Raw genomic sequence first — 71,270 nt, forward strand, 5'->3', positions numbered from 1 at the left:
TGAGGTAAACTACTCACACTTCATCGGAGAGGCTATGGTGTTGATGTAGAAGCCCTCCGTGATCGATGCCCCCTCCGGCGGAGCTCTGGAACAGGCCCCAAGATGGGATCTCGTGGGTACAGAAGGTTGCGGCGGTGGAATTAGGTTTTTGGCTCCGTATCTGATCGTTTGGGGGTACGTACGTATATATAGGAGGAAGGAGTACGTCGGTGGAGCAACATGGGGCCCACTAGGGTGGAGGGCGCGCCTGGGGGGTAGGCGCGCCCCCCTACCTCGTGGCTTCCTGGAAGCTTCCTTGACGTAGGGTCCAAGTCTCCTGGATCATGTTCGTTCTGAAAATCACGTTCCCGAAGGTTTCATTCCGTTTGGACTCCGTTTGATATTCTTTTTCTGCGAAACTCTGAAATAGGCAAAAAACAGCAATTCTAGGCTGGGCCTCCGGTTAATAGGTTAGTCCCAAAAATAATATAAAAGTGAATAATAAAGCCCAATAATGTCCAAAATAGAAGATAATATAGCATGGAGCAATCAAAAATTATAGATACGTTGGAGACGTATCATGGTGTCGTGATGACAATCTGTTCAAGCGCAACTTTCAGTTTGCCAAAAACTCGGCCAAAGAGAACAAGAAGTCGCGGGGATTAGACTTCAACCCAGGTCCCTCTGCTCCTCGTGCCGATGGCACACACGAAGCTGATCCCAATCTTGTTGGGCCCTTCTACAACCTAGAAGGTCTCATCACTCACATTTTGGTTCAAGGGACAGCTGTGGATCAACCTGCAGATGACGCTGATTCTGACGAAGCGCCTGCTCCACCGAAGCCTAAGAAGCTGAAGAAACCCAAGGCTTCGAAGCCTTCCCCTGCACCAAAAGCTTCGCGAGCGAAGCCTCTGGCCACTGTTCCTCCTGCACCAAGTGTGCAGTCAGAAGATCTCTCACCCATCTCCAAGTCTGAGAAAAAGAAAAAGAAGCCCATGCACACCACTGGTCCAGCTCTGACCCCTGCTGCCATTCTGAGGAATGAGAACGACGCCATTGATCTGTCGAGTGACGACGATCTTGCTGATGATGCTCTTGAGCTGCTGATAAAGAGCAAGCAAGAGGCGGAAATCTTCAATGATCTTCCCCTTTTCGATGTGGACATTCTGAACAAGTTCATTGACGAGTGGTTTGAAAGCCCAAATCTCAGCTTTGATGATCTTCAACTTCCGATTGGCCTCAGCGTCTCCTTCCATGGAGCCATTGCTCTTGAGCTGGCTCTTGCTCAGAAAATTGTTGAGCTGAAGCACAAGATTGATTATGAAAAGGCTCAGTTCAAGAAGCATGTGGCCAAGCTCAGCGTAACAGACGTCCAGAACTTCAAGGTCATGTTGCATGAGCTCAAGGAAGCGTTTCACAAGAAATGTGAAGAAGCCAAAGGTTCTCGAGAGTGAATGAAGCTTCTGGCTGCAAAGTGTGTTCAAGCTTACAATGAAGCTGAGAAGCGCAAGGCACTTGGGCGTCCTAGCATCGACCCTAAGATGGCTGCCAAGCAGAAGAAGAAGCCTACTGTGGACCAAGCTGAACCATCCAGGCGGGAAGAACCTCGCATTGTCTTCCCCGCCAGTATGACAGGCGCGAAGCCTAAGGTCCCCACAGTGGCTTCAGAGCTTCAGAAGACAAGAGCAGCTGAAGCCAAAGCCAGAAAGCGCAAGACCAAGAACACCAGTGACGATGCTCCACCCACCAAGAAGCGCAAGACCAAGAAGAAAGATCGGGCTGCTCCCACAGAGCCCCTTGTTTTCGAGCCAATTTCTGTTGCTCGTCCTGCATCTGCACAACAAGAGTGTTGTTTGATAGTTCATGAGCCTGCTTCCCCAGAGGTTCCTGAAGCTGAAGACATTCCAGCTGTTGACCCCACCGCAGCTGAAGACATTGGTCATCAAGATAATGTTGAAGATGATGAAGTCCTTCCTCAGATCAAGCATAATGTGGTATCATCGCCTGTTCTCACGAACAACGAACTCATCAGCATTGGTCGTCCTTTGACGCCAATCGCTCAGGATGACTCATGGGCTGATCACCCTCAAGAATCCCCCCGTGAAGAAGAAACACCAGTTACACCCCCAACTCAAGTCACCACTCCGGTGCTTGAAGATGAAGACTTTGTGGCTCAACCTACTCCATCTCCACAAGCGTCGCCAGTGTCCCGCAGGCTTCGCAAAGGACCAAGGCCACAAGTCACTCTGTCAAGTGTTCCAGAAGGAGAAGAGCGCCAATCAGTATCTCGCCAAGTATTTCCTGAAGCCTCTCCAACTGTGAACAACCCCGAGTCTGAAGCCAACGTGGCTGAAGATATTCCGGCTGCATCAACCGATGACCAAGAAGAACCACGAGTTGAAGAAGAACGTGTTGCTACACCCCCAACCAATCCTGAAGTTGTTCTCGAGGAGAACGTGTCCGACCCTCCAGCTACTCGAGTGGAGGTTGATAACACTGAGGCGACCACCAACATCAACACTGAAGCCAATGACGTTGTCATGGCTGACGCTAATGTGGCGCCTGAAGTCAATGTGGTGCCCGAAGTGATAGCACCTGAAGCCAATGCTGCACCTGATGCAAATCTGCAGCCTGAAGTCATTGCTGCTGCCACTGCCACTGCTCCGGTACCGCCTCCTAGGCCACATACTATCGAGCAAGCATACAATTATGGTCAACTGGTCACTGTCAGATGGCCTATTCTGGTGAAGGAAATATGCCCTAGAGGCAATAATAAAGTATTATACATTTCCTTATATCATGATAAATGTTTATTATTCATGCTAGAATTGTATTAACCGGAAACATAATACATGTGTGAATACATAGACAAACAAAGTGTCACTAGTATGCCTCTACTTGACTAGTTCGTTAATCAAAGATGGTTATGTTTCCTAGCCATAGACATGAGTTGTCATTTGATTAACGAGATCACCTCATTAGGAGAATGACGTGATTGACATGACCCATTACATTAGCTTAGCACCCGATCGTTTAGTATGTTGCTATTGCTTTCTTCATGACTTATACATGTTCCTATGACTATGAGATTATGCAACTCCCGTTTACCGGAGGAACACTTTGTGTGCTACCAAACGTCACAACGTAACTGGGTGATTATAAAGGTGCTCTACAGGTGTCTCCAAAGGTACTTGTTGGGTTGGCGTATTTCGAGATTAGGATTTGTCACTCCGATTGTCGGAGAGGTATCTCAGGGCCCACTCGGTAATGCACATCACTATAAGCCTTGCAAGCATTGTGACTAATGAGTTAGTTGCGGGATGATGTATTACGGAACGAGTAAAGAGACTTGCCGGTAACGAGATTGAACTAGGTATCGAGATACCGACGATCGAATCTCGGGCAAGTAACATACCGATGACAAAGGGAACAACGTATGTTGTTATGCGGTCTGACCGATAAAGATCTTCGTAGAATATGTAGGAACCAATATGGGCATCCAGGTCCCGCTATTGGTTATTGACCGGAGAGGTGTCTCGGTCATGTCTACATAGTTCTCGAACCCAAAGGGTCCGCACGCTTAAAGTTACGATGACAGTTTTATTATGAGTTTATATGATTTGATGTACCGAAGGTTGTTCGGAGTCCCGGATGTGATCACGGACATGACGAGGAGTCTCTAAATGGTCGAGACGTAAAGATTGATATATTGGACGACTATATTCGGACACCGGAAGTGTTCCGGAGAAGTTTCGGATTAAACCGGAGTGCCGGAGGGTTACCGGAACCCCCCGGGGAAGTATTGGGCCTTAGTGGGCCTTGAGGGGAGAGAGAGGGCAGCAGCCAGGAGGTGGTGCGCCCCCTCCCAGAGGAGTCCTAGTTGGACTAGGAGAGGGGTCGCAGCCCCCTTTCCCTCTCCCTCTCCCTCTCTTTCCTTCCCCCCTTCTTTTCCTAGTAGGACTAGGAAAGGGGAGTCCTACTCCTACTAGGAGGAGGACTCCCCCCCTCTCCTTGGCGCGCCCCATAGGCAGCCGGCCTCCCCCTTGCTCCTTTATATACGGGGGCAGGGGGGCACCTAAGAACACACTTGATATACGATATTTTAGCCGTGTGCGGTGCCCCCCTCCACCAGATTACACCTCGATAATACCGTCGCGGAGCTTAGGCGAAGCCCTGCGTCGGTGGAACATCATCATCGTCACCACGCCGTCGTGCTGACGAAACTCTCCCTCAACACTCGGCTAGATCGGAGTTCGAGGGACGTCATCGAGCTGAACGTGTGTAGAACTTCGGAGGTGCCGTGCGTTCGGTACTTGATCGGTCGGATCGTGAAGACGTTCGACTACATCAACTGCGTTGTGATAACACTTCCGCTGTCGGTCTACGAGGGTACGTGGACAACACTCTCCCCTCTCGTTGCTATGCATCACCATGATCTTGCGTGTGCGTAGGAAATTTTTTGAAATTACTACGTTACCCAACAGTGGCATCCGAGCCTGGTTTTATGCGTTGATGCTATGCATGAGTAGAACACAAGTGAGCTGTGGGCGATATAAGTCATACTGCTTACCAGCATGTCATACTTTGGTTTAGCGGTATTGTGAGATGAAGCGGCCCGGACCGACATTACACGTACGCTTACGCGAGACTGGTTTCACCGTTCGGAGCACTCGTTGCTTAAAGGTGACTGGCGGGTGTCTGTCTCTCTCACTTTAGTTGAACCGAGTGTGGCTACGCCCGGTCCTTGCGAAGGTTAAAACAGCACCAACTTGACAAACTATCGTTGTGGTTTTGATGCGTAGGTAAGAACGGTTCTTGCTAAGCCCGTAGCAGCCACGTAAAACTTGCAACAACAAAGTAGAGGACGTCTAACTTGTTTTTGCAGGGCATGCTGTGATGTGATATGGTCAAGACATGATGTGATATAATGTGTTGTATGAGATGATCATGTTTTGTAACCGAGTTATCGGCAACTGGCAGGAGCCATATGGTTGTCGCTTTATTGTATGAGATGCAATCGCCATGTAATAGTTTTACTTTATCACTAAGAGGTAGCGATAGTCGTAAAAGCAATAAGTTGGCGAGACGACAACGATGCTACGATGGAGATCAAGGTGTCGCGCCGGTGACGATGGTGATCATGACGGTGCTTCGGAGATGGAGATCACAAGCACGGTGCTTCGGAGATGGAGATCACAAGCACAAGATGATGATGGCCATATCATATCACTTATATTGATTGCATGTGATGTTAATCCTTTATGCATCTTATCTTGCTTTGTTTGACGGTAGCATTATAAGATGATCTCTCACTAAAATTTCAAGATAAAAGTGTTCTCCCTGAGTATGCACCGTTGCAAAAGTTCTTCGTGCTGAGACACCACGTGTTAATCGGGTGTGATAGGCTCTACGTTCAAATACAATGGGTGCAAAACAGTTGCACACGCGGAGTACTCAGGTTAAACTTGGCGAGCCTAGCATATGTACAGATATGGCCTCGGAACACAGAGACCAAAAGGTCGAGCGTGAATCATATAGTAGATATGATCAACATAGTGATGTTCACCATTGAAACTACTCCATCTCACGTGTTAATCGGTCATGGTTTAGTTGCTTTGGATCACGTAATCACTTAGATGATTAGAGAGATGTCTATCTAAGTGGGAGTTCTTAAGTAATATGATTAATTGAACTTAAATTTATCATGAACTTAGTACCTGATAGTATCTTGCTTGTCTATGTTAATTGTAGATATATGGCCCGTGTTGTTGTTCCGTTGAATTTTAATGCGTTCCTTGAGAAAGCTAAGTTGAAAGATGATGGTAGCAATTACACGGACTGGGTCCGTAACTTGAGGATTATCCTCATTGCTGCACAGAAGAATTACGTCCTGGAAGCACCGCTAGATGCCAGGCCTCCTGCAAGAGCTACACCAGAAGTTATGAACGTCTGGCAAAGCAAAGCTGATGACTACTCAATAGTTCAGTGTGCCATGCTTTACGGCTTAGAACCGGGACTTCAACGACGTTTTGAACGTCATGGAGCATATGAGATGTTCCAGGAGTTGAAGTTAATATTTCAAGCAAATGCCCGGATTGAGAGATATGAAGTCTCCAATAAGTTCTATAGCTGCAAGATGGAAGAGAATAGTTCTGTCAGTGAGCATATACTCAGAATGTCTGGGTATAATAATCACTTGATTCAACTGGGAGTTCAACTTCCGGATGATTGCGTCATTGACAGAATTCTTCAATCACTGCCACCAAGCTACAAGAGCTTCGTGATGAACTATAACATGCAAGGGATGGATAAGACGATTCCCGAGCTCTTCGCAATGCTAAAGGCAGCGGAGGTAGAAATCAAAAAGGAGCATCAAGTGTTGATGGTCAGTAAAACCACTAGTTTCAAGAAAAAGGGCAAAGGGAAGAAGAAAGGGAACTTCAAGAAGAATAGCAAGCAAGTTGCTGTTCAGGAGAAGAAATCCAAGTCTGGACCTAAGCCTGAAACTGAGTGCTTCTACTGTAAGCAGACTGGCCACTGGAAGCGGAACTGCCCCAAGTATTTGGCGGATAAGAAGGATGGCAAGGTTAACAAAGGTATATGTGATATACATGTTATTGATGTGTACCTTACTAATACTCGCAGTAGCACCTGGGTATTTGATACTGGTTCTGTTGCTAATATTTGCAACTCAAAACAGGGGCTACGGATTAAGCGAAGTTTAGCTAAGGACGAGGTGACGATGCGCGTGGGAAATGGTTCCAAAGTCGATGTGATCGCCGTCGGCACGCTACCTCTACATCTACCTTCGGGATTAGTTTTAGACCTAAATAATTGTTATTTGGTGCCAGCGTTGAGCATGAACATTATATCTGGATCTTGTTTAATGCGAGACGGTTATTCATTTAAATCAGAGAATAATGGTTGTTCTATTTATATGAATAATATCTTTTATGGTCATGCACCCTTGAAGAGTGGTCTATTTTTAGTGAATCTCGATAGTAGTGATACACATATTCATAATATTGAAGCCAAAAGATGCAGAGTTAATAATGACAGTGCAACTTATTTGTGGCACTGCCGTTTGGGTCATATCGGTGTAAAGCGCATGAAGAAACTCCATACTGATGGAATTTTGGAATCACTTGATTTTGAATCACTTGGTACTTGCGAACCGTGCCTTATGGGCAAGATGACCAAAACACCGTTCTCCGGAACTATGGAGAGAGCAACAGATTTGTTGGAAATCATACATACAGATGTATGTGGTCCGATGAATATTGAAGCTCGTGGCGGATATCGTTATTTTCTCACCTTCACAGATGATTTGAGCAGATATGGGTATATCTACTTAATGAAACATAAGTCTGAAACATTTGAAAAGTTCAAAGAATTTCAGAGTGAAGTTGAAAATCATCGTAACAAGAAAATAAAATTCCTACGATCTGATCGTGGAGGAGAATATTTGAGTTACGAGTTTGGTCTACATTTGAAACAATGCAGAATAGTTTCGCAACTCACGCCACCCGGAACACCACAGCGTAATGGTGTGTCTGAACGTCGTAATCGCACTTTACTAGATATGGTGCGATCTATGATGTCTCTTACTGATTTACCGCTATCGTTTTGGGGTTATGCTTTAGAGACGGCTGCATTCACTCTAAATAGGACACCATCGAAATCCGTTGAGACGACGCCTTTTGAACTATGGTTTGGCAAGAAACCAAAGTTGTCGTATCTTAAAGTTTGGGGTTGCGATGCTTATGTGAAGAAACTTCAACCTGATAAGCTCGAGCCTAAATCGGAGAAACGTGTCTTCATAGGATACCCAAAGGAGACCGTTGGGTACACCTTCTATCACAGATCCGAAGGCAAGATATTTGTTGCTAGAAATGGATCCTTTCTGGAGAAGGAGTTTCTCTCGAAAGATGTGAGTGGGAGGAAAGTAGAACTTGATGAGGTAACTGTACCTGCTCCCTTATTGGAAAGTAGATCATCGCAGAGATCAGTTTCTGCGATACCTACACCAAGTAGTGAGGAAGTTAATGATAATGATCATGAAACTTCAGATCAAGTTATTACTGAACTTCGTAGGTCAACTAGATCAAGATCCACACCAGAGTGGTACGGTAATCCTGTTCTGGAGGTCATGTTACTAGACCATGGCGAACCTACGAACTATGAAGAAGCGATGGTGAGCCCAGATTCCGAAAAATGGCTTGAAGCCATGAAATCCGAGATGGGATCCATGTATGAGAACAAAGTATGGACTTTGGTTGACTTGCCCGATGGTCGGCAAGCCATTGAAAATAAATGGATCTTCAAGAAGAAGACTGACGCTGATGGTAATGTTACTATCTATAAAGCTCGACTTGTTGCGAAAGGTTTTCGACAAGTTCAAGGAATTGACTACGATGAGACCTTCTCACCCGTAGCGATGCTTAAGTCTGTCCGAATCATGTTAGCAATTGCCGCATTTTATGATTATGAAATTTGGCAAATGGATGTCAAAACTGCGTTCCTGAATGGATTTCTGGAAGAAGAGTTGTATATGATACAACCGGAAGGTTTTGTCGATCCAAAGGGAGCTAACAAAGTGTGCAAGCTCCAGCGATCCATTTATGGACTGGTGCAAGCCTCTCGGAGTTGGAATAAACGCTTTGATAGTGTGATCAAAGCATTTGGTTTTATACAGACTTTTGGAGAAGCCTGTATTTACAAGAAAGTGAGTGGGAGCTCGATAGCATTTCTGATATTATATGTGGATGACATATTACTGATTGGAAATGATATTGAATTTCCGGATAGCATAAAGGGATACTTGAATAAGAGTTTTTCAATGAAAGACCTCGGTGAAGCTGCATATATATTAGGCATTAAGATCTATAGAGATAGATCAAGGCGCTTAATTGGACTTTCACAAAGCACATACCTTGACAAAGTTTTGAAGAAGTTCAAAATGGATCAAGCAAAGAAAGGGTTCTTTCCTGTACTACAAGGTGTGAGATTGAGTAAGACTCAATGCCCGACCACTGCAGAAGATAGAGAGAAGATGAAAGATGTTCCCTATGCTTCAGCCATAGGCTCTATCATGTATGCAATGCTGTGTACCAGACCTGATGTGTCCCTGGCTATAAGTTTAGCAGGGAGGTAGCAAAGTAATCCAGGAGTGGATCACTGGACAGCGGTCAAGAACATCCTGAAATACCTGAAAAGGACTAAGGATATGTTTCTCATATATGGAGGTGACAAAGAGCTCATCGTAAATGGTTACGTTGATGCAAGCTTTGACACTGATCCGGACGATTCGAAGTCGCAAACCGGATACGTATTTACATTGAACGGTGGAGCTGTCAGTTGGTGCAGTTCCAAGCAAAGTGTCGTGGCGGGATCTACGTGTGAAGCGGAATACATAGCTGCTTCGGAAGCAGCGAATGAAGGAGTCTGGATGAAGGAGTTCATAACCGATCTAGGTGTCGTACCTAGTACATCGGGACCAATGAAAATCTTTTGTGATAATACTGGTGCAATTGCCTTAGCAAAGGAATCCAGATTTCACAAGAGAACCAAGCACATCAGAAGACGCTTCAATTCCATCCGGGATTTAGTCCAGGTGGGAGACATAGAAATTTGCAAGATACATACGGATCTGAATGTAGCAGATCCGTTGACTAAGCCTCTTCCACGAGCAAAACATGATCAGCACCAAGACTCCATGGGTGTAAGAATCATTACTATGTAATCTAGATTATTGACTCTAGTGCAAGTGGGAGACTGAAGGAAATATGCCCTAGAGGCAATAATAAAGTATTATATATTTCCTTATATCATGATAAATGTTTATTATTCATGCTAGAATTGTATTAACCGGAAACATAATACATGTGTGAATACATAGACAAACAAAGTGTCACTAGTATGCCTCTACTTGACTAGTTCGTTAATCAAAGATGGTTATGTTTCCTAGCCATAGACATGAGTTGTCATTTGATTAACGAGATCACCTCATTAGGAGAATGACGTGATTGACATGACCCATTACATTAGCTTAGCACCCGATCGTTTAGTATGTTGCTATTGCTTTCATGAGTTATACATGTTCCTATGACTATGAGATTATGCAACTCCCGTTTACCGGAGGAACACTTTGTGTGCTACCAAACGTCACAACGTAACTGGGTGATTATAAAGGTGCTCTACAGGTGTCTCCAAAGGTACTTGTTGGGTTGGCGTATTTCGAGATTAGGATTTGTCACTCCGATTGTCGGAGAGGTATCTCAGGGCCCACTCGGTAATGCACATCACTATAAGCCTTGCAAGCATTGTGACTAATGAGTTAGTTGCGGGATGATGTATTACGGAACGAGTAAAGAGACTTGCCGGTAACGAGATTGAACTAGGTATCGAGATACCGACGATCGAATCTCGGGCAAGTAACATACCGATGACAAAGGGAACAACGTATGTTGTTATGCGGTCTGACCGATAAAGATCTTCGTAGAATATGTAGGAACCAATATGGGCATCCAGGTCCCGCTATTGGTTATTGACCGGAGAGGTGTCTCGGTCATGTCTACATAGTTCTCGAACCCAAAGGGTCCGCACGCTTAAAGTTACGATGACAGTTTTATTATGAGTTTATATGATTTGATGTACCGAAGGTTGTTCGGAGTCCCGGATGTGATCACGGACATGACGAGGAGTCTCTAAATGGTCGAGACGTAAAGATTGATATATTGGACGACTATATTCGGACACCGGAAGTGTTCCGGAGAAGTTTCGGATTAAACCGGAGTGCCGGAGGGTTACCGGAACCCCCCGGGGAAGTATTGGGCCTTAGTGGGCCTTGAGGGGAGAGAGAGGGCAGCAGCCAGGAGGTGGTGCGCCCCCTCCCAGAGGAGTCCTAGTTGGACTAGGAGAGGGGAGCGCAGCCCCCTTTCCCTCTCCCTCTCCCTCTCTTTCCTTCCCCCCTTCTTTTCCTAGTAGGACTAGGAAAGGGGAGTCCTACTCCTACTAGGAGGAGGACTCCCCCCCTCTCCTTGGCGCGCCCCATAGGCAGCCGGCCTCCCCCTTGCTCCTTTATATACGGGGGCAGGGGGCACCTAAGAACACACTTGATATACGATATTTTAGCCGTGTGCGGTGCCCCCTCCACCAGATTACACCTCGATAATACCGTCGCGGAGCTTAGGCGAAGCCCTGCGTCGGTGGAACATCATCATCGTCACCACGCCGTCGTGCTGACGAAACTCTCCCTCAACACTCGGCTAGATCGGAGTTCAAGGGACGTCATCGAGCTGAACGTGTGTAGAACTTCGGAGGTGCCGTGCGTTCGGTACTTGATCGGTCGGATCGTGAAGACGTTCGACTACATCAACTGCGTTGTGATAACGCTTCCGTTGTCGGTCTACGAGGGTACGTGGACAACACTCTCCCCTCTCGTTGCTATGCATCACCATGATCTTGCGTGTGCGTAGGAAATTTTTTGAAATTACTACGTTACCCAACATCTGGTTCCTCCACCTGCTGCTGGTCCGCAATTTGATTATCATGTCGAGCACAGGCCTCAGGTCCAGAAGCCTAAGCCAAGACTGCCCAGGTTTCCAGGTATTGCCACCTCACCAGGGTCCTTCAATGCAAATGGCTTCATTGCTTACAACACTTTCTTTGATAGTGCCAAGAACCCCTATTCCAAGCCAAGGATTTTATCAGATCGGTTCTGGAGCTATCAGCAGCGCACTTATTATTCTTGTGTTCTGTATGACCAAGGGCGCATCTTTCCCCATATGCGTCTAGACTGTGAAGCCATTGCTGGATTGCCATGCCTTGAAGAAGCCCTTGGTTGCTTCCGTGATGCCGGACTGCTGAACTTTGTGACTGATAAGGAGCATTGGAATGAAGAGCTACTGCTACAATTTTATGCTACCCTCCACATTCGCGGCTACAACAGGGATCCGAAGACTTGGGTCCTTGAGTGGATGACAGGCAATATCCATCATGAAGCCAAAGCTCTTGACATCATTGAGCTAACTGGCCTGCCCACTCCAGGAGAACTATATGAGCCTGGTTGTCAACTTCACCGCAATGCATTGGAGAGTATCTTCCATAAGCCAGAGCCCAACATGAGCCAAATGCTCAGCATGATGAAGTCTCTGCCACGCGACGCTGAATACCCAAGAGAGTTCTTTGTTGAAGACCTAGAGTATCTGCCCCGCACTATTTATCATATCATCATGCGAACTCTATGGCCTGTCAAAGGACATTCTTCAGCAGCGAAACTTGAAGGAGCAATGAAGGCATTGGTCTTTTACATCTTCAATGGCATCAGCTTCAATGCTCAAGACTTCTTTATCAGGCAATTGGCTACATCAGGCTCTGATCTCTTTGGTCTGAAATTCTACGCTCCATGGGTTATGAGCCTTATCAAGCTTCACTCAGCTGTCAACTATCAACCTTCTGCTCGCAACCATCCGATCTTTTTGCCTGAGGTTGATATGTCAGTTGAAGCCATATACCCAGAGCCTGCCAAGGAGCCTGTTTGTCTTCACAATGCTGATCACCAAAGCTTCACACAGCCCATTGAAGGAGTCCAGGCAGTCACTCGTGTTTATCCTTTGGCTGGCAATACACGCTTACCTCACCGTGCTCAAACTGAAGCCACTGAAAGCACTATTGCTCAAAGGCCTCAGAAGCGATCTCGTGTTCTCAATGACCGAGAGCTTCTCGTTGCCCTGCATCAGAAACAGGATAAGCATCACTACTGGCTGAAGCGACAGATGCAAAGTCTCCTGGCGGACGTCAATCGCATTCGCAATCTTGCCACCAAGAATGCCTTTGTCACTCATGAAACCTGTCGGAGGTCATGGAAGAGTTTGACGTTGCTTAGTGCTGAAGCAGATCTTCAAGATGATGGCTTCACTGAAAGATTCAAGTTTGACTCCACTCCTCCAAGGAATGTTGTCTTGCGTCGAACTCCGTCTCTTGAGGACTCTGACTATTCCTCCTCAGCTGCAACGGTGAATGCCAGAGTCATAGATGATCAAGATGATGCTACTTCACCACCTCCAACTTCAGCGCGTATTGACACTGCACCAAGTTCTTCTGCACCGCCAAACCCCGACGCCGACCCTGCAGCTTCTCCTACTCCTTCTGGGAACGAGTAGAGGCTCTATGTCTTCAAACCTTTTTGGTCCTTACTGACAAAAGGGGGAGAAGCATATGAGTTGATAGTCTTCAAGCGGGTCCATATGGGCGGTTGCTTTATATTTTGCCTAGTGTTTACAACTCTCGCTTTTGATACATTTGGTTCTTTGAGTTGTAACACTTAAACTTGATGGTCGTCTGCTACTTGTTTGCTATTCTGTGATGCGATGATAAATTCCGCATGTGCGATGATAAATCCCGCACGGAGTCATATTGCAGACGTCCATTTTTCATTATGCATGTCATTATCTTCATTATATCAAATCGTGCATGATGAATTGTCTTCATAAGTTGAAGAGGATCTCCACAAGTACAACCTGCCATGTGCATTTGCATTCCAAAAGCAAATTACTTATATGCACATCTTTAGGGGGAGCCTTTTGCTACTTATGGAGACAATACCTTTATCCTTTACAATTTCACATACTTTTATCCCCATTGAAAACTTCAACCAGTTTGTCATCAATCACCAAAAAGGGGGAGATTGTAAGTGCATCTAGTGCCACCCCTAGTTGGTTTTGGAGTATTGACGACAAACCTGGTTGAGGGACTAATGTGTTTGTGAGAATTGCAGGATAACATAGGTAGTAGTCCCTCACTGATTCGGTTTACCTACCGGAGATGACCCCTAAAAATGTATGAAGACATTGAAGACAATGGTGGTATGTGAAGATATTCACATTGAAGACTATGACCTGAGAAGACATTGTGTGAAGACTATGGAGCGCGGAGACTTAGTTGTTTCGTTGTTTCCTTTACTTCTTTGTTGAGTCATAGGAACCATCGTACTGTTAAGTGGGGTCCCAGTGAACAAAGTCAGAGTGACTGAAGTGATGCTCAACCAAATCCTATGTCTTTGAGCGAAGACAATGAGAGCAAATCTTATCCAGAGCTGGATGAGTCAGCTTTACTTGTAGCCCAAGTCAAGCTGCCACGTGTGTTTGAAATCTGACCGTTGGAACACGTGTCAGTTCCTTAGTGACCCAGGGTCATTTCGGACAAATCAGGTCGGGTTGCCTAGTGGCTATAAATAGCCCACCCCCTACACCGTAAATTGGTGGCTGCTCAGAGTTAGTGCGCGGCTTTTGTCGTTTGAGAGCAACCCACTCCGAAGCTTTTGAGAGAGAGAAATCCTTGCGAGGACAAAGCCCAAACACCCAGAGCCAAAGAGTGTTAGGCATCACTGAAGTCTTTCTGTCCGCGTGACCTGAAGACTTGTTACACTTGAGGACTGTGAATCCTCCAGCCGGTTAGGCGTCGCGTTCTGAGCATCCAAGAGTCATTGTGGATCGCCGGTGAACGAAGTCTGTGAAGGTTTGGAAGTCTACCTTGAAGACTTACCAGAGTGATTGGGCGAGGACTGGGTGTCCTTAGCTCAAGGGGAATAAGGTGAAGACACGGTCTTCTGAGTTAAATCTCAGCCTCCCTAACCAGACGTACAGTTATCATAGCAACTGGAACTGGTCCAACAAATCCTTGTCTTCGCCAAGCGACTGGTTCTATCGTCTCCCTCTCTTTACTTATAGTTTGTCTTCATGAAGTCATTGCCTGCTTGCACTACCTGTTTGACTTCACTGTGTGACTACTATCGTTGTTTGGCTTCATACTATCTTCCATCCTGATCTTTACTACCTAGCTGCTATTAGTCTTCGTGCTTTCACTTCATTGAATACTTGACTATGGCTTGCTTAGTGTAGTCTACCTTCCGCTGCATATCAATAGGTTCATTTCTATTGTTTGTCTTCGAAACTTTCATGTTTTGAAGACTTTCATAAAAATCGCCTATTCACCCCCCTCTAGTTGATAACTAGCACTTTCACGTACGTCTTCACGATCCGACCGATCCAAGTACCGAACGCACGGCACCTCCGAGTTCAGCACACGTTCAGCTCGATGACGTCCCACGAACTCACAATCCAGCAGAGTGTCGAGGGAGAGTTTCGTCAGCACGACGGCGTGGTGACGGTGATGATGAAGCTACCGGTGCAGGGCTTCATCTAAGCACTACAACGATATGACCGAGGTGGATTATGGTGGAGGAGGCACCGCACACGGCTAAGAGATCAATGATCAACTTGTGTGTCTATAGGGTGCCCCCCTCCCCCGTATATAAAGGAGTGGAGGAGGGGGAGAGGGCCGGCCTCCTAGGCGCGCCCAAGGGGGAAGTCCTACTCCCGGTGGGAGTAGGATTCCCCCTTCCCTAGTTGGAGTAGGAGAGGGAAGGAAGGGGGAGAAGGGGAGAAGGAAAGGGGGGCCTTCCCCCCTCCCAATTCGGATTGGGCTTGGGGGGGCGCCCCCACCTTGGCCGCCTTCTCCTCCTTTCCACTAAGGCCCAATAAGGCCCATTGACTCCCCGGGGGTTCCGGTAACCTCCCGATACTCCGGTAAATGCCCGAACTCACCAGGAACCATTCCGATGTCCAAACATAGCCATCCAATATATCGATCTTTATGTCTCGACCATTTTGAGACTCCTCGTCATGTCCGTGATCATATCCGGGACTCCGAACTATCTTCGGTACATCAAAACACATAAACTCATAATACCGATCGTCACCGAACGTTAAGCGTGCGGACCCTACGGGTTCGATAACTATGTAGGCATGACTAAGACACGTCTCCGGTCAATAACCAATAGCGGAACCTGGATGCTCATATTGGCTCCCACATATTCTAAGAAGATCTTTATCCGTCAAACCGCATAACAACATACGTTGTTCCCTTTGTCATCGGTATGTTACTTGCCCGAGATTCGATCGTCGGTATCTCAATACCTAGTTCAATCTCGTTACCGGCAAGTCTCTTTACTCGTTCCGTAATGCATCATCCCGCAACTAACTCATTAGTCACATTGCTTGCAAGGCTTATAGTGATGTGCATTACCGAGAGGGCCCAGAGATACCTCTCCGACAATCGGAGTGACAAATCCTAATCTCGATATATTCCAACTCAACAAACACCATCGGAGACACCTGTAGAGCACCTTTATAATCACCCAGTTACGTTGTGACGTTTGGTAGCACATAAAGTGTTCCTCCGACATTCGGGAGTTGCATAATGTCATAGTCATAGGAACATGTATAAGTCATGAAGAAAACAATAGCAACAAACTAAACGATCAAGTGCTAAGCTAATGAAATGGGTCAAGTCAATCACACCATTCTCTAATGATGTGATCCCGTTCATCAAATGACAACTCATGTCTATGGCTAGGAAACTTAGCCATCTTTGATTAACGAGCTAGTCAAGTAGAGGCATACTAGTGACACTATGTTTGTCTATGTATTCACACATGTACTAAGTTTCCGGTTAATACAATTCTAGCATGAATAAAAACATTTATCATGATATAAGGAAATATAAATAACAACTTTATTATTGCCTCTAGGGCATATTTCCTTCATGCTAGGCTATAGCCAAACAACTAGGGGCATGTGGCCCAGATGCAGATTGTTTGGGCAACGACTATGGTTTTTCTTGTATATATAGCCGGCCTCCATGAGGTCTCCTGTGTGGGTCCACCTCCTATCCATTGATCCAAGGGCTCTATAGGGGTCTCAACCTCTCCCGGTACATTCCTTGATGTGCACGGATCGTGTGGGAACAAATGGAGACAAAATCGATGAAGAATCGTGGAAGCTACAACCAAATCCGCAACCAAGATGGGGCGGTATGACCATGTGCGGTCATACCATGAACTGTATTCTCTTGTGGAACCTATGCGTGGTGTTTGGTATTTTGGTCCATGTTCTCATACGAACTTCGATGCCAATGTTCTTGGACTTGTTGGATTCGTGTGGACGAGCCCGATAATCTCACGGTGCTGGATCTTTAATTTGGGCTTATTGGGGAATTCCACTTTGTCAGATTAGTCAAAGGGTTTGGATCTAATGCTTGTAACTTCTCCGGATCGGTCCCAACTTGGTTCTTTTCAGCGTGTTAAGTCCACGGGAGCTACAATGCACCTACACCAACAATGAAACTGAGAACAACTAATAAAAAATAATGGTTGTGCAATGACCATAATAAAATGCTCGGAAACCAAAAATCATGCATAATGGAGATGAAAAGTGACTATATGGATCATGCTATGAGCGTTTTTGATGCAACGAACGAGCACTAAAACTGTACATAAAATACAGTCTCAATTAAACTTATAGGTTAGCTATAGCAGCATGAGCTACATATCCCCCATAAAGCGAGTAGTGAAGTCACCCATGGTTACCAAGAAATCATGTGTTCTCGGTTTGCTTTGTAATGCTTGTTGTGACCGAAAGTTGGATTGATAACACTTCTAGCTTCCTGATGAGCAGTCTGACTCATTGTTCCACCAAATGCCTTTATTGAATGAAGCTCGCAAAATTAGGTCGGAAAAAAACATCCTTATATTTTTTATGGCACTAAAAGAAAAGGAAATGTTAAGAGTGGGATTTGGATTGATAACACTTCTAGCTTCCTGATGAGCAGTCTGACTCACTGTTCAACCAAATGCCTTTATTGAATGAAGCTCGTAAAATTAGGCCAGAAAAAAACATCCTTATATTTTTTATGGCACTTAAAGAAAAAGGAGATGTCAAGAGTGGGATTTGAACTTGTTCCACCAAATGCCTTTATTGAATGAAGCTCGCAAAATTAGGTCGGAAAAAAACATCCTTATATTTTTTATGGCACTAAAAGAAAAAGAAATGTTAAGAGTGGGATTTGGATTGATAACACTTCTAGCTTCCTGATGAGCAGTCTGACTCACTGTTCAACCAAATGCCTTTATTGAATGAAGCTCGTAAAATTAGGCCGGAAAAAAACATCCTTATATTTTTTATGGCACTTAAAGAAAAAGGAGATGTCAAGAGTGGGATTTGAACTTGTTCCACCAAATGCCTTTATTGAATGAAGCTCGCAAAATTAGGTCGGAAAAAAACATCCTTGTATTTTTTACGGCACTAAAAGAAAAGGAAATGTTAAGAGTGGGATTTGGATTGATAACACTTCTAGCTTCCTGATGAGCAGTCTGACTCACTGTTCAACCAAATGCCTTTATTGAATGAAGCTCGTAAAATTAGGCCGGAAAAAAACATCCTTATATTTTTTATGGCACTTAAAGAAAAAGGAGATGTCAAGAGTGGGATTTGAACTTGTTCCACCAAATGCCTTTATTGAATGAAGCTCGCAAAATTAGGTCGGAAAAAAACATCCTTGTATTTTTTACGGCAGTAAAAGAAAAGGAAATGTTAAGAGTGGGATTTGGATTGATAACACTTCTAGCTTCCTGATGAGCAGTCTGACTCACTGTTCAACCAAATGCCTTTATTGAATGAAGCTCGTAAAATTAGGCCGGAAAAAAACATCCTTATATTTTTTATGGCACTTGAAGAAAAAGGAGATGTCAAGAGTGGGATTTGAACCCACGCCCTTTCGGACCAGTACCTGAAACTGGCGCCTTAGACCAACTCGGCCATCTTGACTTTTTGTAAAATAAATTTCAATACGGTAAACATGTTCATATTGTTTTTAGCGGTATTCTTTTTTTTTTCTGAGAGAAAGATTCCCAATTCGTAAAGACCTGAACTCAGCCCGGCCAAGCCAAGAGCCCTATAGCCCAAATGGCAGCTCTCCTGAACCCTACGGCTCGGCGCCTCACCCTCGCTGCCTGCCGCCGCCTCTCTACGGCGCCGGCGGTGGAGCCCCTCGTGGCTCACTGGAGCACCCAAGGTTTGCCCCCCCCCCCCCCCCCCCCCCCCCTCTCCCACCTCCCATGTGACAAGAATCGAATGCACGCATTTTACTCGCTGCTAGTTGTAGTTCTTGGTCTGTTTGGTTGCTGTCATGTTATGGACATTAGATTCTGTATATGCCAGTCAATTTCTCCTTGCGGGATAATGTTGCGTTGTGTTGTACGAGCTTGTACCATGCCTGGAATCTGTATCATACTTGTCTTCTGAGCCATGATCGGTTGTGACTTCTCTACTGAATTCCAGATTTGATACTAACTTAAAACCAGTCTGCTGCTCTGAAAACACAAGAGACACGCTAATAGTGCTATTTCTGAAATTTTGAACAGCAAGATACAATTCCAGTCTGGTGGAGGTTAATGGCGGATTTGGGGAGATGGTTGCCGACACAAAGAGGTACTACGTGCTTGGAGGCAAAGGTGGTGTTGGGACAACAAGCATGGCAGCATCGCTTGCTATGAAGTTTGCCAACCATGGTGAACCGACGCTCATAGTTTCTATGCACCCAGCACATTCACTGGGTGATACATTTGAACAAGTATCTGAGCTCTTGTATTGTTATGCAATGCTAGTGGGATTAATTCTTTAGCCCCTCTTTTGAATATCTTGCATTCGTTGTTTATAGGACCTGAGTGGCGGTAATATTGTACCTGTCAATGGAGTCGACTCTCTTTTTGCTGCCGAGGTAGGAGCAGTTGTACTGGAATGGTTTGCAATATCCCGTTCCATCTTGCAGTTTTATCTGTTCGGTGTGCATGGCCACCATCAGCTGTCCAATCATAAAACAAACACTTTTTATAATCCTGGAGGTAGTGAATGTTAGGAGAGGTTGATGTTTTCGATTTTGTAGTTGAAACTGGGTTCTGCCATGCTTGTACACTTAGTGAAGTCATGTAGAGGATCCAATTCTGGTCATGCTTGTTGCTTTGATGATGGATGGAACTTGTTTCTCTACAGATTGGCCATGTTAATACAAAGGAGGAATCTTCTAATAGTGGATCTTTTATGCGTAATATACTGGACAAGATAGGGCTTGGAGTCCTTGCTGATCCGGTAAACATCACCTCGGAAATCTTTTTTTTTTCTGCTTCTCCATCTTGCATTTTAGTTGATTTCCAGTGTCATGGTAAAGTTTCTTTTTATTTGCATCTACATTGATGCTTAAATAGTATACGCCATAGGCTACATGTATGCTTGTTCTTGCACTGCCATTTTCTTCATTCGCAACACACCCAGATAATGATGTGTCTTGAGTTTGGACTTTGGACATGAGTTGTTGGTTTCATATGCTTATATACCTTATTATGTAGCACAGCTGCATCATATTTGCATACCACTGGTCAGTTGGCCGATTATTTCACATGCACTTTTTATTCAACATTGTCTGATCAGACAGAGTACCATAAATTTATCTTTTGTTTGCTATTTCTTCGAGCAGAGACATTTTTGTTTTAATATCTTACTAGTTAACATTACTTATGCCCATGATGTCTGGCCTTTAAAGCTGGGAAAGAATAAGCTGCATGAAATGCTGATGAAAACTCCTGGATTTGGAGAAGCCGTTGCAATTTCGAAGGTATCAATCAAAGTTTACAATTTGGTGGGGAATTTATTATTCGTTACATACTTTGTAAAGTTTAGTCATCACCTGAAGCGTATCCTTGCAGCTGATGCAAATCGTCGAACTGCAAGAGAGCAATAAATTTAGGCGCATAGTTTTGGATACCGCGGCAACTGTATGCACACTTCACTTTGCCTTGAATCCAAGTCTATTCTATTTCTGCTTCTTTCACTTCTAATTGGGTTATTATACTTATATACTGCACAGGGGCATACACTTAACCTTTTATCTGCTACAACTTTAATGGAGAAGCTCCTTGGTATGGCCAATAAGGTGAGCTTTGCCGCAACCACTAACCTTGCCTCATATAGCTTTATCCTGGTTACATGAATTTCGCTTGATAGAGTATGTGTTTGCGCATGTTTTTTTTCTTGCGATATTTACATAATGGTGATCGAAGTAGTAATTATTAAGGAACAGCGGCAGGGACAAACTGTTAGGGTTTGTGGGCTTTCGCTCATATAAGAAAATAATTCCGTAAAAAATCCAAAGGCCTACTTGTTGCATGGCATAGGTGCAAAGTTTAGTCCCAAATGGATAGTGGAGGGGAGTTGAGACCAACATATAAGAGACTCTCTCTCACTCCTGCTATTAGCTTGAGAAGAAGACCCATACACGCACTCTCCTCCTCTGCTGCTGCCGCCCGCCTCGTCATGCCATGGAACACACGCTCGCATAGTGTTTCGTCGAGCCGGGCTTAGACCCATGCTAAGTATGGAGTATTTGTTTTTTAGCTTGCTGGTTAGAGTTGCTAATTATTTATTATTAGTTACGAGTCATTAGTAGATGCGTTAGTAACAGCCATTTCCGGTTTGTTTGATGGTGGGCTGTTACCGACTCGGATGTGGGTTTATCCCATCGTCTTACCCCACTGACTATAAAGAGAGTAGTTCGGCAACCCTAACCGTCACCCATCAGAGTGCATCTACCATCTGCCCGCTCGCACCACTTTCGCTGTTCCTCTCGCTCATCTTGGCTGCACGGTAGAGCAGGGCTCTGGAAATGTGCCTTCACGAACCTGCATCTGGTGAAGGGTGATAAGTTTTTGGGTGAGTGTGTCGTTACGACTGCTCACCTTCGTTTGACTACTTCCGTGACCAAGACGACTTCCACGACTTTGACATTGCGGATCTCGCCATGGCCGACACCAGCATGACTGCCACCGCTTGACTAGATTGTGTATCTTTTCACCTCTTTTCCGTTCATGTGAATGCTATTTATGCGAATTTTATAGATATGCGAGTTCTATGTTTTGTACGTAACTCGCATGCCTAGTTTAGAGTGTGATTAATATTGCTAGCACGGTTGTCATGGTATTAATCTGGATTGAATTAATTATAAATTTCCTATTTATTTCAACAATCCTAAAACCTTATTTGTTTAGGCAATTTTCAATTCAAGGCTTTGTTGCTGCTCTGAAACAGAACCCGTTTACGGGTGTGCACTTTAAGCTTTGGCAAATGAGAACCATCTTGTGGCTCACTGTTCCGAGCGCAGTTTGAACGACCACATTCTTTCCCTTGAACCTGTGAGAATTCTTTTGCAGCACAGGCTCTAGACTGTCTGTCGGCCCTCTTGGTGTGTGTATCTTTTGCCTCGTGTTCTCTGGGTACACGTAAATAGTGATTAGTCTCAAGATGGTTTTGTTTGCCAACGCTTAAAGTGCACCCCCTTATATGGATTCGGTTTCAGAGCAGTAGCAAAGCCTTGAATAAAAAATTGCGTAAACAAATTAGGTTTTTGGATTGTTGGAATAATGAGCAATTTTTAAATTAATTTAATCAAGATTAATATCATGAGAAGAATGCTAGCAATATTAATCACATACTCTAAACTAGTCATGCGAGTACATATGAAACGCATAACTTGTATATCTATGAAATTCACATGAACAAGGTGAACGGGATGTACGATCTGGTTGGAACGGCTGCTTTGGTGGCAGTCTTGCCGGTGTCAGCCATAGCAAGATCGGTAAAGTCGGAAGTCGTGGAAGTTGCCGCGGTTGTGGAAATATTTGAACAAAGACGAGCAGTCGCGCCGAGACGTCCCCCAAAAACCTAATCGCCCTTCACCGGGTGAAGGTTCGCTAAGGGCACGGTTCTGGAGCCCTACTCTCTCGTGCACGTGGTCGCCGGGATGGGGAAGCCAAGAGCGACACAGTGAGAGGAATGGTGGTGCGAGTGTGAGGTAGCAGATACGATCTGATGGGTGACACAAAGGTTGCTGAACTTATCTTTATATAGTCGGTCGAGTAAGACTTTGGATAAACCCACGATCCGAGTCGGTAACAAACCACATCTGAACAAGTTGGAAATGTTTGTTATTAACACGTTCGTTAATGAATCATAATAATTATTAATTAATTAATTATCCATTCCAACCGGCAAATATAAAACGCACACTCGACATAGGTCTGAGCTTGGCTCGGCTCTTTCATGAAACATGTGCGAGGCAAACGGCGGAGGAGGAGCGGCGTGTATCAGTCCTCTTCCCAAGCTCTTAGGAGGAGTGAGAGGCGAGAGTCCCTTGTATGTTGATATCAACTTCCCTCCATGTGAGACCAAACTTTGCACCCATGCCATGCAACTATAGTGGTCCTTTAATATTTCCTGAGAGTTGTTTTTTATATGGGCTAAAGCTACAAACTGCATCAAAGTAAGATTTTTCCATGCGGTGTAAGCATTAAACTGGGCTATGGACTTATTGTAACGAATTTTAACGGTAGAAAGAGAAAAGGAAGCCAAACAAACCGTTTTGTTCAACTCGCCTTTTTTCTTCTTGGACAATTAGAATACCCATTATAAGGCCAAAGACTTTTGTGCTGGTTTGTTTCCTGTTTTGAAACCCTCCATGCTCTTTTCTCTTAGGTAATATTACTTAGAAATATCTTTAGTTAATTTATTTATGTTGCTGAAATGCCCAAATGAGTATTCATATGAGATACTAGGTGGTGCATGCTACAGGTCACAAGGCCTTTTGACTACATGTTGGTGCATTGTGACAGAACTATAGTGTCCTTTTTGTTGTGACTACATGTTGGTCACAATGCCTTTTGACTACATGTTGGTATTGAATTCAAATAGTTAAAGAAAATAAACGCTATAAATACAGTGCGCATCCACAGTGATGTAGGAAGCACAGATTTTTGTACCAGCTGTTGAAACTCGTTTGGAAATTTTCCTGAATTATGCTTTGCTGGGACCCTGAAACCAGTCTTGTGTTTATGCGAATGTGCAAGTAAGTATAACACATGTAACTCCACGGACTTTTCAGGCTGTGAATTTAGCGTCATCCTTCCCAGCTCTTAAATCAGCTTTCGGGAAAGACCAAATAGATGTAAGTGCATACTAATTTCCTGTTTCAGTTGGATAGTTATGTTTGTAGCATGTATTACAGACTGATCATCTTTCTATTGTATAAAGCCTGCCAGGATAGAGGTGCTAAGAAAGCAGATTGCCAGAGTACATGAGCTTATGCAAGATCCACAATCAACTGAATTTATCATTGTGACGATTCCTACGGTAAATGCCCAACCATTATTGCAATAGTGGCAACATTTATTTGATGCAAAAATGTGAAACGCATAAAGCGCATGCATGGTAGCTGCATCTATTTGATCATGCTTGTGGGTGCTCGCTTTCTCAGGTGATGGCTATCACCGAGTCATCAAGGTTTCATGCATCTTTGAAGAAGGATGGTGCGTCAGCAACAAGGCTTGTCGTAAATCAAGTATTGCCCCCCTCTACATCTGAGTGCAGATTTTGTTCTACAAAACGCAAGGTACCATTCTGGCAAGTTGGCGCACGTGCTGTTATTCCTATGATTCAATTTGTCAAGGAGCTTCCAATCACATAATCATAACTTAGCAGTGCTACATCCCTTATCCCGAATTAATTAGAACTTGACGGTTTCAGGAAGAAGCACGTGCCCTGAATATGATAAGCAATGATCGTGAACTTGGCGGCCTAGAGCTAATCCAAGCGCCACTTCTCGATGTGGAGGTCAGAGGCGCCCCTGCTCTCAGATTCTTCGGCGATGTGGTCTGGAAATAGACGCTAGGATGCCAGGCCGTGACGAGAATTTTGTTATTTCATCTGAAACTCCACAGTACTGGTGGCGGCACTCAAATTGTCTAGAAATGTGGTTGAATCTGGAGAAAAGATGAAACCCAGCAGGATACCAGACTGTTCAGGCTGTAGACGTTTGGTAGGTTCTTAAATAAGAAACGGAGTATTAGTTGCTGCCCTCACGTGTTTATCTCTTATTAATTGGACAATCCATGAGTGTTGTTTCCGTTGGTGCAATCGTCGAGTTTAACCCTATACTTGTCATGAAACAGAGCATTTCTAAACGAAGCAAACCCGTTGTTTTCAGTGGGTAGAGAGGTCTCTTCCAGCTCCAGTGTGTGTGCTACTGCAGGCACGTTTTCCGTTTCTTTTCTTCGTGTGATGTGGCTGTGGCATGGCGATTATTTAATTTAAATAGCGATTAAAGAGCCTGACAGGTACCCATCTGAAGGCTATATTTGCACAACCGCTAACCAGATGTTTAGATTAGATATAAATCACTCGTATTGTTGTTCATAATAAAAATATTTAAAGAGGCTTGACGGGATCAAAGAGGTTAGAGGAATGGCAGCTGTGCGCACTTCACCTTCCTCAAGGTGGCCACTTCTGAAGCCTGTGTGCATCTCTGTGAAAAGACTCTTTTTTTTCCTTGTCTTATTAGTTCCTTTCCGCTGGGCAGCTAGGCATTCTATATTTTTAAGTTTTGTTTTGCCAGTCCTGTATTTTTTTTTGCTTTTCAGTCTCCTACTGGTGTGCCTTCTGTAAAGCCTTTTCCTTCTGGTGTTTGTTCTGTATTCTTTGCGCAAAGCGCTTGAAAATAAAATTATAGTATCCTTGATGTTGAAGTATAACCAAGGACCTGTTTTGTACATCCACTTAAGCGACAATTAATATATTATGGAGGGAGTAGCATACATGGTGCACAACAGCACAAGTCATCCTCATGATGCGCAATCTCCCTTTCACATTTATGAATAAACATCACACAGCCTATTGTTAAGATGTTTCTTCGATTTCTCGAAACGTATTATCTTTGGTCGGGCGTATGCATGGAGTTAAGCTGTACCGACGTACCCACACCTCTACTACAAATTACCGTGGTGCATGGTGGTGCGTATTATTTTTGGTCGGGCCTCCTTACCATGTGCATGGTGCGCTCCCATTTTGCTGATTAGAAAAGCAATCACATGTCTCAGCAAAAGGTGAAGATTACAGCACCAATCACTGGTGCCTGTCATAGTTATTTTAGACAGCATACGTAAAGTGCAGAGCAACCAAAGTATAGCCGAAAATCAGTTTTGGCTCTCGGATCCACATGCTCCAGCAATCTGGACCGTCCACACTTCTCATGATGCGCGTCTCGGATGTACTCCTATACTTTCTACAAGGGGAAACGTTGTCACCCGGCCGAAGATTCAGCCGGTCCCGTCCACGAGCGCAGCCCCTTAGTGATTCAGTTCGCGACATATAAGGTACACAGGCCCACTCCAGCGCTCGTCCTCCTTCTCCCTTATCTTCTCACGCTACACCTACCCCACACTCGCGCTGGGCTGCAACTTCTTCTTTGCTGCAGCCTCCTTGCCCAGACACGACAGCATCTCGCCGGAGATGAACTGCCAGCGGAGATGGCTGCCAACACCCCTCCCCCTCCCGAGCAAATCTTCCCATGCGCGTGGGCCTTCAAACTCCAACCACCACACACGTTGGTTGCGCGGCGAGAGGCCACCGGCGCCGGCGACGGTGACCAGCTCGCTGTAAAACCATGATCGCTCTGCCGGTGCTTCCGGTCATGGATTTCCCCCCGAACCGTCAGATGGGATGCTGGAACCAGCTATGATGTATGCTGGAATCGACGTTTCAAGATGCTGCATGCGGTGATGATTTTTGCTGGAACTGGAGTACAGTCGGCAACGTGGTCGTCGTCGTTTGTTACAACAAACCCCGACAAAAGCTATATCCACGTTCGCGTGGAGCTGCAACCCTTTTTTCCACACGAGAGCTGCAACCATGGACGATATATGCAGCGATGTTACAAACGCGGAGGAGAAGGTAAGGCGACGACCACCACAAACTACAAGGTTTTGCTGGAACCGATGTATATGGACGTTGCAACCGGCGAAGAATGAAGCTGCTACCCACAACTTTTTTGTTGCAATCATTCATGGTAGCCCCCCCCCTCCCACACACGTCGTTTTTGTTTCCACCATCGTCGGTTTTTGCTACCACCAAAGAATTTTTTGCTACATCCATTTTACAACCTAGCTGCCACCCGCAAACAGCGAGACAATGTCAACCATGTGGATTTTTGCTACTACCGTCGACTGCTTTTGCTACATCCATTCTTCACGACAACGAGACGCCGTTGGTGATTTGCTGTGAACCCCGGCAATGAGATCTAGCGCGTGACAGGGGGAGGATGTTGCAACCGGTCGCCGGCGAGCTGCAAACTCGACGAACAAGGCGCAACAGCAATCACGCGGTGCTACAACCGTAGAGCGGGGGAGCTGCAGATGCGACTCTTTTTTGGCTAGAATCGGTGAACGCTGGGAGCGCGACGGGTCACCACGGCGAGTGCGGCGGCGCTGGGTCGTCGGGTGGGGGTGGCTGGGGGGTGGGGTCTTGTGTGCGCTGCTACGGCGTCGTGTGAGAGAGCGAAGGAAGAAGCCAGGGGGAAGAAAGAAGACGCTGCGGGGCAAATCAAACGGCTGTCCGCAGCTGTATCGGGCGGCTGCGCACCGACCCAAATTTATCATCGCCCTTCTATAAGTTTTTTTTTCGAGAGCACGCCAAGAGCGTGCCTTACTTTTATAGAAAAGAGCAGAAAAAGCAATGTACAAGAGACCTAGGGGAGAATACAGGCAAACCCCCTAGGCAAACACCCCCACACACCCCCTAGCTAATGTAAGCCTACTGTCTCACAAAAACCAGAAAAACGTCCCCCTCCTAGACCGGCCGCCTTCCACTCCTTCAACTCCCCAATGACGGAACTAGCCAATTCCGGCGCATTCAACTGCTGGTTGGTCCTATTAAAGACTCTCGCATTACGCTGCTTCCAAAGCGCCCAAATAACTGCAATCACGACCGTATCAAAACCCCTCTTGACGTCACGACTCCATCTTGCACGTTGTGCCAACCACCAATCCAAGAGGTGATCCTGCGCGACCGGAATGGTTGCCTGCAAACCCAAAGCATCAAACATGATATGCCACACCTCCCTAGCGTACACACACTGGACTAATATGTGCTCCGCATTATCCTCCTCTTGAAGGCACGTATAGCATGCCGAAGGCCGATCTTGCAACCCATGCCTCGCTCGCCTATCCGAGGTCCAAATGCGATGTTGCACCGCCAACCAAGCAAAGATTTTACACTTGAGCAAAGCCCAACTTTTCCAAATGCAAATGGCATAAGGCACCAGAACTGCACCAAGGCAAAGCCGTTGGTATGTCGACCGAGCAGTATAGAGACCTGACGGGTCTGTAGGCCACGAAAAGGTGTCCGGTCGCGAGACGTCACGCTGTACCGTGCTTATAGCTAGGTTGAGATGAATGAGCTGCATGTGGTCACCAAAGCCGAGATCCCCTGATATATCTAGCAGCCACCTCCCGTTCTCCAAGCCGTCCGCTACCGTTCTCCTGTTAACCGTCCTCGTTTCCACCTTGGAATGAATGAATGGTGCAATATCCTTGGCAGAGAAACCATGGATCCATCGATCCCGCCAAAACAGAACCTTAGTGCCCTCCCCCACCGAAATGTTCACAAGGCTATCAAACACCGCGCGGGCATCTCTGTCCTCCGTCATCGGCAGCCCTTGCCATGGCCTCTCAGGGTCCATTCTACGTAACCATTCCCATCTCACCCGCAGTGCGAGCCCTTGCAGTTGCAGGTTCCGAACGCCTAGACCACCCAGGCAAGTAGGTTTGCAAACCGCATCCCAAGCAATCAGACATTGCCCACCATTGGCCTTATCCTTACCAGCCCAAAAGAAACCCCTCATCCATTGCTCGATCTCTTCCAACACCCAAACAGGAGCCTCCGCCACCATGAAGTGATGAATCGGTTTAGCCGCGATGACCGATTTCACTAGCACTAGACGACCCGGCCGGTGAATCAGTCCCCTTTGCCACGCCGGCGCGAAGCTCTTTGCTTGGTCCAACATAGGCTGCCACTCAGCCCTAGTGAGCGTCCTAATGGACAATTGCAGCCCCAGGTATCTGCATGGGAAGGTACCCATGCGGCATTGCAACACCGACTCAACCCGATCCTTGTCCGCACTGTCCCCATGTATCAGAATCGCCAGAGATTTGTTGTAATTCACCTTCAAACCCGATGCCTCCCCAAACACCGTAAGAACCGATCGAACGAGAGAGAGATTCATGAGCCGTGGCTTGACAAATAAAGCCACATCATCAGCATAAATTGACACCGCTTGGTGTGGAGCAATGCCAGTGAAGGCACTCAAGACTCCCATGGTTGCAGCGCGAATCATCATCTTCGAGAGGACATCCATGGCAATCACAAAGAGAAGAGGCGAAACTGGCCCCCCCTGCCTTAATCCCTTCACGTGCACAAAGCTTCTACCTGGCACCCCATTCACGATCACCTTCGTGCTTGCGGTCCTCAAGAGAATGGCAATCCACTGACACCACTTGGTACCAAAACCCTTCCTACGCAACACCTCAAATAAGAACGGCCAGGCAAGGGAATCAAAAGCTCGTGAGATGTCCAGCTTCAAAAACACTCCCGCTTCCTTTCGAGCATGAATTTTCCTGGCAACTTGCCGGACCAAGAGAAAGTTATCGTGGAGGTGCCTCCCACAAATGAACGCGGAGTGGTTCGATTCAACAATCTCCTTCATTCTTCTCCGCGCACGATTAGCAAGCATCTTTGCGAACAACTTGGCCGCGCTGTGGGTTAGGCTAATTGGCCTAAAGTCTCCCACCTCCTCCGCCTCGGGTTTTTTTTGGAATGAGCACGATATGTGCTCGGTTTAATTTGCCAAAACCCCTGCCATCTCCCACGTATAACTTCATGAACACTGCCATCACATCCCTCTTAATGATATGCCAAGCTTTTTGATAGAATGCAGTAATAAAGCCATCCGGACCCGGAGCCCGATCCGGTGGCATCTCCTTGATCGTGTTCCAAACCTCCTCTTCCGTAAACATCCCATCAAGCTCCGACAGGTCAATGCCTTCCAAACCAATGAAGTCAAGGTCCACTTCAACCTCCCGGGCATTGGCCTGCCCAAGAAGCCGCTCATAAACCTCCGAGAAGATCTCCTCCTTCCTAACTTGATCCGTGATCAGCTCACCATTATGTCTAATATGGGGTATAAAGTTCTTACACCTCCGACCATTAGCCACAGCTTGAAAGAGCTTCGTATTCGCATCACCTTCTTTGATCCATTTGAGCCTCGATCTTTGCCTCTCGATCGTACGTTGTAGGGAGGCCAGCCCTAGCATTGTGTGTTTTAAGGACCTCCTCAGCCACCTCTCCAACCAAGTCAGGGCCCTAGACTCCATCGCTTTGTCCAGCCTAAGGATGACATAATTAGCAATGGCAATTTGGATCTTAATGTTCCCCGTCGTCCTTTGACCCCAAGCTTGAAGGGCCACCGCCGTGTTCCTTAACAATGCATCCAATCTTTTAAAAGGGTCGGTGATCTCCTCTGCGCACACCCAAGCTTCCTGCACTACCTGCTCGAACCCCTCAAGCCGCGTCCAATACAACTCAAACCTAAATCTCTTCTTAGCGCAGAAAGGAGCCGCCGTGGAGAGGTGCAACGGGGCGTGATCAGAAATATTAGTGGAAAGAGCTTGCAACAAAACATCCGGATAGTAAAGCTCCCAATCCACCGACACAAGAACCCGATCGATCTTGGTCATCACCACGTTCTCCCTCTCATTGGACCACGTGAACCTCCTTCCATGCATGTAAAGTTCTTTAAGCTCATTGTTATCTACAAACGCCTTGAATCTCCTCATCATAGATCTATTAAGATTAGTGTTATTCTTCTCCTCCGCCCTTAGGATCATATTAACGTCTCCAAGGACCATCCAAGGTCCCGGGCAAGCATCTCTTCTATGTTGCAATTCCACCAAAAAAATAATCTTCAACTCATCCCCTTGGGGACCATAGACCACGGATAACCACCAATCCCATCCATCCTTGTTGCACACGCGTCCCGTGAGGAAGTTAGAGTCCCGAGTTAGATTGTCAATCTCCATGTATGAGCTATCCCAAGCAAGCAAAATACCACCCCTCGTATCGATCGCCAGGAGATAAGCAAAACCATCAAAAGATGGCCCAATGCATTGCATCACCAAATATGTATCAAGTACATCTAACTTCATCTCTAGAAGGCACACCAAGTTCACCTTTGCATCTGTTACATAATCCCTAACCGCATTCCTTTTAGCAGGGTTATTAAGACCCCTCACGTTCCAAGAAAGTACACGAGGATTCCAATCCATAAAAATCCCGGTACACACCCCAGCAACCAACCAACCACTCAGGCCTCCCCCACAACCACGGACGTAGTGGCAACCCTCGCATGCGCCGGTGGCATCTCCTTGCCGAACAGGGCCGCAATGACCCGAATGTGCTGCTCTCTGAGGGGAGACTCAAAGATCTCTGCTAACTCCGCGATGTTGTCATCATGGCCTTCCAAGTCCTCTGGCACGATGCCCAGAGCCCGCATTAGAACATTCTCAGCTTGAGAAGCCTTGGTCTTGGCAGGCTGTGCCCTCCTCGCACTCCTAGTGGCACGCCGGGGTGTGAAAGGCTCAGCCTCCGGACGTAGGGACGACTGGACCTCCAAAAGGAGCGGAGGTGCGAGCTTCTTCACCAAAGTGTTGCAGACCCATTTAAGTTTACCGAACGCAATCACTTCCTGGGGCGTCATACCCCCATTCCCAGCCTCTTCCCTCTGTTGCATGTCCGAATTTACGTCAGGAATCGACTGCCCCGACTCAAATGCATGAGCGCTCACCACTTGGCGCTGCTCCATCAGCCCCTCCTTCGGACTCGCCAATTGTCGCTGCACGTCCACACAAGCCGGAGGCTCATGCCCAAAGTCCGCCACATGCAGCCGGGGCGCCGCTGATGGCTCCACCCCCAAGGCCCCCTTGTCTCCACTCGCAGAGTCCAAGAGCCGCGGGCCAGCCTGCCGCACCACCAGCGGCAGGGGTGCCGGATCCTCTATGCCCAAACCTGCCACACACGCCTCCAGCTCCCTGGTCACAACCAAAGGCTGATCTGGCCTCCCTACCACCACACGCTGCAGCTGTCTCGCATCATGAGGCGACACCACCACCGCCTCCTCGGCCCCACCCACAGTAGGTTCCAGCCTCTCCTGTTGATCCTCCACCGAGAGCCGTGCCTGTGTAGCCAGGAGCGCGGGCCCCCCCGCTGGCAGGCGCAGCCACCAACCCAACCACTTGCTTCGCCGAACTGACCAATGACAACTCCGGGATCGGCACGATTGCGCCAGTCGGGATCAAATCCGTCTGAACCACCTCGGTCTCCACCACGATCGCGCCAGGCGGGTTAAAATTTCTCTGGTCCACCACGGTCTCCATCACCAACGCGCCATGCGGGTTCAAATTACTCTTGTCCACCACGGTCTCCACCTCCAACGCACCAGGATCACCCAATCGGTCAAAAGCAGACTGACGCAAAGACAGCCTATCCCGCACCGTAGCAACTGGCCCACATGGCCCCACCTGAAGCACCGGGTCCATGGGAGGAATCTTCCAGTCCATCGTCTTCCCTGCACCACGCACCACGCCGGCGTAAGACCGGCCAGCCGCCGATCCAACCCCTCCACCCGCATTATCACCCCTGGTGTCTCGCACACCACGCTGCCAGACACAGCGATGCGTGTTCGGCCTATTGGGGAACATAGTAATTTCAAAAAAATTCCTACGCACACGCAAGATCATGGTCATGCATAGCAACGAGAGGGGAGAGTGTTGTCTACGTACCCTCGTAGACCGAAAGCGGAAGCATTAACACAACGCAGTTGATGTAGTCGTACGTCTTCACGATCCGACCGATCAAGTACCGAACGCACGGCACCTCCGAGTTCAGCACACGTTCAGCTCGATGACGTCCCTCGAACTCTAATCCAGCCGAGTGTTGAGGGAGAGTTTCGTCAGCACGACGGCGTGGTGACGATGATGATGTTCTACCGACGCAGGGCTTCGCCTAAGCACCGCTACGATATTATCGAGGTGTAATATGGTGGAGGGGGGCACCGCACACGGCTAAGAGATCAATTGTTGTGTCCGTGGGGTGCCCCCTGCCCCCGTATATAAAGGAGCAAGGGGGAGGCCGGCCGGCCCTTGTTGGCGCGCCAGGAGGAGGAGTCCTCCTCCTAGTAGGAGTAGGACTCCCCTCTTTCCTACTCCTACTAGGAGGGGGAAAGGAAGGGGGAGAGGGAGAAGGAAAGGGGGGCGTCGCCCCCCCTCTCCTAGTCCAATTCGGACCAGAGGGGGAGGGGGCGCGCGGCCCCTCCTGGCTGCCCCTCTCTCTCTCCACTAAGGCCCATAAGGCCCATTACTTCTCCCGTGGGGGTTCCGGTAACCCTCCGGCACTCCGGTTTTCTCCGAAATCACCCGGAACATTTCCGGTGTCCGAATATAGTCGTCCAATATATCAATCTTTATGTCTCGACCATTTCGAGACTCCTCGTCATGTCCGTGATCACATCTGGGACTCCGAACAACCTTCAGTACATCAAAACATATAAACTCATAATATAACTGTCATCGTAACGTTAAGCGTGCGGACCCTACGGGTTCGAGAACTATGTAGACATGACCGAGACACGTCTCCGGTCAATAACCAATAGTGGAACCTGGATGCTCATATTGGCTCCCACATATTCTACGAAGATCTTTATCGGCCAGACCGCATAACAACATACGTTGTTCCCTTTGTCATCGGTATGTTACTTGCCCGGGATTCGATCGTCGGTATCTCAATACCTAGTTCAATCTCGTTACCGGCAAGTCTCTTTACTCGTTCCGTAATACATCATCTTGCAACAAACTCTTTAGTTGCAATGCTTGCAAGGCTTAAGTGATGTGCATTACCGAGAGGGCCCAGAGATACCTCTCCGACAATCGGAGTGACAAATCCTAATCTCGAAATACGCCAACCCAACAAGTACCTTCTGAGACACCTTTAGAGCACCTTTATAATCACCCAGTTACGTTGTGACGTTTGGTAGCACACAAAGTGTTCCTCCGGTAAACGGGAGTTGCATAATCTCATAGTCATAGGAACATGTATAAATTATGAAGAAAGCAATAGCAGAATACTAAACGATCGTATGCTAAGCTAACGGAATGGGTCAAGTCAATCACATCATTCTCCTAATGATATGATCCCGTTAATCAAATGACAACTCATGTCTATGGCTAGGAAACATAACCATCTTTGATCAACGAGCTAGTCAAGTAGAGGCATACTAGTGACACTCTGTTTGTCTATGTATTCACACATGTATCATGTTTCCGGTTAATACAATTCTAGCATGAATAATAAACATTTATCATGATATAAGGAAATAAATAATAACTTTATTATCGCCTCTAGGGCATATTTCCTTCAGTCTCCCACTGGCACTAGAGTCAATAATCTAGATCACATCGCCATGTGATTTAACATCAATAGTTCACATCACCATGTGATTAACACCCATAGTTCACATCGTCATGTGACCACCACCCAAAGGGTTTACTAGAGTCAATAATCTAGTTCACATCGCTATGTGATTAACACCCAAAGAGTACTAAGGTGTGATCATGTTTTGCTTGTGAGATAATTTTAGTCAACGGGTCTGTCACATTCAGATCCATAAGTATTTTGCAAATTTTTATGTCTACAATGCTCTGCACGGAGCTACTCTAGCTAATTGCTCCCACTTTCAATATCTAGACCGAGACTTAGAGTCATCTAGATTAGTGTCAAAACTTGCATCGACGTAACCCTTTACGACGAACCTTTTGGCACTTCCATAATCGAGAAACATATCCTTATTCCACTAAGGATAATTTTGACCGCTGTCCAGTGATCTACTCCTAGATCACTATTGTACTCCCTTGCCAAAATCAGTGTAGGGTATACAATAGATCTAGTACACAGCATGGCATACTTTATAGAACCTATGGCCGAGGCATAGGGAATGACTTTCATTCTTTTTCTATCTTCTGCCGTGGTCGGGCTTTGAGTCTTACTCAATTTCACACCTTGTAACACGGGCAAGAAACTCTTTCTTTGACTGTTCCATTTTGAACCACTTCAAAATCTTGTTTAGGTATGTACTCATTGAAAAAACTTATCAAGCGTCTTGATCTATCTCTATAGATCTTGATGCTCAATATGTAAGCAGCTTCACCGAGGTCTTTCTTTGAAAAACTTCTTTCAAACACTCCTTTATGCTTTGCAGAATAATTCTACATTATTTCCGATCAACAATATGTCATTCACATATACTTATCAGAAATGTTGTAGTGCTCCCACTCACTTTCTTGTAAATACAGGCTTCACCGCAAGTCTGTATAAAACTATATCCTTTGATCAACTTATCAAAGCGTATATTCCAACTCCGAGATGCTTGCACCAGTCCATAGATGGATCGCTGGAGCTTGCATATTTTGTTAGCACCTTTAGGATTGACAAAACCTTCTGGTTGCATCATATACAACTCTTCTTTAATAAATCCATTAAGGAATGCAGTTTTGTTTATCCATTTGCCAGATTTCATAAAATGCGGCAATTGCTAACATGATTCGGACAGACTTAAGCATAGATACGAGTGAGAAACTCTCATCGTAGTCAACACCTTAAACTTGTCGAAAACCTTTTGCGACAATTCTAGCTTTGTAGATAGTAACACTACTATCAGCGTCCGTCTTCCTCTTGAAGATCCATTTAATCTCAATGGCTCGCCGATCATTGGGCAAGTCAATCAAAGTCCATACTTTGTTCTCATACATGGATCTCATCTCAGATTTCATGGCCTCAAGCCATTTTGCGGAATCTGGGCTCACCATCGCTTCTTCATAGTTCGTAGGTTCGTCATGGTCTAGTAACATAACCTCCAGAACAGGATTACCGTACCACTCTGCTGCGGATCTTACTCTGGTTTACCTATGAGGTTCAGTAATAACTTGATCTGAAGTTCCATGATCATCATCATTAACTTCCTCACTAATTGGTATAGGCGTCACAGAAACTGGTTTCTGCGATGAACTACTTTCCAATAAGGGAGCAGGTACAATTACCTTATCAAGTTCTACTTTCCTCCCACTCACTTCTTTTGAGAGAAACTCCTTCTCTATAAAGGATCCATTCTTAGCAACGAATGTATTGCCTTCGGATCTGTGATAGAAGGTGTACCCAACTGTCTCCTTTGGGTATCCTATGAAGACACATTTCTCCGATTTGGGTTTGAGCTTATCAGGATGAAACTTTTTCACATAAGCATCGCAACCCCAAACTTTAAGACACGACAGCTTAGGTTTCTTGCTAAACCACAGTTCATACGGTGTCGTCTCAACGGATTTAGATGGTGCCCTTTTTAATGTGAATGCAGCTGTCTTTAATGTATAACCCCAAAACGATAGTGGTAAGTCGGTAAGAGACATCATAGATTGCACCATATCTCATAAAGTACGGTTACGATGTTCGGACACACCATTACACTCTGGTGTTCCAGGTGGCGTGAGTAGTGAAACTATTTCACATTGTTTTTACTGAAGGCCAAACTCGTAACCTCAAATACTCTTCTCCACGATCAGATCGTAGAAACTTTATTTTCTTGTTACGATGATTTTCCACTTCACTCTGAAATTATATGAACTTTTCAAATGTTTCAGACTTCGGTTTCATTAAGTAGATATACCCATATCTGCTCAAATCATCTGTGAAGGTCAGAAATTAATGATACCTGCTACGAGCCTCAATATTCATCGGACCACATACATCTGTATGTATGATTTCCAACAAATCTGTTGCTCTCTCCATAGTTCCGGAGAACGACGTATTAGTCATCTTGCCCATGAGGCACGGTTCGCAAGCATCAAGTGATTCCAAAATCCCATCAGTATGGAGTTTCTTCATGCGCTGTACACCAATATGACCTAAACGGCAGTGCCACAAATAAGTTACACTATCATTATTAACTTTGCATCTTTTGGCTTCATTATTATGAATATGTGTATCACTACGATCGAGATCCAACAAACCATTTTATTGGGTGTATGACCATAGAAGGTTTTATTCATGTAAACAGAACAACAATTATTCTCTAATTTAAATGAATAACCGTATTGCAACAAACATGATCAAATCATATTCATGCTCAACGCAAACACCAATAACACTTATTTAGGTTCAACACTAATCCCGAAAGTATAGGGAGTGTGCGATGATGATCATATCAATCTTGGAATCACTTCCAATACACATCGTCACTTCATCCTTAACTAGTTTATGTTCATGCAACTCCCGTTTCGAGTTACTACTCTTTACCAACTGAACCAGTATCAAATACTGAGGGGTTGCTATAAACACTAGTAAGTACACATCAATAACATGTATATCCAATATACCTTTGTTCACTTTGCCATCCTTCTTATCCACCAAATACTTGGGGCAGTTCCGCTTCCAGTGACCAGTCCCTTTGCAGTAGAAGCACTTAGTCTCAGGCTTAGTTACAGACTTGGGCTTCTTCACTTGAGTAGAAACTTGCTTGTCGTTCTTCTTGAAGTTCCCCTTCTTCCCTTTGCCCTTTTCTTGAAACTGGTGGTCTTGTTAACCATCAACACTTGATGCTCTTTCTTGATTTCTACCTTCGTCGATTTCAGCATCGCGAAGAGCTCGGGAATTACTTTCGTCATCCCTTACATACTATAGTTCATCACGAAGTTCTACTAACTTGGTGATGGTGACTAGAGAATTCTGTCAATCACTATTTTATCTGGAAGATTAACTCCCACTTGATTCAAGCGATTGTAGTACCCAGACAATCTGAGCACATGCTCACTGCTTGAGCTATTCTCCTCCATCTTTTAGCTATAGAACTTGTTGGAGACTTCATATCTCTCAACTCGGGTATTTGCTTGAAATATTAACTTCAACTCCTGGAACATCTCATATGGTCCATGACGTTCAAAACGTCTTTGAAGTCCCGATTCTAAGCCGTTAAGCATGGTGCACTAAACTATCAAGTAGTCATCATATTGAGCTAGCCAAACGTTCATAACGTCTGCATCTGCTCCTGCAATAGGTCTGTCACCTAGCGGTGCATCAAGGACATAATTCTTCTGTGCAGCAATGAGGATAATCCTCAGATCACGGATCCAATCCGCATCTTTGCTACTAACATCTTTCAACATAATTTTCTCTAGGAACATATCAAAAATAAACACAGGGAAGCAACAACACGAGCTATTGATCTACAACATAATTTGCAAAAAATACTATCACGACTAAGTTCATGATAAATTTAAGTTCAATTAGTCATATTACTTAAGAACTCCCACTTAGATAGACATCCCTCTAATCCTCTAAGTGATCACGTGATCCATATCAACTAAACCATGTCCGATCATCACGTGAGATGGAGTAGTTTCAACGGTGAACATCACTATGTTGATCATATCTACTATATGATTCACGCTCGACCTTTCGGTCTCCGTGTTCCGAGGCCATATCTGTTATATGCTAGGCTCGTCAAGCTTAACCTGAGTATTCCGCGTGTGCATCTGTTTTGCACCCGTTGTATTTGAACGTAGAGCCTATCACACCCGATCATCACGTGGTGTCTCAGCACGAAGAACTTTCGCAACGGTGCATACTCAGGGAGAACACTTATACTTTGATAATTCAGTGAAGGATCATCTTATAATGCTACCATCAATCAAAGCAAGATAAGATGCATAAAAGATACACATCACATGCAATCAATATAGTGATATGATATGGCCATCATCATCTTGTGCTTGTGATCTCCATCCTCCGAAGTACCGTCATGATCACCATCGTCATCAGCGTGACACCTTGATCTCCATCGTAGCATCGTTGTCGTCTCGCCAACTATTGCTTCTACGACTATCGCTGCCGCTTAGTGATAAAGTAAAACAATTACATGGCGATTGCATTGCATACAATAAAGCGACAACCATATGGCTCCTGCCAGTTGCCGATAACTCGGTTACAAAACATGATCATCTCATACAATAAAATTCAGTATCATGTCTTGACCATATCACATCACAACATGCCCTGCAAAAACAAGTTAGACGTCCTCTACTTTGTTGTTGCAAGTTTTACGTGGCTGCTACGGGCTTAGCAAGAACCGTTCTTACCTACGCATCAAAAACCACAACGATAGTTTGTCAAGTTGGTGTTGTTTTAACCTTCGCAAGGACCGGGCGTAGCCACACTCGGTTCAACTAAAGTGAGAGAGACAGACACCCGCCGGTCACCTTTAAGCAACGAGTGCTCGCAACGGTGAAACCAGTCTCGCGTAAGCGTACGCGTAATGTCGGTCCGGGCCGCTTCATCTCACAATACCGTCGAACCAAAGTATGACATGCTGGTAAGCAGTATGACTTATATCGCCCACAACTCACTTGTGTTCTACTCGTGCATAACATCAACGCATAAAACCAGGCTCGGATGCCACTGTTGGGGAACGTAGTAATTTCAAAAAAATTCCTACGCACACGCAAGATCATGGTGATGCATAGCAACGAGAGGGGAGAGTGTTGTCTACGTACCCTCGTAGACCGAAAGCGGAAGCGTTAACACAACGCGGTTGATGTAGTCGTACGTCTTCATGATCCGACCGATCAAGTACCGAACGCACGGCACCTCCGAGTTCAGCACACGTTCAGCTCGATGACGTCCCTCGAACTCGGATCCAGCCGAGTGTTGAGGGAGAGTTTCGTCAGCACGACGGCGTGGTGACGATGATGATGTTCTACCGACGCAGGGCTTCGCCTAAGCACCACTACGATATTATCGAGGTGTAATATGGTGGAGGGGGGCACCGCACACGGCTAAGAGATCAATAGATCAATTGTTGTGTCCATGGGGTGCCCCCCTACCCCCGTATATAAAGGAGCAAGGGGGAGGCCGGCCGGCCCTTGTTGGCGCGCCAGGAGGAGGAGTCCTCCTCCTAGTAGGAAAGAGGGGAGTCCTACTCCTACTAGGAGGGGGAAAGGAAGGGGGAGAGGGAGAAGGAAAGGGGGGCGTCGCCCCCCTCTCCTAGTCCAATTCGGACCAGAGAGGGAGGGGACGCGCGGCCCCTCCTGGCTGCCCCTCTCTCTCTCCACTAAGGCCCATAAGGCCCATTACTTCTCCCGGGGGGGTTCCGGTAACCCTCCGGCACTCCGGTTTTCTCCGAAATCACCCGGAACGTTTTCGGTGTCCGAATATAGTCGTCCAATATATCAATCTTTATGTCTCGACCATTTCGAGACTCCTCGTCATGTCCGTGATCACATCCGGGACTCCGAACAACCTTCGGTACATCAAAACATATAAACTCATAATATAACTGTCATCGTAACGTTAAGCGTGCGGACCCTACGGGTTCGAGAACTATGTAGACATGACCGAGACACGTCTCCGGTCAATAACCAATAGTGGAACCTGGATGCTCATATTGGCTCCCACATATTCTACGAAGATCTTTATTGGTCAGACCGCATAACAACATACGTTGTTCCCTTTGTCATCGGTATGTTACTTGCCCGAGATTCGATCGTCGGTATCTCAATACCTAGTTCAATCTCGTTACCGGCAAGTCTCTTTACTCGTTCCGTAATACATCATCTTGCAACAAACTCTTTAGTTGCAATGCTTGCAAGGCTTAAGTGATGTGCATTACCGAGAGGGCCCAGAGATACCTCTCCGACAATCGGAGTGACAAATCCTAATCTCGAAATACGCCAACCCAACAAGTACCTTCGGAGACACCTTTAGAGCACCTTTATAATCACCCAGTTACGTTGTGACGTTTGGTAGCACACAAAATGTTCCTCCGATAAACGGGAGTTGCATAATCTCATAGTCATAGGAACATGTATAAATTATGAAGAAAGCAATAGCAGAATACTAAACGATCGTATGCTAAGCTAACGGAATGGGTCAAGTCAATCACATCATTCTCCTAATGATATGATCCCGTTAATCAAATGACAACTCATGTCTATGGTTAGGAAACATAACCATCTTTGATCAACGAGCTAGTCAAGTAGAGGCATACTAGTGACACTCTGTTTGTCTATGTATTAACACATGTATCATGTTTCCGGTTAATACAATTCTAGCATGAATAATAAACATTTATCATGATATAAGGAAATAAATAATAACTTTATTATTGCCTCTAGGGCATATTTCCTTCACGGCCCTCCTCCCATCTCCGGCGGCGGATCCGGCAGCCGACTTTGCCCGCTTCCCGACGAACTGCCGCCAAGGAACCAAGGCTCCTCTCCCTCCGGGAAGGTGGTGACGGAATCCAGGTGAATGAGCACCTTGTATTGCAGCGTTTTGGGGTAGAACACGTCTCTCTGCTCCTCTGGCTCCGGCACCGCCAGCCACCTCCGCGTTGGGATCATCTCCGGGTCCGCCGTCCACGCGAGCAGATTGAAGGAGGCCAGGTCCGCCCTTGACGACGTTTCCGGCGCCACCGTCTCAATGAAACATGAGCCTCCCAACAAGCTCTCTACCACATCCAGCTCCCAGGCGTGCAGAGGAATGCCCTCGAGCTCCAAACTGACCTTGGTCCTCAGCGCGGCAAAGACCGCCTGATTCTGCCTGATCCATTGCCGGAACGAGAGCCTGCACCCATCAAACTCGATCACTGGTCGCAGACCCACTCTGTTCCTATCTTCCCTGCTCGCAAACACCACAAGAAAATCCTCCGACTGGAACTTATGCACTGAAACTCTGTCCGTAGCAATGCCCAACCTTGCCTGCAGCGCTTGCCGAACCAGCTCCGGCGAGAGCCCGGACCTGTCACCGCTCACAAACACGACCATGGCATGCTCCAGTCTGCCCTCAAGCTCCGCCATGGCCCTGGACCTCCTGACGACGCACAGTTCCGACGGAGACATCTCCAGATCCGCCTGCACTACAAGCCTCGGCTCCGCCCGACGATGACCACCCAACGGCAACGCCGCCCTCGTCTCGAGCCGACGGAGTGGAGGAGGGGAAGGCGACACAGCGCGCGGCGCGGCCGCGCCCTGCCTGGACACACCCGGAGCCGCGGCCGCACCCGACGACCTCCTAGCCACCTTAGCCGCCGCATCTCTCCTGAGCTCTTCCACCGGCGACGGACTGCGGGGCCGCTTGCACTGACTCGCGACATGCCCCGACAAACCACACCGAAGGCAAACGACCTTGTTCGTGCAATCCTTCAGAAAGTGTCCTTTCTCCAAGCATTTGAAGCACCGATCTCTCATCTCCGGCGTCACCTCCCTCCGAGGAGGCGAGCAGGGTCGCCCCTCCCCCACCGACGGACCAGCCTCGCGACGGCGCTTCCAAAGCGTGCGCTTTGAAGCTGGAGCTTCCTGTCATGGCGTGATCCTGCGCGTCGGCGCCGCCAAGGTGCCCACCGTCGGCACCCCAGCAGCGCCCACCTCCTCCGCAGCAGAGCCGTCCGATGCCGACGAGAGGCCAAGGCCCGAGACGACAGGCCGCTCCCCATGGAACGAGAACGTCACGGAGCACGGACTGCCCGCCATGGCAACCAGATCTGACGCCGAAGAGACCGAACAACCAGCAGGGAACGAGGGCGCGACCCGGCCCTTCTATAAGTCACGTGCCGCTTCATCTCTTCTCCTCCTCCTCGCCCGAGCGACGCACCTCTCGTTCCCCTCTTCTCCATCTTCTCAGCCCTAGGCCCCAACTCTGCGTCCCATCCGGCTCTCCGGTCGCCCCTCTTCTCCATATTCTCAGCCCCAGCCGCCCCTACGCCCCCATCCCGTCTTCCCCACCCGCAGCGCCGCCGCGCCGCCTCCCCCATTATCGCAGGTACCTCCCCCCCACTTTCTCCCTCTTTCCATCCTGCTCCCTTCCGACAGGGTTCAAATTGATGGATTTCTATTTCGGCACTAGTTTGGTTCAGCTTGCTGCTGGGCATATGGTGTGACCTGTGAATTCTTGCCCGAAAGATGATTTTTATAGTCCAAGATTTAGTGTGATTTCACAGGGTGTGTTCCTTTCAAGTGCATATATATCCCCTGTTCTGAATTTTTCTGAGCTTTGTACCAGAACAAAATGTCAAATAGAGACCCCAAGTACATACCAGTAAGCGTGAGCGCACGGTCGGATTGCGCCGTGCCAATGAGTTATGACGTGCCGCTTCTCGGGGCGCAAGAGGCCACGCGGCCGGGGAAGGCGCCGCAGGGCGGGGCTCAAGACGACGGCAATGCCAGCTTCGTGCGAACTTGCCTCAACGGCACCAACGGCTTGGCAGGTCTCCATGCAAATTTTTGTTCGCACAGACATGGTGTTAATTCTCTTGGTTTCACTTTTGCGCCTTGTTTTGATTGACACCGTGCGACGCTATGACTTCAGGTGTTGGGCTGCTGTCGATGCCGTACGCGCTCGCGGAGGGTGGGTGGCTGAGCCTGGCGCTGCTCGCCGCCGTGGCCGCCACCTGCTGGTACACGGGCCTCCTCCTCGGGCGTTGCATGGCCGCTGACCAGGCAATCCGGACGTACCCGGACATCGGCGAGCGCGCCTTCGGCCGCCGGGGACGCCTGGTCGTGTCCGCCTTCATGTACGCTGAGCTCTACCTCGTCGCCATCGGCTTCCTCATCCTCGACGGCGACAACCTCGACAAGCTTTTCCCCGGCGCCAGCGTTCGCCTGGGGCCCGCGTCTCTTGCGGGGAAACAGCTGTTCGTCGTGTTGGTGGCGCTCATGGTCGCGCCCACGACGTGGCTGCGCAGTCTAGGCGTGCTCGCCTACGTCTCCGCAGCAGGCGTGTTCGCGTCGGTCGCCATCGTCCTCAGCGTGCTCTGGGCCGCGGCCGTCGACGGCGTCGGGTTCTCTGGGCGAGGCAATACTACGCCATTGCGGCTCACCGGCCTCCCCACCGCTCTCGGCCTCTACACCTTCTGCTACTGCACCCACGCGGTGTTCCCGACGCTGTACACATCCATGAAGCAAAAATCTCAGTTCCCAAAGGTAACAGTAATTTAGCATTCGCGCGCCAAATCGATCTGCTGCTGAAGATGGATAGTCATAATAATCCTAAGATATTCCAAATGTAAATACTAACTTCTCTTCCTAATTAACCAGATGCTAGCGATATGCTTCGTGCTGTGCACGCTCAACTATGGCTCAATGGCCGTCTTGGGGTACCTCATGTACGGCGACGGCGTGCAGTCCCAGGTGACGCTCAACCTACCGGCGGCGAGGCTCAGCTCCAAGATCGCCATATACACGACGGTGGTCATGCCTTTCTCAAAGTATGCGCTGGTGGTCACTCCGATCGCGGTGGCCATCGAGGAGAGGTTTCGTGGCGTGGTAGGCGAGGGAGCCGCGGCCTCCGTGGCGGTGAGGACGCTGCTGGTGCTGAGCACGGTGGTCGTCGCGATCGCGCTGCCATTCTTCGGGTACCTCATGGCGCTGGTGGGTTCCCTGCTCAGCGTGTGCGCGTGCATGCTGCTGCCGTGCCTCTGCTATGTCAGGATCTTCGGAGCTACATCTCTCACGGCTTCGGAAACTGCGTCGATCATCGGAATACTGATGTTGGGCTTGCTGGTTGCTATAACAGGGACGTACTCTTCTCTTGTGCAAATTATCCACGAGTTGCAACTGGGAGTGTAAAATGTCTAATTCTTTTATTTAGCTTCTTTTAGTTGAACTGGTTAAATGATATGCAATTTAATAGCATCAGCGAGGCCTCCATATGCTCTGCATCGTGTTTCTTGTTTCTGCAAGCATTTTGCAAAAAAAATTCCTAAGAAGGAATGAATTAGTTGCAATGGTATTACCCTCAAGAGAAGAAAGAAAATGTAGCGAAACTATTATGTGGACGATTTCGTCTGGACGAGCTGTGAACGATGGAGGATCGAACGGTGATAGTCAGCTTTCCCTCTATGCATGGATGGCTAGACGTGTTGTATCGTGCATAAATCGTCCAGATTCTATCGTGTGTGTAGCAGCGTTCAAAATGTAATGATAACTAAATCAAAATTAAAATAATAAAGTTTTATATGAAACAATGAATTAGTGGCATTGGTATTATATTTTAAGAAGAAAGAAAACAAAACTCACACATAACTTTACACTGAAATTGCACTTTTCTAGTACTCCCTCCGTTTCTTTTTAGTCAGCATATAAGATTTGATCCAAATCAAACTTTGTTAACTTTGACTAAGATTGTAGAAAAAAATATCGAGATTCATAATATGAAATCAATATTGTTAGATGCACCACGAACTTATTTTTCATACCATATAGCTTTAGTGTTGTAGATGTTGATATTTTTTCCTACAAAGTTAGTCAAACTTTACAAATATTGACTTTGACCAAATCTTATATGCAGACTAAAAAGAAACGGAGGGAGTATAAAAATAATAATCATATAATAGTACAATTTTCACATATATTAGAGGCAAAATGTTGTCGCTTGAAGGACGAAGTCGAACCAATATGATAGGCGGGAAAAATGAGGGAGACCAAGACGGGATAGAGGTGGAGTGGTGAAGGGGGCCTACTATACGTATACATGATTAATAAGCGGTTCAAGACATCGAACAGAAAATCCTGGCGGAATGCCATTCTTAGTTGGCAGAAGGCCATTGCAGGCCACGACAGAAGGCCGTTAATCAATTGTATACTTATGATTACCTGTACTCCCTTCGTTCAAAAATAAATGACTCAATTTTATACTAAAGCTAAAAGATCCGTATTCCAAACTGGTTCCATCCATCGGAGTGGTTAGCATAAAAGGTCGCAGGAGAGAGCGGCGAACGTATACGACGAACACCTTTTGACCCGTGCGGTACTTTTGTACTTCCAGCTAAAAGATTATGGCGGAGTACACATTTCGGTTTCAGGTCGCGGTCGGGCGCCGTGCGCGCGCGGCTGAATAAACAAGGGTTCTAGAGGACCGGACACGATATGACGCGGACAAAAACCTCAGTGCCGGTGGTGGGGCGATCAAGACGAAATACACGGTGGCCGTGACTCGATCGTCCCACCAACGGCCGATCGTCGCGCACATGGCCACAGCCTTTCTGAACGGCAAGGACGAGTTGGCCACGATGTGCTATCGCGGCTCGTAGTGTGCTCCTACGTTAGCTCTCTCTCTGAGAGGGATGTTTTCGGCGACGTGTACTCGTGCAGTGAACCGCTTTATTTTTGTTTTATGGACATATAGGCAATATCCATTGGGATCGTTGATGAGATTGACGAACTGTACGTTAGTTTCATATCTACTGTGAAAAGATTTGACTTTGTCCCCTTGACCGAAGCGGTTTCTTGGAGGTATTGTATGTTAGTATTCTGCTGGCATTTCTTGCCTACAACTACAAGTGTGGTAGGTATTAATAGAAGCTCCTCATGCATCCAGGGAGATGTTAATTGTGCCACATTGCTAGATTCCATGCATGTAGCCGGGGAGATACTGACCATGATTGGAGTAACAGGCTGAAACCACGGAGCAACCTACGTAGCTAGGAAGGTGACGGATCCCTCCCTGCACAGTGCACACGGGAGATTTGTCGTTCACCTATCGCATTGGTGCGGTCTTGTCGTTGGTTGATCGTATACAACATTGATTCCGGGTCTTGGGCAGGGCGACACGCCGGCACCGGCAAGTACGGGAGCTACAGCGTGTGAACGAAGATGACTTGGTGTCTTGGGCTCCTGGTGATCTGAAGAAACATGTGCGTGCGGTTGTGTGCGAACATTTGCGATTGGAACAATACAAGGAAGCTGGAAACACAAACACTCCTGGTCACGTAGTTATTTTGAATGTTTTGAAGATTGCTCACCATGCCCGGTTTCCGGTCCTGGTCCTGGTAACATAGTTATTTTGAGTGATTTGAAGATTGCTCACCACGCCTGGCTTCGGGTCCTGGTCGTGGTCACGTAGTTATGGTGATATGACTAATAACTTCTGCTTTTCCTTAGTCGCAAATAACAAAGAACTTTGTACACGTTCATCACGTGTGCTAACGTGTCGTTAGACGAGCCTGGCCAGCTGTGATGGCAAATCAGGACTCAAGCCATACACGAGGCACTACTCCCTGTGCCGTGGTCGCGACATATACGTATATAGAGGTAGCTCAGTGGTGCGCACTAGGCTGATAAAACAAATATTCGCACGTGAGCGCTAGCCACGGCCTTCATGCAACCTACTCCGGTAGTAGGAGCAGTATTTAATCAAGGAGAGGCTTTTCAAAAAGCTAGTTTCCGGGTGTCTTTACCTGTGTTAAAAGAAAAAACCAAACGAACTAGGGACGCGTTTGGTTGGTTGCACTAGGTCAGGCCAGACCCGCGCGGGATGAATCTGGCCCGTTTGGCTGCCTGAGCCGCATCAGAAATCTGGCCCGCACGAATCTCAAAGTAGGCCTCAGCCTGGCTCTGGAGGAACGGCCGAATCGGACGTTTTTTGCGAGCCAGGCTGGGTTGGGGCGCGTTGGGACGCGCAGGAGACGACACGGCTGCTTATAACTCCCCACGCCCCTACCCGTCACCTCCCTCGCCAGTTCACACCCACTCCCTCTCTCTCACCTCACCACGCATTCAGTTTCTCCGATGGCCACACCGCCGTCTCGCCACGCCCCACCCACTCCGGTCATCGGTGGCAGCAATCCCATTCAAGAGAGGTGGGTTGTCGGCCTATCCACGACCGGAGTAGATCTGGCGGCGGCACTGCGAGCTCCCTCCCCTTTCTGCACCATGCCGCCGCCCCGGGCCAATGCAGCGCCGGCGCCGGTCTCTCCGGCTCCGCCACCGGAGCCGGTGGTCCTCTCCATCGGCTCGAACATCGCGGGGATCCAATACCCGCCGGCGTCGTCCTTTGCAGGCCCCTCTTATGGGGGTATTTTTACCCCCATAAGAGGGTTTTCTCCTCTGCGTCCAGTGCAAGGGGAGGGGAGCTCCAGGACGTCGGCGTCATCTTCGAGCCGGCGCAGGCCGAGGTGCACGGCCGCGGCCCTGGGAATGGCCGGGTCCTCTTCATCGGCGGCGGCAGCACCTCTCTTCCCGCCGGGGTTTTCACCACGGCTGGCGTACGCTACATCGGCAATCCCCACGGTAAGCTCTCAAATCCCCCTCTGCTTCTTAGTTAGGGTTCTTAGGGTAGTTCACAGTGTGCTAGATTAGATTGTGGCCCGTACATTTGACCCGATTCGATCCGATTCGACTGCATTCTACTAGATTCGACCGGATTAGATGATAATCCACTGTTTTTGGGATGAACAAGAGTGCATGCTTACTATCCCACATGGCTAGATTGTTCATAATGTAGTGGTAGTTTTCATCGTTTTAGTGCCACATTGTTACTTTCTACTGCCAAATTGTTAGTTTGTAGTGCCACATTGTGTGTTCTTGATGCTATTACTAGTGTATATGCTATTGTTGTTACTGGTTACTGATGTTGTTCATGCTACTTGATACGTCTCCAACGTATCTATAATTTATGAAGTATTCATACTGCTATATTATCATTCTTGGATGTTTTACAACCATTTTGTAGAAAGTTTATATCTTTTTTGGGACTAACCTATTGACATAGTGCCCAGTGCCAGTTGTTGTTTTTTGCTTGTTTTTTACATCGCAGAAAATCAATACCAAACGGAGTCCAAATGCAGCGAAACTTTTTGATTATTTTTTTGACCAGAAGACCACCAGTGGGCCAAAGAGGTACCAGAGGGGTGCCCCGAGGGGGGCACAACCCACCTGGACGCGCCCTGGTGGGTTGTGCCCACCTCGGTGGCATCACGCACCGCCTCTTCGCCCTATAAATTCTCAAATATTCCAAAACCCCCGGAGATAACCCTAGATCAGAAGTTCCGCTGCCGCAGGCCTCTGTAGCCACGAAAAACCAATCTAGACCCCGTTTCGGCACCCTGCCAGAGGGGGAAATCATCACCGGTGGCCATCTTCATCATCCCAGCGGCCACCATGATGAGGAGGGCGGGGCTGAGGGTTTGTACCAGTAGCTATGTGTTTAATCTCTATCTCTTGTGTTCTTAAGATGTCACGATCTTGATGTATCACGGGCTTTGTTAATATAGTTGGATCATATGGTGTTTTCCCCTCTCTATCTTGTTGTGATGAATTGAGTTTTCCCTTTGAGATTTCAATTTATCGGATTGAATACTTTTATTGATTTGAGATCGCTTGATATATGTCTTGCATATGAATACCCGTGGTGACAATGGGGTATTATATTGATTCACTTGATATATGTTTTGGCACTCAACTCGCGGATTCCCGAGGTGACATTGGGGTAATCTATGCATAGGGGTTGATGCATGTTTTCGTCCTTGTTTCTCTGGTAGAAATCTTGGAGCACTCTTTGAGGTTCTTTGTGTTGGATCGAGTATTATGAATCTGAAATTGTTTGATGCGTATCGTGTAATTAACTCATGGATACTTGTGGTGACATTGGAGTATCTAGGTGACATTAGAGTTGGTTGATGCGTATCATATGGCATTATTTTAGTACGAACTCTTGGTTAGATCGATCGGTGATAATAGCTTGGTGTTATTTTAGTACGAACTCAAAGATAGATTGATCGGCGCGCACATGGCCACAACCTTTCTGAACGGCAAGGACGGGTTGGCCACGATGTGCTATCGTGGCTCCTAGTGTGCTCCTACGTTAGCTCTCTCTTTGAGAGGGATGTTTTCAGCGACGTGTACTCGTGAAGTGAACTGCTTTATTTTTTGTTATGGTACATATAATTGGGAGGTAATTCCTCGTTGATGAGATTGATGAACTGTACGTTAGTTTCATATGTACTGTGAAAAGATTTTACTTTGTCCTCTTAACCGAAGCGGTCTCTTGGAGGTATTCTGCTGGCATTTCTTGCCTACAAGTGTGGTTGGTATTAATAGAAGCTCATCATGCATCCAGTGAGATATTAATTGTGCCACATTGTTGGATGCCATGCATGTAGCCGGTGAGATACTGTCCATGATGATTGGAGTAATAGAGGCTGAAACCCTGGAGCAACCTACGTAGCTAGGAAGGTGACAGATCCCTCCCTGCACAGTGCACTCGGGAGATTTGTCGTTCACTTATCGCATTGGTGCGTTCTTGTCGTCGGTTGATCGTATACAACATTGATTCCGGGTCTTGGGCAGGGCGACACACCGGCACCGGCAAGCACCGGAGCTACAGCGTGTGGACGAAAATGACTTGGTGTCTTGGACTCCTGGCGTGTTTGGTTGCCCGCATTAGGCCCAGCCTGGCCCGCGCGGGAAGAAAGTGGCCCGTTTGGTTGCCTTCTTTCACTGTGCGGCCCGCATCACACGGAACTTAAAGCACGTCCAGGCCAGGCCTAGGGGAAACACCCGAATCGGCAGTAGTTCGCGAGCCTGGCTCGTGCAAGGCAGGGGAGGGCGACGCACTTCTCCCCTCGTGCGAGCAGGGGAGATGGCGCGAGCTCGCCCGCGTCGCCGAAAAATCGGCGGGAGGATTTTGGCTCACCTCCCGCCGAGTCCGCCCCTATTTAGCCCCTCCCTCACCGCCCCAACTCCCGCCACCATTCTCCCTCCGTTCAAGCTTTCCCGCCGACGCGCATCGGCACCGACGAGCAGGTAAGCGGCGCATCTTCATCGGCCGGCGGTCCACGGCGTCGGCGCTCCTTCACCGGTCGGCGTTGATCTTCCACGACCGTCCCCCCTCGTTCTCAAGCTGCAGCCATGGCCTCTGTGAGTTCAATCCCCTTTCTCTCTGTTCCTTCTAGCTAGATCTGAGCTGCAGCTAGGGTTTGATCTAGATGCATGGTTGATTAGTGGTCTGATCTATGAGCTGCTATGGTTGATTGCTATGCTGCGGTTGCAATTTGTGGTAGGGCTAGATGTTCAAGCATGTGGTAGGCTAGATTAGTAGTAGAGTTTGAAGTTGAACCTTGTGCTTGTGTTGAATCATGCTTAGATCTGTGATTTGTAGCTATTGGTTGTACATTTATAGCATGTTGTTTGTTGTAGTTGTATGTTCCTGCTCATAGATTGTCCGGTCTGCTTGGTATGATAGCGATGAAGCATGTGCTTACTATGTTAGTGATGAACCATGTACATGTATGCTTCTGCTTTCATGGATTGTCTGGTATGTTGTGTGCTATGCTTACTGTCAATGCGTGCTATGATTGTAGGAGATGACCACGCAGACGCAAGATCTTAGTCAGGCCCTTGTCGTGTCCGACAGCCAGTTTGCTTCATCGTTTGTCGAGGACTCGCAGCCTATGTCCCAGATGGCACCTGATTCAGAGGTGTTCGCCTCTGATTCCCTCTATGTGCCAGTAGTGCTCGTTGAGCCAACTACTGCTGCTGCCGCTGCACTCAAGCTAGCAGCAGCAAAGGCAAAGAAGGGGGTAGGTCGAACAACATTAAGTGGCAGCCGTTCATGTCCACGTTCGTGCTGAACAAGATGTGTGAGCTCATCTCTAGTGGAGTTAGGACTGACAAGGGCTTCAAGGAGGTGTACTTGAACACCGTTGCGAAGCAGGTGTTCGAGTTCTGTGGGCAAGAGGTGTCTGCCACCCAGGTGTACAACCACCTGAGGAAGTGGAGAAGTCGATGGATCCAAGTGTCCAGGCTGAGAGACATTAGGGGTGCCTCATGGGATGAGAACACTTGCTCCATAGTTCTAGAGGCAGAGCACTATGCCGACCATGTCGCGGTTAGCTCACAACCCTCTTCCTTTTCATACTGTCCACCCTTGCCTACTCCTAATCGCAACTAACAACACTTGTGTTTCATTCTTAGGACCATCCAAGGGACGCTGAGTTCCTCAACACACCCATACAGAACTACAACCAGATACAACACATCTTCTCCTTCGGGCTGGTGACGGTGTCCTAGACTAGGGGGTACTCACCACATCGTCTCCCGCCCACGTGGATCGGGCCGAGGACCCCCATGGCGGTTCACTCATGGGCCACTTTGGGCAGCCCATGCCGCATAGAAGGAGTACTCCACAAGACTTGATGATCAAGACAAGGACTCCTCTCCACCAACTTATTCGGCTAGGACTCTTGTTATCCTAGGCCTCTGGTACATTATATAAACCAAGGCCAGGCTAGTCGATAGATTAGGACATTATTCATCATACCCTCAGGTTTTAGACCAACATATGATCTCGTGGTAGATCAACTCTTGTAATACTCATATTCATCAAGATCAATCAAGCAGGAAGTAGGGTATTACCTCCATAGAGAAGGCCCGAATCTGGGTAAACATTGTGTCCCCTGTCTTCTGTTACCATCGACCTTAGACGCACAGTTCAGGACCCCCTACCCGAGATCCGCCGGTTTTGACACCGACATTGGTGCTTTCATTGAGAGTTCCGCTATGTGATCGGCAAAGGGTCAATGGCTCGTCTGCAGATCGACTGCGACGTCGGCATCTTCATCGCCGGCTCGACTCGTCACCTTGGCTTGATCGAGGACTGTGCCCTGCCTCCGATCATCATATTCGGATGCGGGCCTCCATCAACATCAACTCCGATCCCTATCATGATCATGGAGAAATCATCCTTGGAGCTCGGGGGCTCAACGTCAACATTGCCCTCGGGCAACCGCGCTGTTTTTCCGAATAGCGAACTTGTATCCGCTGCCACCACCTCCTCGAGCATCGTTTTGACGATTCCTTTGGTGGAATTGTGCGGAATTAAGTCTACAACAACCATGCAAAATTTCGTCAAGTTCCGATGGAGGAATCTCCGGCATTCTACGATATACCGGAGCCCTGTCAAATCTGGACGGGAATCTGGACGAGTTTAGGGCGTGATCTCCAGCACCTAGCTCGGACGTCTTTCCGAAGATCCAACCGTTCATCTGCTGCGGAATTCCTATATCTACCACCCCTCAAAATTTCAGCTCGATCCGACCGTTCAAACTCCGGGAACCTTCCGAGTAGTGCATCACTTTTCGGATATGTTTTCTGCGCAAATACGGATCCGACTAGAATTCATGTTTCTTTACGAATGTGATATTGGACGACCTTCTTAAAGGAATTTTTCTTCTAGGGTATTGTGCGTAGTTCTTAACACGTGCCCATAAAATTTTAAGCCTTCTCTGAGGCAATCTTCACCATCGCGCTGGTGTCAAATCAGTCCGGTAACATCGCTCCACGTCTGCCGACCTGCGGTAGACAGATCATCGCTTCGTTGAGCCGAGCCTAACCTTATCGGATCATCAGCTCGGCAAGCCAAACAAGAGTTCGGCATCGCGAAGGATAAATCATCACCAACACCATCGCCCCACGGATTGCACGAGTCAGGCGCGCCGACATCGCCACTCGGTCACTTCATCAATCCGGCATTGAACGCGTCACTAGTTATGACCAGCGTCGGCATGGCCGCACTGTTGCTTCTTGAAGCCGATGTCCATCACGCCGAACTGCTTCAACACCTCGGCTGACATGGCAGCTGCAACATCTCCTTACCGACCCGCTCCATCATCTCGGCTAAACCGGGGACTTTGTTATTTCTTCATCAACCTACTCCGGTGACTTCGGCGTCACCAGCCGACCTGCTTCGACTCGTCGGCTGACATGGAGGCTTCGACACCTCGGCTGGACCGGGGACTTTGCTATTTCTTCATCAACATACTCCGGTGACTTCGGCGTCACCAGCCAACCAGCTTCGTCACGTTAGCTGGACCGGGGGCTTTGCCTCGGCGAGCCCACCTTTGCCAGCATCGCCATGCCGTCGCTTTATCGCCCATCAGGCAATGGGTGTGAGGATCAAGTCCCAATTTTGGGAGTAACCTTTCTTCAGATTGCTACAACAGATAAACCAGGTGCTATTAATCCTAGTATTTTTTCTTGCTTGGGTTTATTTTTTCCAAGGAATTATTACTCTGGTTTGTTTCATCATATGTACACAGGTCTATCAAATGGTGGCCGTATTAACGATTGTCGCGTGTTGGTTCGGTCAGTTTCCGTATATAGTTCGGCGAATGCCGCATCCGAAACTCGGACCGGACTATGAATTCAAGCTTTGCCACGCCTTCACCACGTCACGCCGACGCCCTGCATCGACATTGACTTCGGCGCCAGGCCACTTCTCTTTAAATAAATTATTTTTGCAAAAAGCAACTATCCTTTTTGGACCGCACTATTTTATGTGTGTAGGTGTTCGACTTCGACTGCGTCACGCGGTCACTTCGGCAAGCCGACGTTGTTGTCCCAATCGGCATAAATCGGCTCGCATGATCACCTTGTTGGTCGAATCGCCATATCGACATGTTCGGTTGCCTCGGGGACTTCGGCATCGCTGAGAGAGCTCTACCTCATCGAGTGTTCGGCACACGGGCCATATTTCTTCTATTACTCACTTTGCATAAATTATTAATTATGCAACAATTTTTAATTTATTATTATTCCTATTATCTCCGGCTTGCACTATTTTCTGTGCACAGGTAAAGGATCCGGGTCGGGCAGCACTGTCACCTCGGCGTACCGACGTACCACGTCACCTCGGCTGGACCGAGGGCTTCGTCATCACTTATTAACCCACGTCGGGGACTTCGGCGTCACACTGCCGGCCTGCATTGGTCGTGCTATGTCGCCACTTCGGAGTGCCGAGCTCTTCGCTCCGCTACCTCGGGACCGGCTTGGGGGCTGGGACCTTGTCCCGCTGTAAGCTCGGGCCGTGCATCGACACCGAGCACATTAACCAGCTAAGTCGCTTTTATGCTCAGAATTTTCAATTTTCAATTTTGTTCGGTTCGACCAAAGCATTATACTTTTTTGGCAAAAAGTTGTATGTGAAAAACTTCCTTGTCAAGTGACACACAAATTCAAATACCCCGTTTACTTGGGGGCTTCCTTTATGAAGTCTTTCCGCTTGCATATGATTATACTTATACGGCTTCGTTCCTTGTTCGTGTATTACGCCACAATATGCATCATGTTGACTTAAGTGTTCCACAAGCTGAGTTGCCTTGCTCCTGTGTTTACCCCTACGTTCCCGATTGTTCGGTTAGGGAGTAAAGGGAGCACCTCTGCGATTGTCACAATCGGGTCATCCGAGTTCGGACCTCAGACTGGGTGAAGCCGAAAGCTAGCGCTCTTATTGTTTTCAATCATGGTCGGCACACAACGGAACTCATGAGTACAAAAAATCTATTGCACAAGTCTCATAGTAACAATGAGCAACCGAAGAAAGGTATCGGTGGGGGTACTATTTTCTTCGAAGATGCTTCTTACACTTCGTCAGTAATATAGCATAAGTTCCCTGAGTGCGCTTTGTCTGTTACAACCTTATGACCTGATTGCCTGGTTATCGCAAACACCGTCGATATTCTCGACAGGTGGAGTACATAGCACTTTTCGGCCCTTGACCGAAGAAGGAGAAGCCGACGGTTGGTTAAGACGCGTTTAAAGTTCGGGTGAACACATATATGATATAAGTACTTCGGTACATACAATCATTATACATAAAAATTATTTTACCCAAGTCACTTGGGGGCTCTTAAATTAGTATGAGCGGTTTTTTAGTCGCTGCACAGTCTTTTTCTACCACTCCTTTCTCGACTCAGGTGTATGATCAATAGCCGGATAGCCTGTCTTCTCTCTAAAAGCCGCTCGAGTTTAGTTCGCTAAACTGGCCTCAGAGAAGTACTCCGCCTTCGGGATAAGGAGCTTGAAGCCGTAGGCTGACCCACTCGAAAGTCTTGGGATCGGATGTGTCATGTTAAAGCACGACAGAAGCATAATTTTTGTTCTTTTTTCTCCAATTTTCGGATTGGCACCGAACACTTGATCTAGTTTGGACGTCAAGTTTTTACTGAAGTTTTTTGGTTTTCCAAGCCAATGGCACTTTTAAAACTATTTGTGTGTTTCCAGCATAAGTCTCGCAGTGCAACGCCGGACACCTTTAGAGATTCGGCAAAAACATTCTCGGATATTGCTATATATGCATCGGTTTCGAATTGTGTCTTTGGGCAATAGTTGGGTTGCCCGGCTCCTGTGTTTGCCTCCTACGTTCCGCTTTGTTCGGCTAGGTGTGCAAAGGGAGAACCACTGCGATTGTGCTTCCAGCTCACATGGTTAAGCACCTCAGTGGAGAAAGCCGAAAACTGACTGTCACAATAAGCGTAAACTGGTCAACGATCCGATGACTGTGTTACATGACGGGCCATTCATAACATTGGCCGAAGTGTTTACGACTTGACCTCGGCTGTTGCCGAACACTAACCGGGGGCTAGTAACTGGCCTCCCAACTTTAAGCTCCTATGACTAAGTGAAAGTTATAAAGCCCGCATATCTGATTGCCTTGTTTCCGCTAACACAACCGCATTCGGGCACCGAGATGTCGGCTAAGGGTTGTTTTGTTATTGCGAAAACACCCTGCGTAGCATCTACAAGGGGGCGGAAGCCGATGATGGGCCACTTTCAACTGATAAACGGTCGCAACGGAGTCAAATGAAACATATCATCGGCGTTTGTATTTAATATACGAGGGCCGCCTTCCGCAATCATCGTTATAAAGCCATAAATATGCATCAATTTGACTTAAGATTTTGGCCAAGCTGAGTTGCATAGCTCCTGTGCTTACCCCTACGTTCCCGATTGTTCGGCTAGGCGTTAAAGGGAGCACCTCTGTGATTGTTACTACCGGGTCATTCGAGTTAGTACCTCAGACTGGGTGAAGCCGAAAGCTAGCAATCTTAAAGTATCACATTGGTCGGCAACGACGAAAGTGAAATTTTTGGTTCATTAATACCATAGAGTTCAGGAACTTTCCCCGAACTAATCCTCAATATTTTCCTCCCACATTGATCAGAGGTGAGGTTTCATGATCATGATAAGCATGACGACCCAAAGAAAGGAACCGATAGTGGTACTATTTTCTTTGGAAGATGTTTCTTACGTTAAAACGTAATATAACATATCTCTCCGTGTACCTTTGTTTATAAAACCGTATGGCCGGATTGCCTTGTTTTCCATAAATCTTTGCCCTTATAACGGCTTTAAAAAGTGAGACAAACACTCCCTGGCTACTAGCTGAGGAGGTTGAAGCCGATGGTCGGTCAATAAAGTTCTGTACAATGCGGATCCGAGCATTAATGATGTTAAGTACTTGGGTACATAGAATCATTACATATAAATTGTGAGAAAAGATCAATTTTTCCACAGTCAATCTTTTAAACAGTCAATGGCACAGTCTCTTTGAGACAACCGAGCAACTGATATAACGCTCTCATAGTTCCCTACTGGCATTGATTTCCTATCTCTTAAGCCCCTTAATGCCGAACTTGGCGAGCTCAGCTTTCGTTAGCTCTATCTCCTTTATGAGATCTTTTATTCTCTTTCCGAGAACTGTGTGTTAAACACAACAAAATTTTCTGTCAAACGGATATCGATTCTTAATTTGGCCACATGTGCCAACATTAAGGCTCGGGGGCTACTGGGCTTTGCGCTCATTATTTACTAATATTAAAGGGGCACATCGATCCCCTGATCTGGTGTTGCCACCCGACCAGTGTCTCGGGGGCTACTGCATTTTCAATCTAGTGCAATATAGTTTTCGAGGAGATTATGATCCTCAGGTTGGTCGGCCGCACCCAACCTGAGTCTCGAGGACTTTGCACACCGCTTTTTGTGTCCTGAATTATTCTGCCGAGCTAGGAGTTGATCCTCAGGCCGATTTTGCGAATCAACCTGAGTCTCAGGGGCTACTGGGATCAGCGGTCTTATGTCATCCTTCAGGTGCATCTCGGGTTTTAGACCGATACACACCTTGAGGGCTACTGGCTATATATCTCGGCAGAGAATAAATTGCACCAATAAAAAATATTGACAAAAAACGGCCCGCAGTCGGGGTGGTGCACCACCTCGGAAGCAGTCCTGCATAAAGCTCGGGCGCCAGTGGCTGGCTCCATAGAGGGCATTTCTAGCATTAAGCTCGGCTAAACTCCTTCAACTTTTTTGAACCAAGGTGATCTATGACACCTCGGATATAGTCCGGCGTTGGAGCTCGGATACATTCCGGCGTTGGAGCTCGGAAGTGGTCCGACGTTGGTGCTCGGCTGCAAAAGATACCTCGATTACAGTCCGGTGTTGGAGCTCGGACGCAAGAGGACACTGCCGTCCGGGAACAACTTCAAACCCGAGGTGTGGCATAAAAATAACAAGGCATTGATAAAGGCTGGACACTTAAAGGGGCTCCTCGGATACCCGACGTGTAAACTCTTCAGATTTACTTCGGTGATCCTCAAGATCAAAGATGAGAAGATTTGTTGAACCGGTTTTCAAGACTGACGACCGAAGATGAAGAACAGTTCGGAAGGATCGAGGAGCGTCCCCAACTTGAAGACCGGTTCAGGGGGCTACTGACGGTGTCCTGGACTAGGGGGTACTCACCACATCGTCTCCCGGCCAGGTGGATCGGGCCGAGGACCCCCCTGGCGGTTCATGGGCCACTTTGGGCAGCCCATGCCGCATAGAAGGAGTATTCCACAAGACTTGGTGATCAAGACAAGGACTCCTCTCCACCAACGTATTCGGCTAGGACTCTTGTTATTCTAGGCCTCTGGTACATTATATAAGCCAAGGCCAGGCTAGTCGATAGATTAGGACATTATTCATCATACCCTCAGGTTTTAGACCACAACATATGATCTCGTGGTAGATCAACTCTTGTAATACTCATATTCATCAAGATCAATCAAGCAGGAAGTAGGGTATTACCTCCATAGAGAGGGCCGGAACCTGGGTAAACATTGTGTCCCCTGTCTCCTGTTACCATCGATCTTAGACGCATAGTTTGGGACCCCCTACCTGAGATCCGCCGGTTTTGACACCGACAGCTGGCAACTGGGAAGCATGCCATGGGCTCGGGGGTGAAGGAAATATGCCCTAGAGGCAATAATAAAGTATTATTTATTTCCTTATATCATGATAAATGTTTATTATTCATGCTAGAATTGTATTAACCGGAAACATAATACATGTGTGAATATATAGACAAGCAGAGTGTCACTAGTATGCCTCTACTTGACTAGCTCGTTAATCAAAGATGGTTATGTTTCCTAGCCATAGACATAAGTTGTCATTTGATTAACGAGATCACCTCATTAGGAGAATGACGTGATTGACTTGACCCGTTCCGTTAGCTTAGCACTCGATCGTTTAGTATGTTGCTATTGCTTTCTTCATGACTTATACATGTTCCTATGACTATGAGATTATGCAACTCCCGTTTACCGGAGGAACACTTTGTGTGCTACCAAACGTCACAACGTAACTGGGTGATTATAAAGGTGCTCTACAGGTGTCTCCAAAGGTACTTGTTGGGTTGGCGTATTTCGAGATTAGGATTTGTCACTCCAATTGTCGGAGAGGTATCTCTGGGCCCACTCGATAATGCACATCACTATAAGCCTTGCAAGCATTGTGAGTAATGAGTTAGTTGCGGGATGATGTGTTACGGAACGAGTAAAGAGAGTTGCCGGTAACGAGATTGAACTAGGTATCGAGATACCGACGATCAAATCTCGGGCAAGTAACATACCGGTGACAAAGGGAACAACGTATGTTGTTATGCGGTCTGACCGATAAAGATCTTCGTAGAATATGTGGGAGCCAATATGGGCATCCAGATCCCGCTATTGGTTATTGACCGGAGACGTGTCTCGGTCATGTCTACATAGTTCTCGAACCCGTAGGGTCCGCACGCTTAACGTTACGATGACAGTTTTATTGAGTTTTGATGTACCGAAGGAGTTTGGAGTCCCGGATGAGATCGGGGATATGACGAGGAGTCTCGAAATGGTCGAGACGTAAAAATCGATATATTGGACGACTATATTCAGACTTCGGAAAGGTTCCGAGTGATTCGGGTATTTTTCGGAGTACCGGAGAGTTACGGGAATACGTATTGGGCCTTATTGGGCCATACGGGAAAGAAGAAAAATGGCCTCAAGGGTGGCCGCACCCCTCCCCTTGGTATGGTCTGAATTGGACTAGTGAAGGGGGGCGCCCCCTTCCTTCCTTCTCTTTTTCCCTTCCTCTTTTCCTATTCCATATGGGAGGTGGAATCCTACTAGGACTAGGGAGTCCTAGTAGGACTCCACACTTGGTGCGCCCCCTCCTAGGGCCGGCCTCCTCCTCCCTTGCTCCTTTATATACGGGGGCAGGGGGGCACCCCAGAGACACAACAATTGATCCTTGAGATCTCTTAGCCGTGTGCGGTGCCCCCCTCCACCATATTACACCTCGATAATACCGTTGCGGAGTTTAAGCGAAGCCCTGCATCCGTGGAACATCATCATCGTCACCACGCCGTCGTGCTGACGAAACTCTCCCTCAACACTCGGCTGGATTGGAATTCGAGGGACGTCATCGAGCTGAACGTGTGTAGAACTCGGAGGTGCCGTACGTTCGGTACTTGATCGGTCAGATCGTGAAGACGTACGACTACATCAACCGCGTTGTGATAACGCTTCCGCTGTCGGTCTACGAGGGTACGTGGACAACACTCTCCCCTCTCGTTGCTATGCATCACCATGATCTTGCGTGTGCGTAGGAATTTTTTTGAAATTACTACGTTCCCCAACAGTGGCATCCGAGCCTGGTTTTATGCGTTGATGCTATGCACGAGTAGAACACAAGTGAGTTGTGGGCGATATAAGTCATACTGCTTACCAGCATGTCATACTTTGGTTCAGCGGTATTGTGAGATGAAGCGGCCCGGACCGACATTACGCGTACGCTTACGCGAGACTGGTTTCACCGTTGCGAGCACTCGTTGCTTAAAGGTGACTGGCGGGTGTCTGTCTCTCTCACTTTAGTTGAACCGAGTGTGGCTACGCCCGGTCATTGCGAAGGTTAAAACTGCACCAACTTGACAAACTATCGTTGTGGTTTTGATGCGTAGGTAAGAACGGTTCTTGCTAAGCCCGTAGCAGCCACGTAAAACTTGCAACAACAAAGTAGAGGACGTCTAACTTATTTTTGCAGGGCATGTTGTGATGTGATATGGTCAAGACATGATGTGATATAATTTGTTGTATGAGATGATCATGTTTTGTAACTGAGTTATCGGCAACTGGCAGGAGCCATATGGTTGTCGTTTTATTGTATGCAATGCAATCGCCATGTAATGCTTTACTTTATCACTAAGCGGTAGCGATAGTCGTAGAAGCATAAGATTGACGAGACGACAACGATGCTACGATGGAGATCAAGGTGTCGCGCCGGTGACGATGGTGATCATGACGGTGCTTCGGAGATGGAGATCACAAGCACGGTGCTTCGAAGATGGAGATCACAAGCACAAGATGATGATGGCCATATCATATCACTTATATTGATTGCATGTGATGTTAATCCTTTATGCATCTTATCTTGCTTTGTTTGACGGTAGCATTATAAGATGATCCTTCACTAAATTATCAAAGTATAAGTGTTCTCCCTGAGTATGCACCGTTGCGAAAGTTCTTCGTGTTGAGACACCACGTGATGATCGGCAAAACAGTTCAAATACAACGGGTGCAAAACAGTTGCACACGCGGAATACTCAGGTTAAACTTGACGAGCCTAGCATATAACAGATATGGCCTCGGAACACGGAGACCGAAAGGTCGAGCGTGAATCATATAGTAGATATGATCAACATAGTGATGTTCACCATTGAAACTAATCCATCTCACGTGATGATCGGACATGGTTTAGTTGATATGGATCATGTGATCACTTAGAGGATTAGAGGGATGTCTATCTAAGTGGGAGTTCTTAAGTAATATGATTAATTGAACTTAAATTTATCATGAACTTAGTCCTGATAGTATTTTGCAAATTATGTTGTAGATCAATAGCTCGCGCTGTTGCTTCCCTGTGTTTATTTTTTATATGTTACTAGAGAAAATTATGTTGAAAGATGTTAGTAGCAAAGATGCGGATTGGATCCGTGATCTGAGGATTATCCTCATTGCTGCACAGAAAAATTATGTCCTTAATGCACCGCTAAGTGACAGACCTATTGCAGGAGCAGATACAGACGTTATGAACGTTTGGCTAGCTCAATACGATGACTACTTGATAGTTTAGTGCACCATGCTTAACGGCTTAGAATCGGGACTTCAAAGACGTTTTGAACGTCATGGACCATATAAGATGTTCCAGGAGTTGAAGTTAATATTTCAAGCAAATACCCGAGTTGAGAGATATGAAGTCTCCAACAAGTTCTATAGCTAAAAGATGGAGGAGAATCGCTCAACTAGTGAGCATGTGCTCAGATTGTCTGGGTACTACAATCGCTTGAATCAAGTGGGAGTTAATCTTCCAGATAAAATAGTGATTGACAGAATTCTCTAGTCACCATCACCAAGTTAGTAGAACTTCGTGATGAACTATAGTATGCAAGGGATGACGAAAGTTATTCCCAAGCTCTTCGTGATGCTGAAATCGACGAAGGTAGAAATCAAGAAAGAGCATCAAATGTTGATGGTCAATAAGACCACCAGTTTCAAGAAAAAGGGTAAAGGGAAGAAGAAAGGGAACTTCAAGAAGAACAGCAAACAAGTTGCTGCTCAGGAGAAGAAACCCAAGTCTGGACCTAAGCCTGAAACTGAGTGCTTCTACTGCAAGCAAACTGGTCACTGGAAGCGGAACTGCCCAAAGTATTTGGCGGATAAGAAGGATGGCAAGGTGAACAAAGGTATATGTGATATACATGTTATTGATGTGTACCTTACTAATGCTCGCAGTACCACCTGGGTATTTGATATTGGTTCTGTTTCTAATATTTGCAACTCGAAACAGGGGCTACGGATTAAGCGAAGATTGGCTAAGGACGAGGTGACGATGCGCGTGGGAAATGGTTCCAAAGTCGATGTGATCGCGGTCGGCACGCTACCTCTACATCTACCTTCGGGATTAGTTTTAGACCTAAATAATTGTTATTTGTTGCCAGCGTTGAGCATGAACATTATATCTGGATCTTGTTTGATGCGAGACGGTTATTCATTTAAATCAGAGAATAATGGTTGTTCTATTTATATGAGTAATATCTTTTATGGTCATGCACCGTTGAAGAGTGGTCTATTTTTGTTGAATCTCGATAGTAGTGATACACATATTCATAATATTGAAACCAAAAGATGCAGAGTTGATAATGATAGTGCAACTTATTTGTGGCACTGCCGTTTAGGTCATATCGGTGTAAAGCGCATGAAGAAACTCCATACTGATGGACTTTTGAAACCACTTGATTATGAATCACTTGGTACTTGCGAACCGTGCCTCATGGGCAAGATGACTAAAACACCGTTCTCCGGAACTATGGAGAGAGCAACAGATTTGTTGGAAATCATACATACAGATGTATGTGGTCCGATGAATGTTGAGGCTCGTGGCGGATATCGTTATTTTCTCACCTTCACAGATTTAAGCAGATATGGGTATATCTACTTAATGAAACATAAGTCTGAAACATTTGAAAAGTTCAAAGAATTTCAGAGTGAAGTTGAAAATCATCGTAACAAGAAAATAAAGTTTCTACGATCAGATCGTGGAGGAGAATATTTGAATTACGAGTTTGGTCTACATTTGAAACAATGCGGAATAGTTTCGCAACTCACGCCACCCGGAACACCACAGCGTAATGGTGTGTCCGAACGTCGTAATCTCACTTTATTAGATATGGTGCGATCTATGATGTCTCTTACTGATTTACCGCTATCGTTTTGGGGTTATGCTTTAGAGACGGCTGCATTCACGTTAAATAGGGCACCATCAAAATCCGTTGAGACGACGCCTTATGAACTGTGGTTTGGCAAGAAACCAAAGTTGTCGTTTCTTAAAGTATGGGGCTGCGATGCTTATGTGAAGAAACTTCAACCTGATAAGCTCGAACCCAAATCGGAGAAATGTGTCTTCATAGGATACCCAAAGGAGACTGTTGGGTATACCTTCTATCACAGATCCGAAGGAAAAACTTTTGTTGCTAAATTCGGAAATTTTCTAGAGAAGGAGTTTCTCTCGATAGAAGTGAGTGGGAGGAAAGTAGAACTTGATGAGGTAACTATACCTGCTCCCTTATTGGAAAGTAGTTCATCACAGAAACCAGTTTCTGAGACACCTACACCAATTAGTGAGGAAGTTAATGATGATGATCATGAAACTTCAGATCAAGTTATTACTGAACCTCGTAGATCAACCAGAGTAAGATCCGCACCAGAGTGGTACGGTAATCCTGTTCTGGAAGTTATGTTACTAGACCATGACGAACCTACGAACTATGAAGAAGCGATGGTGAGCCCAGATTCCGCAAAATGGCTTGAGGCCATGAAATCTGAGATGGGATCCATGTATGAGAACAAAGTATGGACTTTGGTTGACTTGCCCAATGATCGGCAAGCCATTGAAAATAAATGGATCTTCAAGAAGAAGACTGACGCTGATGGTAATGTTACTGTCTATAAAGCTCGACTTGTTGCGAAAGGTTTTCGACAAGTTCAAGGGATTGACTACGATGAGACCTTCTCACCCGTAGCGATGCTTAAGTCTGTCTAAATCATGTTAGCAATTGCCGCATTTTATGAAATATGGCAAATGGATAAACAAAACTGCATTCCTTAATGGATTTATTAAAGAAGAGTTGTATATGATGCAACCAGGAGGTTTTGTCAATCCGAAAAGTGCTAACAAAATATGCAAGCTCCAGCGATCCATCTATGGACTGGTGTAAGCATCTCGGAGTTGGAATATATGCTTTGATAAGTTGATCAAAGCATATAGTTTTATACAGACTTGCGGTGAAGCCTGTATTTACAAGAAAGTGAGTGGGAGCACTACAACATTTCTGATAAGTATATGTGAATAACATATTGTTGATCAGAAATAATGTAGAATTATTTCTGCAAAGCATAAAGGAGTATTTGAAAGGCGTTTTTCAAAGAAGGACCTCGGTGAAGCTGCTTACATATTGAGCATCAAGATCTATAGAGATAGATCAAGACGCTTGATAAGTTTTTTCAATGAGTACATACTTTGACAAGATTTTGAAGTAGTTCAAAATGGAACAGTCAAAGAAAGAGTTCTTGCCTGTGTTACAAGGTGTGAAATTGAGTAAGACTCAAAGCCCGACCACGGCAGAAGATAGAAAAAGAATGAAAGTCATTCCCTATGCCTCGGCCATAGGTTCTATAAAGTATGCCATGCTGTGTACCAGATCTATTGTATACCCTACACTGATTTTGGCAAGGGAGTACAATAGTGATCAAGGAGTAGATCACTGGACAGCGGTCAAAATTATCCTTGCTGGAATAAGGATATGTTTCTCGATTATGGAAGTGACAAAAGGCTCGTCGTAATGGGCTACGTCGATGCAAGTTTTGACACTAATCTAGATGACTCTAAATCTCGGTCTAGATACATATTGAAAGTGGGAGCAATTAGCTAGAGTAGCTCCATGCAGAGCATTATAGACATAGAAATTTGCAAAATACTTACGGATCTGAATGTGACAGACCCGTTGACTAAACTAATCTCACAAGCAAAACATGATCACACCTTAGTACTCTTTGGGTGTTAATCACATAGAGATGTGAACTAGATTACTGACTCTAGTAAACCCTTTGGGTGTTGGTCACATGACGATGTGAACTATGGGTGTTAATCACATGGTGATGTGAATTATTGATGTTAAATCACATGGCGATGTGAACTAGATTATTGACTCTAGTGCAAGTGGGAGACTGAAGGAAATATGCCCTAGAGGCAATAATAAAGTATTATTTATTTCCTTATATCATGATAAATGTTTATTATTCATGCTAGAATTGTATTAACCGGAAACATAATACATGTGTGAATATATAGACAAACAGAGTGTCACTAGTATGCCTCTACTTGACTAGCTCGTTAATCAAAGATGGTTATGTTTCCTAGCCATAGACATAAGTTGTCATTTGATTAACGAGATCACCTCATTAGGAGAATGACGTGATTGACTTGACCCATTCCGTTAGCTTAGCACTCGATCGTTTAGTATGTTGCTATTGCTTTCTTCATGACTTATACATGTTCCTATGACTATGAGATTATGCAACTCCCGTTTACCGGAGGAACACTTTGTGTGCTACCAAACGTCACAACGTAAATGGGTGATTATAAAGGTGCTCTACAGGTGTCTCCAAAGGTACTTGTTGGGTTGGCGTATTTCGAGATTAGGATTTGTCACTCCAATTGTCGGAGAGGTATCTCTGTGCCCACTCGATAATGCACATCACTATAAGCCTTGCAAGCATTGTGACTAATGAGTTAGTTGTGGGATGATGTGTTACGGAACGAGTAAAGAGAGTTGCCGGTAACGAGATTGAACTAGGTATCGAGATACCGACGATCAAATCTCGGGCAAGTAACATACCGGTGACAAAGGGAACAACGTATGTTGTTATGCGTCTGACCGATAAAGATCTTCGTAGAATATGTGGGAGCCAATATGGGCATCCAGGTCCCGCTATTGGTTATTGACCGGAGACGTGTCTCGGTCATGTCTACATAGTTCTCGAACCCGTAGGGTCCGCACGCTTAACGTTACGATGACAGTTTTATTGAGTTTTGATGTACCGAAGGAGTTCGGAGTCCCGGATGAGATCGGGGATATGACGAGGAGTCTCGAAATGGTCGAGACGTAAAAATCGATATATTGGACGACTATATTCGGACTTCGGAAACGTTCCGAGTGATTCGGGTATTTTTCGGAGTATCGGAGAGTTACGGGAATACGTATTGGGCCTTATTGGGCCATACGGGAAAGAAGAAAAAGGGCCTCAAGGGTGGCCGCACCCCTCCCCTTGGTCTGGTCCGAATTGGACTAGGGAAGGGGGGCGCCCCCTTCCTTCCTTCTCTTTTTCCCTTCCTCTTTTCCTATTCCATATGGGAGGTGGAATCCTACTAGGACTAGGGAGTCCTAGTAGGACTCCACACTTGGTGCGCCCCCTCCTAGGGCCGGCCTCCTCCTCCCTTGCTCCTTTATATACGGGGGCAGGGGGGCACCCCAGAGACACAACAATTGATCCTTGAGATCTCTTAGCCGTGTGCGGTGCCCCCCTCCACCATATTACACCTCGATAATACCGTTGCGGAGCTTAGGTGAACCCCTGCGTCGGTGGAACATCATCATCGTCACCACGCCGTCGTGCTGACGAAACTCTCCCTCAACACTCGGCTGGATCGGAGTTCGAGGGACGTCATCGAGCTGAACGTGTGTAGAACTCGGAGGTGCCGTACGTTCGGTACTTGATCGGTCGGATCGTGAAGACGTACGACTACATCAACCGCGTTGTGATAACGCTTCCGCTGTCGGTCTACGAGGGTACGTGGACAACACTCTCCCCTCTCGTTGCTATGCATCACCATGATCTTGCGTGTGCGTAGGAATTTTTTTGCAATTACTACGTTCCCCAACAGGGGGAGCCTCTTGGTTCTCCCATGCCAGGCTTCCCTGGGACCCCGGACGTCGAGGTCCTCGATGGCCCTGACAAGCCCGCTGCGAAGCCCTTCGACAAGCCATTTGACCCCGTCCATGATAGGAAGAGGAAGAGAGGAGGCCTGATGGAGGAGGAGATCAATGTCTTCAGCAGCAAGACTGATGCGGTGAAGGAGGTGGCAACAGCCATCAGGGAGTGCAAGCCCCTCGACGTCCACCCTGACCTGTATGGTGCTGTCATGACCCAGGGTGGCCTCAACGACGAGGCTCTCATGGCAGCTCTCAGCCACCTGCTTGACAACAAGGCGCAGGGTGTTGGGTTCGTTGCCATGGCCGACGCTCACAGGGTGCTGTTGCTCAGGAGCTGGCTAGGCAAGCACTACTACTAGAGTAGTGCTGCATGTGAGCGTGCACGATCCCCGACGGCGATGGCGGTGGCGACGACGACGACGATGACGATGACGACGTACATTTTGTGTAGCTAGGGCTCAAAAACTATTTGATGGTCTGTATATTTTGGTGAGGTGGTATATACTAACCCCTCACGCTGATGGTGAACTTGCGATGGTAGGACGACACCCTCTTTTGGATGTGGTGGTAGGTTAACATCAAGGTAGTGCTAGGAAGAACTTGCTATGCAGTATGATCATGCATGCTTTACTTCTCTTCTGCTCCATTGTTGTTTGTGTGCTACTTTACTTGCTACATGTGTGCTCCATTGATTTGGTGCTTCAACTCTTGCTCTTGTGCATTGCTAGGGCAAGTGGTATGCCGTGTTCATCGGTAAGGTCCCAGGGGTTTATAGTTCATGGGAAGAAGTCAGTGCACAAGTGGCATCGTATAGCAACAGCACCCATAGAGGGTTCAAGACTAGGCAGGCAGCAGAACAAGCTTACTCCGACTGGGTGCGAAAGCACGGCAGCATTGTTGACAGTCGCAAGGTTGGAGGTGTCAAGGTGGATCGTCAGTTTGGGCTGAAGCTGAGGAACTTCATCATCTTCGCCCAGTTCATCGCCATTACTGTGCTGTGGCGTTGGTGTGCTAGGTGTGGGTAAGCTCACCAACTAGGGTACAAGGTAAGCACAACATGTACGCCGTATGCAACCAAACGCCGTGTTCATGTGCCGCTCGGGCCAATGCAGGCAACCAAACAAAGTGCACTTGGGTATTACCTAATGCAGGGACACTAGATGCAGTCAACCAAACAACTGGCAGATAGCGTATTAGGGCCTGTTTTTGCTCAACCAGGCTGGTTTGAGAAGTGTATGCGATGCAGGCCCTGTAGCAAACGGCAACCAAACACGCCCCTGATGATATGAAGAAACATGTGGGTGCGGTTGTGTGCAAACATTTGCGATTGGCGGCTTGTCGAGCAATACAGGGAAGCTGGAAACACTCCTGATCACGTAGTTATTTTGAATGATTTGAAGATTGCTCGCCACGCCCGCCTTCATGTCCTGGTCGTGGTCATGTAGTTATAGTGATATGACTGATAATTTCTGCTTTTCCTTGGTCGCAAATAACAGAGAACTTTATACACGTTCACCACGTGTGCTAACGTGCCGTTAGACGAGCCTGGACAGCTGTGACGGCATATCAGGGCTCAGGCCACACACGAGGCACTACTCCCTATGCCGTGGTGCGCCATATGCGTATACAGAAGTACTAGCTCAGTGGTGCGCCGTGCGCACTAGGCTGGTAAAACAAATGTTCGCACGTGAGCGCTAGCCACGACCATGGCCTTCATGCAACCTATTCCGGTAGTAGGAGTAGTATTTAGTCAAGGAGAGGCTTTTCAAAAAGCTAGTTTCCGGGCGTCTGTACTCGTGTTAAAAGAAAAAACCAAACGAACTATGTGTAGTGTACCTACGTACGTAAACGGTCGGGAGCAGCGAAGGCTACGTAACCCATTTCCATTAGGTTTCCTCGGATGATCCCAACTCATAAGGCGAGACGTGACATCGCACCACAAACAGCATCATCCGTTTCTTTCCTTCGGGGATGCTAAGAAAGAAAGAAGGAAAAAGTGAAAAGAAACTCTATACTACTCTTGATCTCCAATCCCTGAGGTAAAGCGTGCCACATGGCAGATCTAACGCCGCGGATCCCGTTGAGTTTTGCTCACGGATTTCGCAACCGCATGGGCCCCGCGCGCAGCGCACAAGAGAGAGCTCCCGAGCCGTGTGGGCCTCCCGACTCGTGACCCGTCGTCGGCGCCGCACGGAGGAAGGAAGAAGCCGAGGTAGGGTTCCCTTTTATACAGCCGCAGCCGCAGCGCCACATGCTCCTGTGCTCTCCACCGTGCCCCTGCCTGTTCCATCCGTCGCGTGCGTGCGTGCCCCGTCGAGGAGATTTGGTCTTTGCTAGAGCTTAGAGGAGCCGTCGCCTAGAGGTAGAGGTAGGATAAGAATAAGATGGCCATTGGCGGAGCGGCGCCGCACGACTCGCCGGGCGGGCTACCGGACTTCGAGAAGCCCCTGCTCCACGCGCACGGTGGCCTGCAAGCCGGCAAGGACCCCGCGGCGGCGCACGACCACGAGGCGCAGTGCTCGCCGGAGGCCGGCGGCGCGACGTCCCTGCGCACATGCTTCAATGGCCTCAACGCCCTCTCCGGTGAGTCCGGAACCCGAATCTTTCTTTCGTTTGCCTGCAACAATCCGTATCTCCTGTACGGACCGGCCCTTTTCTTGACAGTGCCGGCCCACTCTGACTGACCGGTCGATGTTGAGGCTTCAGGCGTGGGGCTGCTGTCCATCCCGTACGCGCTGGCGGAGGGCGGGTGGCTCAGCCTGGTGCTGCTCCTCCTCGTCGCCATCGTCTGCTGCTACACCGGCCAGCTCCTGCGGACGTGCATGGGCGCGTCGCCGGACGTGCGCGGCTACCCGGACATCGGCGCGCTCGCCTTCGGGGCCAAGGGCCGCTTCGCCGTCTCGGCCTTCATGTACGCCGAGCTCTACCTCGTCGCCATCGGCTTCCTCATACTGGAGGGGGACAACCTGGACAAGCTGTTCCCGGGCACCAGCCTCAGCCTCGGCGGCGTGCTCGTCCTCTCCGGCAAGCACCTCTTCATCGTGCTCGTGTCCATCTTCATCCTGCCCACCACGTGGCTGAGGAACCTGGGCGTGCTCGCCTACGTGTCGGCCAGCGGCGTGCTCGCGTCCGTCGTGCTGGTCTTCTGCGTGCTCTGGGCCGCCGTGGTCGACGGCGTCGGGTTTCAGGGGAAAGGGACCATGCTCAATGTCAGCGGCCTACCTACTGCGCTCGGGCTCTACACTTTCTGCTACTGCGGCCATGCCATATTCCCGACATTGTGCAATTCCATGAAGGAAAAGGACAAGTTCTCCAAGGTAATCACTAATCAATGAGTGGCCTATCATTTTAACGCCAGCGAAGACATTCCCAAACTGTTCATCATTGTATTTTTCTTGGCGTTTTAATGTGCAATGAATCTGATACTAAAAAGTACAGTAGTTTCAAGAAACCTCTGACAGTGACCTAACAGTGTTCTATGCCGAACGATGTCTCACTTCCCCTGACTGAAGATTTGGCATGTCTGTCTGTTGGAGTGCATTGACAGGTACTAGTCATATGCTTCGTCGCATGCACCCTCAACTACGGATCCATGGCCATACTGGGCTACCTCATGTACGGCGACGACGTCGAGTCTCAGGTGACCCTGAACCTCCCGGAGGGCAAGCTCAGCTCCAAGCTAGCAATCTACACGGCGCTGATCAACCCATTCTCAAAGTACGCTCTGATGGTGACCCCCGTCGCGACAGCGGTCGAAGAGAAGCTGCTTGCCGGCAACAAGAGGTCCCTCAACATGCTCATCAGGACCTTCATCGTCATCAGCACGGTCATCGTGGCCCTCACCGTCCCCTTCTTCGGCCACCTCATGGCGCTCGTCGGCTCGCTGCTCAGCGTCATGGCCTCCATGCTGCTCCCCTGCATCTGCTACCTCAAAATCTTCGGCACGGCGAGGTGTAGCAGGGCTGAGGT

General features: G+C 47.3%; 4 protein-coding genes and 1 non-coding gene across 5 annotated transcripts in view; 3 read left to right on the forward strand and 2 right to left on the reverse strand.

Annotated features, from left to right (window-relative positions):
- Window positions 1-18,563: 18,563 nt before the first annotated feature.
- On the reverse strand, window positions 18,564-18,644 carry TRNAL-CAG (transfer RNA leucine (anticodon CAG)). The gene has a single exon. It is a non-coding gene; the product is annotated as a tRNA-Leu (tRNA).
- A 90-nt stretch (window positions 18,645-18,734) lies between these two features.
- On the forward strand, window positions 18,735-24,905 carry LOC109753895 (ATPase GET3B). Its single transcript, XM_020312816.3, has 11 exons — window positions 18,735-18,891; window positions 19,241-19,449; window positions 19,537-19,596; window positions 19,869-19,964; window positions 20,416-20,487; window positions 20,579-20,647; window positions 20,740-20,805; window positions 23,806-23,868; window positions 23,955-24,053; window positions 24,178-24,312; window positions 24,447-24,905. The coding sequence occupies exons 1-11, from the start codon at window positions 18,783-18,785 to the stop codon at window positions 24,582-24,584; spliced, it is 1,116 nt and encodes a 371-aa protein (XP_020168405.1). The 5' UTR covers window positions 18,735-18,782; the 3' UTR covers window positions 24,585-24,905.
- Window positions 24,906-27,495: 2,590 nt separating this feature from the next.
- LOC141041080 (uncharacterized) lies at window positions 27,496-30,658 on the reverse strand. The gene is made up of 2 exons (XM_073507191.1): window positions 29,750-30,658; window positions 27,496-27,774 (listed from the first exon to the last, which is right to left on the reverse strand). The coding sequence occupies exons 1-2, from the start codon at window positions 30,656-30,658 to the stop codon at window positions 27,496-27,498; spliced, it is 1,188 nt and encodes a 395-aa protein (XP_073363292.1).
- An 11,825-nt stretch (window positions 30,659-42,483) lies between these two features.
- Window positions 42,484-44,533, forward strand: LOC109753896 (amino acid transporter AVT1I). The gene is made up of 4 exons (XM_020312817.4): window positions 42,484-42,662; window positions 42,903-43,107; window positions 43,209-43,822; window positions 43,937-44,533. The coding sequence occupies exons 2-4, from the start codon at window positions 42,909-42,911 to the stop codon at window positions 44,465-44,467; spliced, it is 1,344 nt and encodes a 447-aa protein (XP_020168406.1). The 5' UTR covers window positions 42,484-42,662; window positions 42,903-42,908; the 3' UTR covers window positions 44,468-44,533.
- Window positions 44,534-69,465: 24,932 nt separating this feature from the next.
- Window positions 69,466-71,270, forward strand: part of LOC109753899 (amino acid transporter AVT1I) — a 2,216-nt gene continuing 411 nt past the window's right edge. Inside the window, exons 1-3 of the mRNA XM_020312820.4 lie at window positions 69,466-69,884; window positions 70,008-70,618; window positions 70,849-71,270. The exon at window positions 70,849-71,270 is cut by the window's right edge and continues 411 nt beyond it. Of these exons, the coding sequence (XP_020168409.1) occupies window positions 69,686-69,884; window positions 70,008-70,618; window positions 70,849-71,270 (1,232 nt within the window). The 5' untranslated portion in view covers window positions 69,466-69,685. The remainder of the gene's footprint in view (window positions 69,885-70,007; window positions 70,619-70,848) is intronic.

Source organism: Aegilops tauschii, chromosome 2 (genome assembly GCF_002575655.3).
Source record: "Aegilops tauschii subsp. strangulata cultivar AL8/78 chromosome 2, Aet v6.0, whole genome shotgun sequence".
NCBI lineage: Eukaryota > Viridiplantae > Streptophyta > Magnoliopsida > Poales > Poaceae > Aegilops > Aegilops tauschii.

Excerpts from the sequence above, each read along its gene's own strand:
- LOC109753896 (XM_020312817.4), top strand. The coding sequence starts at position 42,909 with ATGTCAAATAGAGACCCCAAGTACATACCAGTAAGCGTGAGCGCACGG. Across the intron at positions 43,108-43,208 it reads CGGCACCAACGGCTTGGCAG|GTGTTGGGCTGCTGTCGATG; the intron begins GTCTCCATGCAA and ends CTATGACTTCAG. Across the intron at positions 43,823-43,936 it reads AAAAATCTCAGTTCCCAAAG|ATGCTAGCGATATGCTTCGT; the intron begins GTAACAGTAATT and ends CTAATTAACCAG.
- LOC141041080 (XM_073507191.1), bottom strand. The coding sequence starts at position 30,658 with ATGGTCCTTGGAGACGTTAATATGATCCTAAGGGCGGAGGAGAAGAAT. Across the intron at positions 27,775-29,749 it reads GGATGTTTACGGAAGAGGAG|GCAACCATTCCGGTCGCGCA; the intron begins GTTTGGAACACG and ends TTGGGTTTGCAG.
- LOC109753895 (XM_020312816.3), top strand. The coding sequence starts at position 18,783 with ATGGCAGCTCTCCTGAACCCTACGGCTCGGCGCCTCACCCTCGCTGCC. Across the intron at positions 20,806-23,805 it reads TCCTTGGTATGGCCAATAAG|GCTGTGAATTTAGCGTCATC; the intron begins GTGAGCTTTGCC and ends CGGACTTTTCAG. Across the intron at positions 24,313-24,446 it reads TTTGTTCTACAAAACGCAAG|GAAGAAGCACGTGCCCTGAA; the intron begins GTACCATTCTGG and ends TGACGGTTTCAG.